General features: G+C 43.7%; 1 protein-coding gene and 1 long non-coding RNA gene across 2 annotated transcripts; one reads left to right on the top strand and one right to left on the bottom strand.

The window, feature by feature from the left end:
• Positions 1–29,029: 29,029 nt before the first annotated feature.
• On the bottom strand, positions 29,030–32,733 carry LOC110488961 (POU domain, class 3, transcription factor 1-like). Its single transcript, XM_021561460.2, has one exon. It carries the CDS (start codon positions 32,399–32,401, stop codon positions 31,271–31,273), a length of 1,131 nt encoding a protein of 376 aa, XP_021417135.1. The 5' UTR covers positions 32,402–32,733; the 3' UTR covers positions 29,030–31,270.
• A 1,346-nt stretch (positions 32,734–34,079) lies between these two features.
• Positions 34,080–42,879, top strand: LOC110533765. The gene is made up of 3 exons (XR_002475036.2): positions 34,080–34,432; positions 37,743–37,935; positions 38,798–42,879. It is a non-coding gene; the product is annotated as an uncharacterized LOC110533765 (long non-coding RNA).
• The last annotated feature ends 23,828 nt before the right edge of the window (positions 42,880–66,707 follow it).

Below are 66,707 nucleotides of genomic sequence, written 5' to 3'. Positions count from 1 at the left end.
CAAAGAGGTGCCACACCAATTAATCCTCTTTGTGACGGCCTGTCCAGTCCGAAGTCTACTCCCCCTGGCTGGGTCGTCCCACTGGGAAAGACGTAGGGGGCAGAGAAGTGGGTCGTCCCATTGGGACAGAGGTGGGGAAAGAGTGGGTGGGGAGACATGTGAAGATCCCCAACAATGGGTACCAAATCCAGACCCATCTTATTCACACCACTCTTACCATCCGCCAACTTTGCCGTCTCACCTATTGTCTCTTGACACCGGGATATCCTTGTCTCATCGCGCACCAGCGACTCCTGTGGCGGGCCGGGCGCAGTGCATGCTAACCAAGGTTGCCAGGTGCACAGTGTTTCCTCCGACACATTGGCGCGGCTGGCTTCCGGGTTGGATGCACGCTGTGTTAAGAAGCAGTGCGGCTTGGTTGGGTTGTGTATCGGAGGACGCATGACTTTCAACCTTCGTCTCTCCCGAGCCCGTACGGGGGTTGTAGCGATGAGACAAGATAGTTGCTACTAAACAATTAGATACCACGAAATTGGGGAGAAAAAGGGGTCAAATTTAAAAATAAATAAATAACAAAAAAAAATTCTTGTTTTTGAAAGAAAATCACATTGTCCATTAAAATAACATTAAAGGGGTCAGAAATACAGTGTAGACATTATTAATGTTGTAAATGACTATTGTAGCTGGAAACGGCTGATTTTTTATGGAATATCTACATAGGCGTATAGAGGCACATTATCAGCAATCATCACTCCTGTGTTCCAATGGCATGTTGTGTTAGCTAATCCAAGTTTAGCATTTTAAAAGGCTAATTGGTCATTAGAAAACCTTTTTGCAATTATGTTAGCACGCTAAAAACTGTTGTCCTGATTAAAGAAGCAATAAAACTGGCCTTCTTTTGACTAGTTGAGTATCTGGAGCATCAGCATTTGTGAGTTCGATTACAGGCTCAAAATGGCCAGAAACAAAGTCCTATCTTCTGAAACTCTTCAGTCTATTCTTGTTCTGAGAATGAAGGATACTCCATGCAAGAAATTTCCAAGAAACTGAAGATCTCGTACAACGCTGTGTACTACTCCTTTCACAAAACAGCGCAAACTGGCCCTAACCAGAATAGAAAGAAGAGTGGGAGGCCTCGGTGCACAACTGAACAAGAGGACAAGTACATTAGAGTGTCTAGTTTGAGAAACAGACGCCTCACAAGTCTTCAACTGGCAGCTTCATTAAATAGTACCCGCAAAACACCAGTCTCAACGTCAACAGTGAAGAGACGAATCCTGGAATGCTGGCCATCTAAGAAGAGTTGCAAAGAAAAAGCCATATCTCAGACTGGCCAATAAAAATAAAAGATTAAGATGGGCAAAAGAACCCAGACACAGAGGAACTCTGCCTAGAAGACCAGCATCCCGGAGTCGCCTCTTCACTGTTCATGTTGAGACTGGTGTTTTGCGGGTACTATTTAATGAAGGTGCCAGAGATTTATTTAGAATTCAAGGCACACTTAACCAGCATGGCTACCACAGAATTCTGCAGCAATACTCTATCCCTTCTGGTCTGTGCTCAGTGGGACTATCATTTGTTTTTCATCAGGACAATGACACAAAACATCTCCAGGCTGTGTAAGGGCTATTTTACCAAGAAATAGAGTGATGGTGTGCTGCATCAGATGACCTGGCCTCCACAATCCCCCAACCTCAACCAAATGTATATGGTTTGGGATGAGTCGGACCGCAGAGTGAAGGAAAAGCAGTCAACAAGTGCTCAGCATATGTGGGAACTCCTTCAAGACTGTTAGCTGGTTGAGGGAATGCCAAGACTGTGCAAAGCTGTCATCAAGGCAAAGGGTGGCTACTTTAAATTATCTGAAATATAGCATGTATTTGTATTTGTTTAACACTTTTTTGGTTACTACATGATGCCACATGCCATAGTTTTGATGTCTTCACTATTATTCTACAATAGAAAATAGTAAAAATAAAGAAAAACCCTTGAATGAGTAGGTGTTCTTACACTTTTGACCGGTAGTGTGTATCATTGTTAATCCCACTTTGTAACACAATAAAATATGAAAAAATATGAATACTTTTGCAAGGCACTGTAGTTCCTACTGAACATGAATTTACTATCTTCCTTTTTCAATTTAATGTACGGAAAAGATAATGTGTAACAACTTTCAATTAAACTTAGCGAAATAAACAAATTATCAAGGTAAATGTTTTTTTTGTTGAAAGTAACTCAATTACTTTTACTCTGAGTACTTTTTAAATTAGCTACTTTTTACTTTTACTTTAGTATTTTTTTACACCAGTAATTTTACTATTACTTGAGTACAATTTCATTGAAGTAACAGTACTTTTCTTGATTCTTTTCTTGATATTTCAGTACTCTTTCCACCCCTGCCTGTGTGTATCCTCCCAACCAAAGATCTGTCACGTTTTCTGGTCCCCTGAGGTGGGGGTCACCTCTTCATGCCACAATGCAGGGAGCAGCAGGTGAATGGAGGGAGAGGGGTGGGAGAGTGAGAGGGAAAAGACAGAAAGGGAGGGGAGAAAGGGGGAGAATGAGAGAGGGGAAGAGGAGAAGAGAGTGGGATGGGCACTGGCAGCAACTGAGTCACTGTAGTGGATTGGTCACATGTGCTGCTTTTTGGGGGGTGGAGGGGTGTGAGAAAGGAGGGGTTGTTGGCGAGGGGGCAGCATCTGGCCAACGTGCAGACAGGCGGTGAGGCGCCTCAAGCCCTGGAGGAGGTGAGAGGAGCAAGGGGACCAGATAGAGGAACAGATAGGGTCCCAACTATGGACTGCTAGATCCACAACCAGACAGATAGGGTGTCATAACAATGGATCGTTAGATCCACAACCAGACAGATAGGGTGTCATAACAATGGATCGTTAGATCCACAACCAGACAGATAGGGTGTCATAACAATGGATCGTTAGATCCACAACCAGACAGATAGGGTGTCATAACAATGGATCGTTAGATCCACAACCAGACAGATAGGGTGTCATAACAATGGACCGTTAGATCCACAACCAGACAGATAGGGTGTCATAACAATGGATCGTTAGATCCACAACCAGACAGATAGGGTGTCATAACAATGGATTGTTAGATCCACAACCAGACAGATAGGGTGTCATAACAATGGACCATTAGCAACATGACCAGGCAACAGATAATTCTAGACACATTAAAAACCCTGTTAGTCTGTCTGTCTGTAAACTTCCCTCTCCAGGTTGGTCTGGCTAACTTTCCCCTGCCTCCATCCTGTCTGCTGTATATGTAACTTAAGCTCCAGGAAATTAAGAGTCATGAATTAAGAGGATGTGTCACGTAGGGAACACCAATGAGGCGGGGTCGGGGCGGCCTTCGACACCTGACCTTTGTCTTATTTAAAAATCAAAAAGGTGGCACCGTTGGGCCTTGGGGTGTGTGTGTGTGTTGGGGCCAGGCGGGGGCGTCTGGGTCCCTAATCCATGGGCCGCCGCTGACCCCTGAACCCAGGGGGCCGTGAAGGGGGAGTCCCACAAGCGGTGGCTCTGAATGTCACCCCCCTCCATCTCCCTCACCCTCCCCGGGCGTCAGACACTCACAGGCCATGTAATGATTTATGGGTCGGGGTGCAATCGACGCGCAGCCCTCACGAGCCGCCCTGGGGAAACCCCTAAATGGTAGTTTTGACACAGCTGAAAGCCGAGGTGAAAGGTGATCAATAACAGGGCACTGGAGGAGAGGAAAAGGGGAGGGATAGAGAGAGAGAGAGGAGGAGGAGGAGTAGGAGGACTGGAGCCTTTTTTAATTGGGCTGTCCTCATTACGAGGAGAAGAAGAGGCCATCTCCTCTTTTGTATTATGTCCCCATGCCTCGAGGATATGAGTAGTGCTTTTGAAGGGAAGGTTTTGTCCTTGTGCTTAGTGGTGACCTTGTGATGGTGATGCGTTTAGTAGGGGTAAAACAGCTGATTCCAGAACAGGGGATTCCTCTCTGTGTTTGTGTTAGTGCATTGTTTCTGGGATATATTCTGTCCATCCTCATACTAGACCTCCAAAGCTGTATGATGCCTCCCTGTTTCAGGTCTCTGTCTCAGTTCACCCCATGCTACTACCTTAGGCTTTCCCTGTTCTTCTCCAAAGCCTTAGTGTCTATTTGGGCCCTGGGGTTTTCACCATCATCAGTTTTCATCAGTGTCAGCCCAACTCTCTCCATATCCTTATAATTCCTTCTTTACCTCTCTGTCTATCTTTTTCTCTCTTTATGTCTGTCTGTGCTCCCCCCCCCCCCCCCCCCCCCCCCCCCCCCCATGGTCCTGGAGGATCTCACAGAAGTAGAGCTGATTAAGACTAAGACAGGGACTGCTGCTTCTTCTCCCCTACTAATCATATCGCTGTATCTAAATCATCTGTGTACATTTCTAATTACCGAGTCGCACGCAGCATCCTTGAGCTCAGCGGCAGGTCTCCATTTCATCTCCTGCTCCGTCTCTCTCTTCCTCTCCTTTTCTTCCCTTCTTTCCTTCCCTCATTTATTTATTTTCTTGCTCGTAGTCTTTGTTGTTGTTCTGTTTCGACAGTGTGTGTGTGTGTGTGTGTGTGTGTGTGTGTGTGTGTGTGTGTGTGTGTGTGTTTGTGTGTGTTTGTGTGTGTGTGTGTGTGTGAGTGAGAGAGAGAGAGAGAGAGGGGGGAGATATGGCCAAACTCAGGTTCTTTTTGTGCCTCCCCCAGTGCAATTTCAGGAAGTATGACAGACAACCAGGCAAGTTTCACAATGACAAATACTTTATTTGGAAAAGGTAGAAATGTGCAATAGCTCTTCAAAAGTCTCTTTAAAATGATTTTGTCCCCGTAGTTTAGGGGCTGAAGCGTTACAGATACCTTGATAGACATGTAAAGGTAATTTCTGATTGAGCCTAGATATGCAGTGTTCACAGTGAATGCAGTCTCAGCTAAAGCAATTGAATAGAGCCCATAGGTGTAATCATAGAATTACATACAGAATCCCTTTTCATTTCATATGATCTTTGTGGGCCTTGTAAAGAAATGTCATATAACTTTTAACATGTATTACCTTTTAACATGGCATAAACACAACCAGTCATGATGTTTTCATCTGACTGTAAAACAATCACTTCAAAAACGCGTTCCTGTAAACTACCCGCGCATGTTCGTCTACTCACAATTATTCCAGCATCAAAACAGTGCACACCCACAATTTGATGAATGGAAAGAAAATGGAAAGAGACAACTGTTACAAAACACCTAAACATGTATTGTTGTAACATTCTGGGATTGTCATTAGGCCTACACTTGTAGCCCGAATTGATGCGTCCACTGCTGTCCACGCACGTCTCAGTCTTGGCCACTCATCTCCGCTTTGGCAAAATGTGTGTTCTCGTCAAACCACAATGCAATTTTGAGTGTATACCACCCGGTTTCAAGTCAATTTGACAATTTTTCATGTGGCTGACATGCGGTAATGTCAAATAATGGTGTAATGGCCTAAAATTCTGTTGGCATTTTGTGTTCATGATTGTGATACACTCAAGTTTTTACCGGTGTACCCTCACTATTTATTTTGCCGGGACAACGTGCCAGACTGTACCGCCTTACTTTCACCCCTGAGCATATCATTGGCAAAGAGCTTAATAGATAACAAAAGTGAGAATTTAGGACATGCATATTGGTAGCACTCATGACAATTTAGAACATGCGTTATTGATGACACACTTCAATTATTGAACACACAGCACTTGTGAATAGGTTGGCAAGGCACAGTATTCCGGATCCTCTTTGGGATGTCTCTTTAAGGTCCATTTACAATTAGTGTTTTTTCACTCCCGCACTGTGATGCTTCCATTGGATAGTGAACAACATTATATGAATATAGGCAATGGGTTGAGATGCAGACAGTGTTGAAGTAACAAAAGTGTATTGCTAGAAAAGCGGGCAGGCAAAACGACAGGTCAAGATTAAAGAGATGTCAGTAATTCAGGTCATTGTCCATAAGGTACAGAACAGCAGGCAGTCTCTGGGTCAGGGCAGGCAAAGGTCAATAATCCAGGGTGGTGTGACAATGGTACAGAACGGCAGGCAGGCTCAGGGTCAGGGTAGGCAGAATGGTCAAAACCGGGAAAACTAGAAAACGGGAGTTAGAAAAAGACAGGAGCAAGGGGATAAACTCTGGTAGGCTTGACGAACAAAACAAACTGGCAACAGACAAACAGAGAACACAGGTATAAACACACTGGGGATAATGGGGAATATGGGCGACATCTGGAGGGGGGTGGAAACAAACACAAAGACAGGTGAAACAGATCAGGGTGTGACAACAGTACTCATTAAAATGTTTTTCTTTCTTTTTACTATTTTTTACATTGTAGAAGACGTCAAAACTATGAAATAACACATATGGAATCATGTAGTAACCAAAAAGAGTTAAACACATCCAAATATATTTATATTTGAGATTCTTCAAAGTAGCCACCGTTTGCCTTGATGACAGCTTTGCACAGTCTTGACATTCTCTCAACCAGCTTCATGAGGTAGTCACCTGGAATGCATTTCAATTACAGGTGTCCCTTGTTAAAAGTTAATTTGTGGAAATTCTTTCCTTCTTAATGCATTTGAGCCAATCATTTGTGTTGTGACAAGGTAGAGGTGGTATGCAGAAGATAGCCCTATTTGGTAAAAGAGCAAGTCCATACTTTGGCAAGTACAGCTCAAATAAGCAAAGAGAAATAACAGTCCATCATTACTTTAAGACGTGAAGGTCAGTCAATCTGGAAAATGTCAAGAACTTGGAAAGTTTCTTCAAGTACAGTTGCAAAAACCATCAAGCATTGTGATAAAACTGGCTCTCATGAGGACTGCCACAGGAAAGGAAGACTCAGAGTTACCTCTGCTGCAGAGGATACGTTCATTAGAGTTACCAGCCTCAGATTGCAGCCCAAATAAATTATTCACAGGGTTCAAGTAACAGACACATCTCAACATCAACTGTTCAGTTGAGACTGCGTGAATCAGGCCTTCATGGTTGAATTTCTGCAAAGAAACCACTACTAAAGGACACCAATAATAAGAATAGACTTGCTTGGGACAATGGACATTACACCGGTGGAAATCTGAGATTTTTGGTTCCAACTGCTGTGTCTTTGTAAGACGCAGAGTAGGTGAACTGATGATCTCCACATTTGTGGTTCCCACCATGAAGCATGGAGGAGGTGTGATGGTGTGGGGTGCTTTGCTGATTACACGGTCTGTGATTTATTTAGAATTTAAGGCACACTTAACCAGCATGAATACCACAGCATTCTGCAGCGATAGCCATCCCATTTGGTTTGCGCTTAGTGGGACTATCATTTGTTTTTCAACAGGACAATGACCGAAACACACCTCCAGGCTGTGTAAGGGCTATTTGACCAAGAAGGAGAGTTGTGGAGTGCTGCATAAGATGACCTGGCCTCCACAATCACCTGACCTCAACACAATTGAGATGGTTTGGGATGAGTTGGACTGTATAAGGAAAAGCAGCCAAAAAGTGCTCAGCAAATGTGGGAACTCCTTTAAGACTGTTGGAAAAGCATTCCTCATGAAGCTGGTTGAGAGAATGCCAAGAGTATGCAAAGCTGTCATAAAGGGTGGCTACTTTGAAGAATCTAAAATCTAAAATATATTTTGATTTGTTTAACACCTTTTTGGTTATTACGTGATTCCATATGTGTTATTTGATAGTTTTGTCTTCTCTATTATTCTACAATGTAGAAAATACAACATTTTAAGAAAAACCCTTAAATGAGTAGGCTTGTCCAAAATTTTGACTGGTACTGTGTGTATATATATACAGTGCCTTGCGAAAGTATTCGGCCCCTTGAACTTTGCGACCTTTTGCCACATTCCAGGCTTCAAACATAAAGATATAAAACTGTATTTTTTTGTGAAGAATCAACAACAAGTGGGACACAATCATGAAGTGGAACGACATTTATTGGATATTTCAAACTTTTTTAACAAATCAAAAACTGAAAAATTGGGCGTGCAAAATTATTCAGCCCCCTTAAGTTAATACTTTGTAGCGCCACCTTTTGCTGCGATTACAGCTGTAAGTCGCTTGGGGTATGTCTCTATCAGTTTTGCACATCGAGAGACTGAAATTTTTTCCTATTCCTCCTTGCAAAACAGCTCGAGCTCAGTGAGGTTGGATGGAGAGCATTTGTGAACAGCAGTTTTCAGTTCTTTCCACAGATTCTCGATTGTATTCAGGTCTGGACTTTGACTTGGCCATTCTAACACCTGGATATGTTTATTTTTGAACCATTCCATTGTAGATTTTGCTTTATGTTTTGGATCATTGTCTTGTTGGAAGACAAATCTCCGTCCCAGTCTCAGGTCTTTTGCAGACTCCTTCAGGTTTTCTTCCAGAATGGTCCTGTATTTGGCTCCATCCATCTTCCCATCAATTTTAACCATCTTCCCTGTCCCTGCTGAAGAAAAGCAGGCCCAAACCATGATGCTGCCACCACCATGTTTGACAGTGGGGATGGTGTGTTCAGCTGTGTTGCTTTTACGCCAAACATAACGTTTTGCATTGTTGCCAAAAAGTTCCATTTTGGTTTCATCTGACCAGAGCACCTTCTTCCACATGTTTGGTGTGTCTCCCAGGTGGCTTGTGGCAACTTTAAACCGGACTACGGTTTGCAACTGGACATGGGGACAAAGATCGTACTTTTTGGAGAAATGCCCTCTGGTCTGATGAAACAAAAATAGAGCTGTTTGGCCATAATGACCATCATTATGTTTGGAGGAAAAAGGGGGAGGCTTGTAAGCCGAAGAACACCATCCCAACCGTGAAGCACCTGGGTGGCAGCATCATGTTGTGGGGGTGCTTTGCTGCAGGAGGGCTGGTGTACTTCACAAAATAGATGACAGCATGAGGGAGGAAAATTATGTAGATATATTGAAGCAAAATCTCAAGACATCAGTCAGGAAGTTAAAGCTTGGTCGCAAATGGGTCTTCCAAATGAACAATGACCCCAAGCATACTTCTTAAGTTGTGGCAAAATGGCTTAAGGACAGCAAAGTCAAGGTATTGGAGTGGCCATCACAAAGCCCTCACCGCAATCCTATATAAAATTTGTGGGCAGAACTGAAAAAGCGTGTGAGAGCAAGGAGGTCTACAAACCTCACTCAGTTACACCAGCTCTGTCATGAGGAATGGGCTGAAATTCACCAAACATATTGTGGGAAGCTTGTGGAAGGCTACCCAAAACTTTTGACCTAAGTTAAACAATTTAAAGGCTATGCTACCAAATACTAATTGAGTGTATGTAAACTTCTGACCAACTGGGAATGTGAAAAAAATAAAAGCTGAAATAAATCATTCTCTCTACTATTATTCTCACATTTCACATTCTTAAAATAAAGTGGTGATCCTAACTGACCTAAAACAAGGCATTTTTACTAGGATTACAGTGCCTTGCGAAAGTATTCGGCCCCTTTGAACTTTGCGACCTTTTGCCACATTTCAGGCTTCAAACATAAAGATATAAAACTGTATTTTTTTGTGAAGAATCAACAACAAGTGGGACACAATCATGAAGTGGAACGACATTTATTGGATATTTCAAACTTTTTTAACAAATCAAAAACTGAAAAATTGGGCGTGCAAAATTATTCAGCCCCTTTACTTTCAGTGCAGCAAACTCTCTCCAGAAGTTCAGTGAGGATCTCTGAATGTTCCAATGTTGACTTAAATGACTAATGATGATAAATACAATCCACCTGTGTGTAATCAAGTCTACGTATAAATGCACCTGCCCTGTGATAGTCTCAGACGTCCGTTAAAAGCGCAGAGAGCATCATGAAGAACAAGGAACACACCAGGCAGGTCCGAGATACTGTTGTGAAGAAGTTTAAAGCCGGATTTGGATACAAAAAGATTTCCCAAGCTTTAAACATCCCAAGGAGCACTGTGCAAGCGATAATATTGAAATGGAAGGAGTATCAGACCACTGCAAATCTACCAAGACCTGGCCGTCCCTCTAAACTTTCAGCTCATACAAGGAGAAGACTGATCAGAGATGCAGCCAAGAGGCCCATGATCACTCTGGATGAACTGCAGAGATCTACAGCTGAGGTGGGAGACTCTGTCCATAGGACAATCAGTCGTATATTGCACAAATCTGGCCTTTATGGAAGAGTGGCAAGAAGAAAGCCATTTCTTAAAGATATCCATAAAAAGTGTTGTTTAAAGTTTGCCACAAGCCACCTGGGAGACACACTAAAGATGTGGAAGAAGGTGCTCTGGTCAGATGAAACCAAAATGTAACTTTTTGGCAACAATGCAAAATGTTATGTTTGGCGTAAAAGCAACACAGCTCATGACCCTGACCACACCATCCCCATTGTCAAACATGGTGGTGGCAGCATCATGGTTTGGGCCTGCTTTTCTTCAGCAGGGACAGGGAAGATGGTTAAAATTGATGGGAAGATGGATGGAGCCAAATACAGGACCATTCTGGAAGAAAACCTGAAGGAGTCTGCAAAAGACCTGAGACTGGGACGGAGATTTGTCTTCCAACAAGACAATGATCCAAAACATAAAGCAAAATCTACAATGGAATGGTTCAAAAATAAACATATCCAGGTGTTAGAATGACCAAGTCAAAGTCCAGACCTGAATCCAATCGAGAATCTGTGGAAAGAACTGAAAACTGCTGTTCACAAATGCTCTCCATCCAACCTCACTGAGCTCGAGCTGTTTTGCAAGGAGGAATGGGAAAAAAATTCAGTCTCTCGATGTGCAAAACTGATAGAGACATACCCCAAGCGACTTACAGCTGTAATCGCAGCAAAAGGTGGCTCTACAAAGTATTAACTTAAGGGGGCTGAATAATTTTGCACGCCCAATTTTTCAGTTTTTGATTTGTTAAAAAAGTTTGAAATATCCAATAAATGTCGTTCCACTTCATGATTGTTTCCCACTTGTTGTTGATTCTTCACAAAAAAATACAGTTTTATATCTTTATGTTTGAAAACTGAAATGTGGCAAAAGGTCGCAAAGTTCAAGGGGGCCAAATACTTTCGCAAGTCACTGTACGTACACATATACATACACATTTTTTATTTTACACACACATATTTATATATATATATACACACATTTTTTTTAACACATTTTTAACACATTTTTTGGGGTATGCACAAAACTATCTCCATACTTCCATTCATTTTTAAACTGGTACCGGTTACCTTCAGACGAGTCCTGTGACACTTGTGGGGTCACATTAGTTTGTAGCCCAAACGGTTCAGGCGTTTTTGTGCGAAGAACGATTTTCTGGATGTCACATGGTCTGACAAACACAGCTGTAGCTCGGCCACCTTCCACCGCAGACGTGGAAGACTGCCATAGGCGGATGCAGAGGATTGAGATGAATGCCCATGCAAAACAGATATCTCTAAATTAATCTGATGGATTTTGATGGGGATTTTTTTAATCAAGTTACTTAAATTGACCCATCACTGGGTAAATAGACTCGTCTAGGGGGATATAATGTACCAAATGTCCGGGTTATGAACTTTAAAGATGCTCTGTAGCTTTTGTTATTACCTTCACACCCTTCATTCAGATTCATGTATTATCATTTTGTCTGTAAATTCTATGTATTTAGCTTATATTGCATGATTCCTCCTATAGAACCTCTGAAGGGCCTTTGGCACACATATGCATGCCCACACATAGCATGTGTAACAACAAGATGTTCTTTTTCACGTTGTCGCGGCTGCCTATATAATTGACAAATCTGAATTGCCATGTTCATGAACATCCTTGATGGGGTCGGCCCTGAGCAATTGTGCACAAATAGTGCACAAGACCCGGATGACCTTCTTATTGGTTACCGCCGTATCTTTTCCAAGAAGCCCCTCTTTCATTCCTTTGTTTCTTCTCTTCTTTTCCACAGCAAACCTTGTGATTAAAGTCACTCCTTCATGGCCGTGGAAAAAAAGGCACGCTTGAAGGTGAAGTAAGGGGGCAACCTTTAATGTCCGACTCAAGCGGCACTTAGGGGAGAAAAGCCTTATAGGCAAACGATTAATTTTGCAACCTTGTACATCGGTCTTAATGGCCTCCTCCTCAGCACGTGGGAATAGAGAGGGGGGCAAAGGGTCAGGGAGCGAATTCAGGGTAACGAACGCAAACATTCTCTACTATTGCTCTTTAGTAAGACTAGACACTGAGTGTTCAAAACATTAATAACACCTGCTCTTTCCATAACATAGACTGACCAGGTGAATCCAGATGAAAGCTTTGATCTCTTGTTGATGTCACTTCTTAAAACCACCTCAATCAGTGTAGATGAAGGGGAGGAGACAGGTTAAAGAAGGATTTTTAAGCCTTGAGACAATTGAGACAGGTTGTGTATGTGAGCCATTTAGAGGGTGAACAGGCAAGACAAAATATTTAAGTGCTTTTGAATGGGGTATGGTGTCCCATGTGTATCAACAATTGTCCACCACCCAAAGGACATCCAGCCAACTTGACACAACTGTGGGAAGCATTGGAGTCAACATGGGCCAGCATCCCTGTCGAACGCTTTCGACACCTTGTAGAGTCCATGCCCCGATGAATTGAGACGGCTCTGAGTGCAAAATGGGGGGGGGGGGGGGGGGGGGGGGGTGCAACTCAATTTTAGGAAGGTGTTCTTAATGTTTTGTACACTCAGTGTATATCAATGGGACTTTCCCTACACGTATTCCTTATTCTTACAGATACAGTTGGCGTACTGCTACACTGCCCTGAAAATGCAAAGAGCAGTAACTACGTGAAATACTGAACTGCAAAATCTGATTTCAAAATATGTTTCTGTCCAGACAGAGAGCAATATTTGGTACTTCATGATTTATTCTGATTATCTGGCTTGTTCTTGTGTCAGGAAACTAAATACCACATTAATCAGATATTACACCTGGACCTTACAACAGATCAAATATTTTTGACCGAATTTGCAGTTATTGCAGTTTGCCTTTGTAGGGCAGGACAGTACTACTACTATTCTCCAAACATCTAGCTGAATTAGTCAAAATGGTGGCTTTGAATACTTCAAACATTCCTCTAGTTGTGAATCTCTTCTTGTATCTACAGTATAGCCTGCAAGCCATAGGGAGGTTGGTAATAGCCGTGACCTCTCCTCTCAATTGTTTATCACACTGAAAGACAGCTCAGTGGTTGAAAGGGACCCCTCACAGTCATGAAGCCAGGATACCGTCTTCTCTTCTTCTTCAAAACCCAGAGAAGATCAAAAGAGAGATGGGAGGTAGGGGGGAGAGGAACTTTTTAAACCTGCATTTATACCCCTCTCTCTATAGATCTATACCTTGGGAGTCTGCATGAAGGAGGAACCATATAGCCACAGGCCAGCGGAGGCTGGTGACTTGACAAACTGAGGAGGATGGGAGACCCATGGTATAGGCATGGACCGCACGGAGACAGCAAAGCGTGTTCCAAAAATCGTCAAAGACAAATCATTTTAACCTAAAACATTTAATGACAACATTTATAGTGAAATATTATGGGGAATGGGAGGGCTACTTACACAGTGTTGGGAAGCGATCACAGCAGTGATTGACTGAGGGTACGAGGCACGAGCTGAGGCTTGGCTTCAGTGGAGGACAGTGGTTGAGGTGTTCACAGGCTCAACTCTTCCACTGAGGGCAAGACAGGATTTGACTGGGAAGACAAAAAACAACAACACAACACAGTTAGAAAAAAGAGCTAAGAGTGAGTTAGTCCAAGCAAGGATTTAAATCACATTGATGTGTAATAATGTGATTGTGTTTGTGTATGTGATTGACTCTACATACATTAATGAGAGGAAAATTGACAGGGCCACAGTGCTTGGAGAGGAAACATTCAATACCCTAGTGGATGAAAGTGCACATGAGATGTGGCTTCAGTTCATGTCAGGAGAGAGTTGACACTGGTAATGTGAGTGGAGTGGTCATCTCCTCTTAATCAGGGAACAGGAGGGGACTTAGATGTAAATACAAATAGCAGAGACATTATATTACAGCAGCGCCATCATAGGTTTCGGCAAGACGTTTCTCCATGAAGTTAAACTCAGACTCGCATCTTGCCCACTTGACACATCAAAGCATCCCAATAAACGTTCCTGAATAAAGCCCTGATTATTCACATACCTGACAACTGCAAGCGACAGCTGATTTCAACTGATTTCTATGGTTTCACCCATTTGCCATGCAAAAATGCACTGGATGATAAGATGGAAGCTTATGGATGACGCGGTGGAAGCTATCAAATCATTCTGAATTGATTTCGACATCCCAGAGACGACAGTAGAAAATTCCATATGTTCAACAAGTAAAGCATTGTAACGCGCTATTACCTCTGCAAACTCCTCGTAGTTCCGTCTGTTAGCAGAACGTTCTGTCATGTATTGTCATGTTGTGTCTTTCTGTCCTTTCCTTTCACCCTGTCTCCCTCTGCTGGTCGTATTAGGTTACCTTTTCTCCCCCGCTTTCCCCCAGCTGTTCCTTGTCTCCTCTTGACTACCTCGTCACCCCTTCTCCCACCTGTTCCCCTTTTCCCTCTGATTAGTCCCCTATATCTCTCTCTGTTTTTGTTCCTGTCCTTGTCGGATTCTTGTTTGTTGTGTTTCATGCCTGAGCCAGACTATCGTCATGTTTGCTGTAACCTTGTCCTGTCCTGTCGGAATCTGCCGGTCTATCTGAGCCTACCACAGTTTGGTTATTAAAGAAGCTCTGTTTAAGTTAGTTCGCTTTTGGGTCCTCATTCACTCACCGTAACAGAAGAATCCGACCAAGAATGGACCCAGCGACTTCGGATCCTCTCCACTCAGCCGTCGAGATCCAGGGAGCGATGCTAGGCAGACACGAGCAGGAATTGTCTGCTGCTCGACATGCCGTTGAGACCCTGGCCACCCAAGTCTCCAACCTCACAGAACAGGTTCACCATCTCCGCCTCGATCCACCGGCCACTTCCAGGGCTTTCGAATCTCCGGAGCCCAGAATCAATAACCCGCCGTGTTACTCTGGGGAGCCCACTGAATGCCGCTCGTTCCTCACCCAGTGTGATATTGTGTTTTCTCTCCAGCCCAACACTTACTCCAGGAGCACTGCTCGTGTCGCCTACGTCATATCTCTCCTTATTGGACGGGCTCGTGAGTGGGGCACGGCAATCTGGGAGGCAAGGGCTGAGTGTACTAACCAGTATCAGGACTTTAAGGAGGAGATGATACGGGTTTTTGATCGATCTGTTTTTGGGGAGGAGGCTTCCAGGGCCCTGTCTTCCCTATGTCAAGGTAATCGATCCATAACAGACTACTCTATTGAGTTTCGCACTCTTGCTGCCTCCAGTGGCTGGAACGAGCCGGCTTTGCTCGCTCGTTTTCTGGAGGGTCTCCGCGCAGAGGTAAAGGATGAGATTCTCTCCCGGGAGGTCCCTTCCAGCGTGGATTCCCTGATTGAACTCGCTATTCGCATTGAGCGACGGGTTGATCTTCGTCACCGAGCTCGTGGAAAGGAGCTCGCGTTCTCCGTTGCCCCCCTCTCCGCATCACTACCATCTTCCTCTGCCGGCTCGGGAGCTGAGCCTATGCAGCTGGGAGGTATCCGCATCTCGACTAAGGAGAGGGAACGGAGAATCACCAACCGCCTCTGTCTCTATTGCGGTTCTGCTGGTCATTTTGTCACTTCATGTCCAGTAAAAGCCAGAGCTCATCAGTAAGCGGAGGGCTACTGGTGAGCGCTACTACTCCTGTCTCTCCTTCAAGATCCTGCACTACCTTGTCGGTCCATCTACGCTGGACCGGTTCGTCAGCTTCCTGCAGTGCCTTAATAGACTCTGGGGCGGAGGGCTGTTTTATGGACGAGACCTGGGCTCGGGAACATGACATTCCTCTCAGACAGTTAAGGGAGTCCACGGCCTTGTTCGCCCTGGATGGTAGTCCTCTCCCCAGGATTCAGCGTGAGACGCTACCTTTAACCCTCACTGTTTCTGGTAATCATAGCGAAACCATTTCTTTTTTGATTTTTCGTTCACCTTTTACACCTGTTGTTTTGGGCCATCCCTGGCTAGTTTGTCATAATCCTTCCATTAATTGGTCTAGTAATTCTATCCTCTCCTGGAACGTCTCTTGTCATGTGAAATGTTTAATGTCTGCTATCCCTCCTGTTTCCTCTGTCTCTTCTTCACAGGAGGAGCCTGGTGATTTGACAGGGGTGCCGGAGGAATATCACGATCTGCGCACGGTGTTCAGTCGGTCCAGGGCCACCTCTCTTCCTCCACACCGGTCGTATGATTGTAGTATTGATCTCCTTCCGGGAACCACTCCCCCCCGGGGTAGACTATACTCTCTGTCGGCTCCCGAACGTAAGGCTCTCGAGGATTATTTGTCTGTAGCTCTTGACGCCGGTACCATAGTCCCCTCCTCCTCTCCCGCCGGAGCGGGGGTTTTTTTTTGTCAAGAAGAAGGACGGGTCTCTGCGCCCCTGCATAGATTATCGAGGGCTGAATGACATAACAGTTAAGAATCGTTATCCGCTTCCTCTTATGTCTTCAGCCTTCGAGATCCTGCAGGGAGCCAGGTTTTTCACTAAGTTGGACCTTCGTAACGCTTACCATCTCGTGCGCATCAGGGAGGGGGACGAGTGGAAGACGGCGTTTAACACTCCGTTAGGGCACTTTGAATACCGGGTTCTTCCTTTCGGCCTCGCTAACGCTCCAGCTGTCTTTCAGGCATTAGTCAATGATGTTCTGAGAGACATGCTGAACATCTTTGTTTTCGTTTACCTTGACGATATCCTGATTTTTTCACCGTCACTCCAGATTCATCTTCAGCACGTTCGACGTGTCCTCCAGCGCCTTTTAGAGAATTGTCTTTTTGTGAAGGCTGAGAAGTGCACTTTTCATGCCTCCTGCGTCACATTTCTCGGTTCTGTTATTTCCGCTGAAGGCATTAAGATGGATCCCGCTAAGGTCCAAGCTGTCATTGATTGGCCCGCCCCTAAGTCACGCGTCGAGCTGCAGCGCTTTCTCGGCTTCGCGAACTTCTATCGTCGTTTCATCCGTAATTTCGGTCAGGTGGCAGCTCCTCTCACAGCCCTTACTTCTGTCAAGACGTGCTTTAAGTGGTCCGTTTCCGCCCAGGGAGCTTTTGATCTCCTCAAGAATCGTTTTACATCCGCTCCTATCCTTGTTACACCTGACGTCTCTAGACAGTTCGTTGTCGAGGTTGACGCGTCAGAGGTGGGCGTGGGAGCCATTCTTTCTCAGCGCTCCCTCTCTGACGACAAGGTCCACCCATGCGCGTATTTTTCTCATCGCCTGTCGCCGTCGGAACGTAACTATGATGTGGGAAACCGCGAACTGCTCGCCATCCGGTTAGCCCTAGGCGAATGGCGACAGTGGTTGGAGGGGGCGACCGTTCCTTTTGTCGTTTGGACTGACCATAGGAACCTTGAGTACATCCGTTCTGCCAAACGACTTAATGCGCGTCAGGCGCGTTGGGCGTTGTTTTTCGCTCGTTTCGAGTTCGTGATTTCTTATCGTCCGGGCTCTAAGAACACCAAGCCTGATGCTTTATCTCGTCTCTTCAGTTCTTCAGTAGCCTCCACTGACCCCGAGGGGATTCTCCCTGAGGGGCGTGTTGTCGGGTTGACTGTCTGGGGAATTGAGAGGCAGGTAAAGCAAGCGCTCACTCACACTCCGTCGCCGCGCGCTTGTCCTAGGAACCTTCTTTTCGTTCCCGTTCCTACTCGTCTGGCCGTTCTTCAGTGGGCTCACTCTGCCAAGTTAGCCGGCCACCCTGGCGTTCGGGGTACGCTTGCTTCCATTCGCCAGCGTTTTTGGTGGCCCACCCGGGAGCATGACACGCGTCGTTTCGTGGCTGCTTGTTCGGTCTGCGCGCAGACTAAGTCCGGTAACTCCCCTCCTGCCGGCCGTCTCAGGCCGCTTCCCATTCCCTCTCGACCGTGGTCTCACATCGCCTTAGATTTTGTCACCGGACTGCCTTCGTCAGCGGGGAAGACTGTTATTCTTACGGTTGTCGATAGGTTCTCTAAGGCGGCTCATTTCATTCCCCTTGCTAAGCTTCCTTCTGCTAAAGAGACGGCACAAATCATCATCGAGAATGTTTTCAGAATTCATGGCCTTCCGTCAGACGTCGTTTCGGACAGAGGTCCGCAATTCACGTCTCAATTTTGGAGGGAGTTTTGCCGTTTGATTGGGGCTTCCGTCAGTCTCTCTTCCGGCTTTCACCCCCAGTCTAACGGTCAAGCAGAACGGGCCAATCAGACTATTGGTCGCATCTTACGCAGTCTTTCTTTTCGCAACCCTGCGTCTTGGTCAGAACAGCTCCCCTGGGCAGAATACGCCCACAACTCGCTTCCTTCGTCTGCGACCGGGCTATCTCCTTTTCAGAGTAGCCTCGGGTACCAGCCTCCGCTGTTCTCATCTCAGTTCGCCGAGTCCAGCGTCCCCTCCGCTCAGGCTTTTGTCCAACGTTGCGAGCGCACCTGGAAGAGGGTCAGGTCTGCACTTTGCCGTTATAGGACGCAGACTGTGAGGGCTGCTAATAAGCGTAGAACTAAGAGTCCTAGATATTGTCGCGGTCAGAGAGTTTGGCTCTCCACTCAGAACCTTCCCCTTAAGACGGCTTCTCGCAAGTTGACCCCGCGGTTCATTGGTCCGTTCCGTATTTCTCGGGTCATTAATCCTGTCGCAGTTCGACTTCTTCTTCCGCGATACCTTCGTCGCGTCCACCCGGTCTTCCATGTCTCCTGTATTAAGCCCGTTCTTCGCGCCCCCGCTCGTCTCCCCCCCCCCCCCCCCCCCATCCTTGTCGAGGGCGCACCCATCTACAGGGTCCGCAGGATTTTGGACATGCGTCCTCGGGGCCGTGGTCACCAGTACCTCGTTGATTGGGAGGGGTACGGTCCTGAGGTGAGGAGTTGGGTTCCCTCTCGGGACGTGCTGGACCGTGCGCTGATCGAGGATTTCCTCCGTTGCCGCCAGGTTTCCTCCTCGAGTGCGCCAGGAGGCGCTCGGTGAGTGGGGGGGTACTGTCATGTATTGTCATGTTGTGTCTTTCTGTCCTTTCCTTTCACCCTGTCTCCCTCTGCTGGTCGTATTAGGTTACCTTTTCTCCCCCGCTTTCCCCCAGCTGTTCCTTGTCTCCTCTTGACTACCTCGTCACCCCTTCTCCCACCTGTTCCCCTTTTCCCTCTGATTAGTCCCCTATATCTCTCTCTGTTTTTGTTCCTGTCCTTGTCGGATTCTTGTTTGTTGTGTTTCATGCCTGAGCCAGACTATCGTCATGTTTGCTGTAACCTTGTCCTGTCCTGTCGGAATCTGCCGGTCTATCTGAGCCTACCACAGTTTGGTTATTAAAGAAGCTCTGTTTAAGTTAGTTCGCTTTTGGGTCCTCATTCACTCACCGTAACACGTTCCCTATCATCGTGCCCCCTAAAAGACAACTCCTACATGTCCAAAAATGCAGTTGCGTCGATAAGCCACTTGAGAACATCCCTGTTTCTTCTTAACTTCTCTTTGTGTTGCGCATTTTGAATTAACAGACCTTTGTCCAACACATGATCAATGCAGCTTTTTCCCATTAACTTCAATCTGATGTGGGCAATTCAACTCTTAAGGATTAGCCCCGTTTTTCAATTTTCGGCTAAAATGACATACCCAAATCTAACTGCCTGTAGCTCAGGCCCTGAAGCACGGATATGCATATTCTTGGTACCATTTGAAAGGAAACACTTTGAAGGTCATGGAAATGTGAAAGGAATGTAGTTGAATATAACTCAATAGATCTGGTAAAAGATAATACGAAGAAAAAACCAACCGTTCTTTTGTATGTTTTTGTACCACCATCTTTGAAATGCAAGAGAAAGGCCATATTGTATTAGTCCAGCCCAGGTGCAATTTAGATTTTGGCCATTAGATGGCATCAGTGAATGTGCAAAGTTTTTACTGATCCAATGAACCATTGCATTTCTGTTCAAAATGTTGTATCAACACTGCCCAAATGTGCCTAATTTGTTTATTAAAGGGGTCGTCAACAAAAAATCCACTATTGTCGTTAGCGTTAACTAGCCATTCTGGTGGATAAAACTGCACTCTGCTAGCTAGCTATAAATACATATAATAAATTGACACAAAAATAAAGTTCTAAAACCAAGAAAACAATATACAGTACATTCGGAAAGTATTCAGAACCCTTGGCTTTTTCCATGTTTTGTTACATTACAGCCTTATTCTAAAATTGATTAAATGCTTTTTTGCCTCATCAATCTACACACAATACTCCATGATGACAAAGCAAAAACAGGTTTTTAGAAATGTTTGCAAATGTATAAAAAAATGAAATATCACATTTACATAGGTATTCAGACCCTTTACTCAGTACTTTGTTGAAGCACCTTTGGCAGCTTCTTTGGCAGCTTCTTGGGTATAACGCTACAAGCTTGGCACACCTGTATTTGGGGAGTTTCTCCCATTCTTCTCTGCAGATCCTCTCAATCTTTGTCAGGTTAGATGGGGAGCGTTGCTGCACAGCTATTTTTTAGGTCTCTCCAGAAATGTTAGATTGTGTTCAAGTCCAGGCTCTGGCTGGGCCACTCAAGGACATTCAGAGACTTGTCCCAAAGCCACTCCTGTGTTGTCTTGACTATGTGCTTAGGGTCATTGTCCTGTTGGAAGGTGAACCTTTGCCACAGTCTGAGGTCATGAGTGCTCTGGAGCAGGTTTTCATCAAGGATCTCGCTGTACTTTGCTCCGTTCATCTTTCCCTCGATCCTGACTAGTCTCCCAGTCCCTGCCGCTAAAAACATCCTCACATCATGATGCTGCCACCACCATGCTTCACCATAGGGATGGTGCCAGGTTTCGTCCAGACGTGACTCTCGGCATTTAGGCCAAAGAGTTCAATCTTGGTTTCATCAGACCAGAGAATATTGTTTCTCACGGTCTGAGAGTCCTTTAGGTGCCTTTTGGCAAACTTCAAGTGGGCTGTCAGGTGCCTTTTTTTGAGGAGTGGCTTCCGTCTGGCACTCTACTACAAAGGCCTGATTGGTGGAGTGCTGCAGAGATGGTTGACCTTCTGGAAGGTTCTCCCATCTCCACAGAGGAACTCTTGGTTACCTCCCTGACCAAGGCCCTTCTCCCCTGATTGCTCAGTTTGGCTGGGCGGCCATTGTGCAAAAGCTTTGATTAGTTGGAGGAAGTTGTCATAATTTCCATGTAGGTCTGAGGAAGGGGAGGAGCATGAGTGTCTAGGTTTTGAATTGAAGTTAATGTAGCCAGAGTAGGACGGAAAATAACTGTCCTCCGGCTACACCATTGTGCTATGCCAGAGGGTGCTGTTGAGACCACTGTAGAATTTAATGGCAAAACAATGTGCATTAATCAGGTGAAGTGAATATTTAGTATAGTTTTATATAACAAAATATTATTTTACATTTTCCTGAAATTTAGGATGGTCCTCCCCTTCCTCCTCTGAGGAGCCTCCACTGCTACAGGCCCAACATCATAAATAACACAGCACTTTTCCTTCCTTACTCTTTCTTCCGATTCACCACTGGGTCTGTGGAGCGTTTCATATGGTAACTAGGGTTTCACTGTGTAGCCACATTGTTGCCCATCTTTCAAGTCGCTCAGAGGAGAAGAAACCATGAGGTGCGAGAAAAATCGTTTCTTTTAATGAAAAAATGCATTATTCCATCTTTCTGCATCCAAACCCTCCCCCCATCTTTAGATCTCAAAGTGAGAGTGCAGCCTATATTACATAAATGGCGAGAAAGGGGGAAGAGAAGTGTTGGAGGATAAGAGAGAGGGGAACCCGATGGAACTCTCACCTGCCTGGGCTGGAGGATAGGGTTATATGGAGCTCTTTACCCCCTTGTCTCTCTTCCACTCAATCTCTTAACTGTGACAAAAAAATAAGCCATATTACAACCTACATGTTGTGATAATTTCATTGTTTGCTCTTTAACCTGTTAATTCATATGCCTTTGCGATCGTGATATATAGGCCTATAAAGGCCGAGACAATAAGAAGACACAGGGGCAGAATAAATTCAACTACATCTTTGTTTTATAACAAAACCAGAGAGCAACCTCTGTCCAGTGAAGTCCGCAAAGCATATTGCATGTAACAAACAGTTAAATGACTTACAGCATGGTCAAGCAAGGCAACGTTTCTGACATTTTCGGATCACTAAACAACTATTGATTTAGAACCATAGAGAGTTATCGCAAGTAGCAAAGAAAACAGGAGGTGCCCCCACTATTCCAGCACCATTTCAACTTCAACATTTCAACATCATCAAATCACCTCTGCTTAGTCTAGTACAGTGACAACTAAAAGATAGCAAAAACAATTTAAGCTACATTGATGTGGCTGTCCATGGTTCTGATTTCTGTGTGTTTGTGTGCGTTCGTGCAAGCAGAAACACATGTTAACTCACCCTCCTCCTAGAGAAAGGCCAATGCCATCCTCCTCTCTTTCATGTTGACGAAATGGTCTATCACTCTGTCAGACAGTACACACTTTTATTTTTAGTTGTCCTAGGCTTCCTGGCTAAAATGCTTGCTCACTAGCCTAACTTCCATTCATGGGCTACAACAATCTATTAATTAATGGTTAGATAGGAATCGGCGTTATAATCATTGGCCAATACGGAGAATTAAGTAGAACCACGAGTCAAAATCCCTATTTCCATCCATGGCTAATTTAGGAATGGGACAATTTTAGCTAGATAGCCACCGGAGGAAAACAACACAATGAGATGCAACAATTCACGTTTTTCTGTCAATGACGTATGCTCTCAATAGGATTTGCTAGGAGTGATGCCAAAATCTCTTGACACTTTTTTTGGGTGAGCCAGAACCATTCAATGTTGAGCTCGCTCAGTTTAACAACGGTGAATGACCAATTTTTTATACTTTTTTATCAAGGGAGGCCAAATCCTCATTGGCTTCCCTTGCCTTTAATGCTACGGGCGGCAACAATGTCATACTCGTTTGGACCAGACAGCATCAGATAGATGGCTTACATGTAGAGAGACAGAGGGGCGCTGAGAGACACGTAGAGAGACAGAGGGGCGCTGTTTCGCTTGCTCGGATGCGTTCTCCTGTGAGATACATTTGGCTTCTTGCGAATTGAAGGAAAATTATTAAACACAGAGAGATAAAATAAATAATTATTTTTTATTTTTAATAAATTTTTTTGTAAATGTTTAGGGAAGCCTGGCTTACCTTGGCGTCCATGAATACACGTCACTGTCTGTTACTGTAGTTCAGAGTGAACAATATCGAATTTACTTCTAAAGTGACTGTCCTGACTTCCTGAATGATCAATTTAGCTAACTTAGCGTACCAAATAGTCTGTACAATGGACACTTGAGCACCCCATAGTACTGCTGTCCCCAACCGAACTGTGCTGGCTCTGATATTTTCTTTTCACATTGTCCTTTCCGGGCATGATTCCAGATATAGTGTATGCGTAACCAGGTCAAATCAGCTCGGCTCGGTTCAGCTCGGCTCAGTAATGTGAAAAACACTTTACTGTACCAAGCAATACCATACAATGAATACCCGAGGGCCTTGTAGTAGTATCAACCTAGTATTGGGGTTCTTAGCCTTCTCGGGAGCATAGGTCTTCAGCATCCTCTTAGCTACTATATCTCCTCTGCAGCGAGTTGGGAGAGAATCGCACTGAAGAGCATAATTCAAGCCCATTATTTCCATAATTGCCGGCATTGTTGTGCTTGTTTGTAATGTTGTTAATAACAGGCGACGCCATATAATACGCTTAATGTTATTTATCTGTTGGCAGATAGATGCGACTAATCCTCATTCATTTGCTGCGGATCAATGCAAATCCTCTAGTGCGAGCAAAATCCCCCCCTGAGCCGCTGGTTTCTCATGTATTTTTCCACCATTAACCAGCTTTAATCCCTGCTAATCATCGCTAATCCACATCTCCTGTGTTTGATGATACCTCCCTGATGAAGGAGCTAGGCAGGCAGACAGGCAGGCAGACAGGCAGACAGGCAGACAGGCAGACAGACAGGCAGGCAGACAGGCAGGCAGACAGGCATGCAGACAGGCAAGCAGGCATCCGTGTGCTGTGTTCAAACGCCCAGTGCTGGCTCCAGCACCACTCTCGAAATGGTGCTTGGCACCAGTCAGTCTGTACTGTATGTTATGGGAAGCAGATAACAGGGAGAGAATGGGCTTGATCCTAGATATATTTGTGCTGTCTTTCTAAGTCCAACCTATGGTCATTGTCAAACAGATCTGGGACCAGGCTAGGAGAGATAGGGAACTTCTGACTTTACTAATGAGCCAAAAATGTGGCGATTATTGTATGACCCAAACAGATAACTACTCTTTCTACTAGCCCCGATGGCATTCAACTAAACCAAAGGTCCAAAATCTTTGCAATATGAAATGTTGTGAAATTATGAAATGTTTTACTCGCCTGGTGGGCTAGTTTGACACATCTATTAGCCCAGTCCGAAAAGTACCAGGCACATGAAACTTTCAACTAGAAGGTCATCAGATGTTTTCACACCTTTTTAAAGTAGTCTAATGTCAAGATGAAGCCATGTGCCACGACATCTGAAAATGTCTGACAAACTGTCATATATGAGTGAAATGTCTCTTGCATTTCCTTCCACTGGACACACCACCATCATTGACCAAGTTTTTTTTGTTTTACGTTGTTACATAAGGTTAGGGTTCTTCCCAAATGGCACCCTATTCCCTATATAGTGTATTGATTAGCATAGGGCTGTGGTCAAAAGAAGTGCATGATATAGGGAATAGGGTGCCATTTGGTACGCACAAGTCCTTAGTGCTGGTGATGCCCATTCTGCGCCATGCCACACAGCAGAGCTAAATAGCAAATGGGGAACTAGTGAAAGGCAATTAGTCATATTATGTCATTGCTGACCTTCCTACTGCATCAGCTCTGGGCTGGTTTAAATTCCACTTCCTGGGTCCATGCAACTACACTTCAATACGGGCCTATAATGGCATTACTGATGGTGCATCTCGTTTAGTTCATGTCCAGCATGTTCAGCATGCATTTTGGCCACCTGGACAGATGACGATGTTCCAAAGGTCGTACTGTGTTTGTTGTATGCATAATGCACTTTCTCTGTTTGCATCAGTTGAAGCCGACTTATTGGATGACGACTGATGGTGGAGTTTGATCATCATTCAGGCTGTGCTTCATGATTTTTGTGGGGATTTTGAAAGTCATATTCCAGTACAAAAGTATGATCAGTATGGCATGATTTAGGTCCAAAAGTGGCACCATTTTAAGTTCCCCACCAGATAATGAGTGATGGTGGCGGGAGAGATCTCTAAGGACATAGGGAAGACTGTGAGACCAGTAATACATCATAACCATTATTCTGCAGTTAAACTATTTGTACAGGTCTGAAACTAATAACTCACAAATCCCAGGTGTATAGTGTGGATCCAATGTGGATATGTGATTTAAACAGGTCGTTTAGTTGGGTTTTGAGCATATACAGTGTCCCAAATGGCACCCCATTCCTTACATAGTGCACTACATTTCACCAGAGCTGGTCAAAAAGAGTGCACTATATAGGGAATAGGATGCCATTTGGGATGTACATACAATCTGCTGTTACAGAACCACTTCACGAGATGTTTAGGACCTATCAGTCACATGCTGATTATATATGTCATTAATTTTGTTGTGTTCCTTGTACACTATATATACAAAAGTATGTGGACACCCCTTAAATGAGTGGAATTGGATATTTCAGACACACCCATTTCTGCCAGGTGTGTACAATTGAGCACACTGCCATGCAATCTCCATAGACATACATTGGCAGTAGAATGGTCTTTCAACGTGGCGCCGTCATAGGATGGCACCTTTCCAGCAAGTCAGTTTGTTAAATTTCTGCCCATGCGAGAGCTGCCACAGTCAATTGTAAGTGCTGTTATTATGAAGTGGCCACACAAGCTCACAGAACGGGACCACAGAGTGGTGAAGTGCGTAGCAAGTAAAAATTGTCTATCCTCAGTTGCAACACTTACTACCAAGTTCCAAACTGCCTATGAAGGAACGTCAGCACAAGAACTGTTCGCCAGGAGCTTCATGAAATGGGTTTCCATGGCTGAGTAGCTGCACACAAGCCTAAGATCACCATGCGCAATGCCAAGCGTCTGCTAGAGTGGTGTAAAGCTCGCCACCATTGGACTCTGGAGCAGTGGAAACGCGTTCTCTGGAGTGGTGAATCACGCTTCACCGACGGATGAATCTGGGTTTGGCGGATGTCAGGAGAATGCTACCTGCCACAATGCATAGTTACAAATGTAAAGTTTGGTGGAGGGGGAATAATGGTCTGGGGCAATTTTTCATGGCTCGTGCTAAGCCCCTTAGTTCCAGTGAAGGGAAATCTTAATTCTACAGCATACAATGACATTCTAGATGATTCTGTGCTTCCAACTTTGTGTCAACAGTTTGGGGATGGCCCTTTCCTGTTTCATCATGACAATTCTCCCGGGCACAAAGCGAGGTCCATACAGAAATGGTTTGTCGAGATCGGTGAGGAAGAGCTTGAATAGCCTGCACAAAGCCCTGACCTCAAACCCATATCGAACACCTTTGGAATTAATTGGAATGCCGACTGCGAGCCAGGCCTAATAGCCCAACATCAGTGCCCTGACCTCACTAATGCTCTTGTGGCTGAATGGAAGCAAGTCTCTGCAGCAATGTTCCAACATGTAGTGGAAAGCCATAACTCCATATTAATGCCCATGAGTTTGGAATGAGATGTTCGACGAGCAGGTGCCATGACTTTTGGTCATGTAGTGCATATACCCTGCCAAATATAATGCAGATCACAGGAGGTTGGTGGCACCTTAATTGGGGAGGACTGGCTCGTGGTAATGGCTGGAGCAGAATCAGTGGAACGGTATTAAATACATCTATGTGTTTGATGCCATTCCATGAGCCATACTCCCCTCAGCAGCCTCCACTGATGCAGATTTAATATTGTGTATTATTCTTCCAATACATTTTAAACAAATTGCTCAGTGACTCGCCTGAGCTCTTACAGTTGTAGGAACAAATTTGTACCGTTTGGGGGCGCTTGAGACTCGCCGTTCTCTTCAAAATGCTTCAATATCATCAAGCCTAATTTGGGCTCATTTACAACAGTTTAAGCTGACACTTCTCAAGAACTATAGTAGCTTAAATCTATTCGTATGTAAAGCTACGTTATAGGGAATTTCGATTAGATTAGTTTTAATCAGGTAAATTCGCTTCAACCCAAGTTAATAGGCAATGTTTGATAGGCCTATGTGTACGTCAAAATGATCCGATTTTTATTAATCTCCAACATACTATTTATTATTGGATGATAGCGCTTTTATGACTTTAGAAGGAGCGCCTAAAGACCATTAGCTACATTTGGATGACTGAATTTCGTGGAAATGTCAATATGCGTCTTCTCTTTGCATTATAATATGGTATCAAAGAGTGGGATGGATACAAAAGGAAATTATACAGGCCCACCAACAGAGAGAGAGAGAATCTTATGTTCTCAGGTTTTCTATGTGAAGGCCAATGGAAATGGCCAACGTCTCTAAACATCGCTTCAAGAATTCCTATCCGACAAAAAGTTTGTCTTCACTCAAGTTGATATCGATTGGTAATTTATGGGCTACTCAAAACAATTGTTCATACTTTTGTTAGGCTTTCTTCAAACAACTCAGGTAAATTATCCTTCTCGGTTTTATTGAAGGCTTTAATAAAATGTAGCATTTGTAGCATTTGTTTATGAGATGCATGGTTAAAAATAGGCCTATCGCTGGGTAGGATTAGGCTAAAGTAAAACAGCCTTAATGTAAATGTAGAGTAAATCACAGAAGACGTAAATCGACATTTCTTATTGTGCTAATGTCAAACATGGACACTAGAGATGTACAGTATCTTGATTAAGTTCTAGAGCTATAACTGAACATAATAGTCTAAACATCATAACAATACTTCGCGCTAAATTCATATAGTTTGATGTTAAACGTTTCCTTGAACTTTTGGCTAACTCTAAAATATTGGATCAGTTTGACTGTTATTAAAGTCAATTCCCTTTGACTTCTTTGTAATTTGCGGCATTGAAACTGGTGAGATGCAATGAAATTGGCCAATGAGTTGCAATATTAGGCCTACATTTACTGAATCAGAACGGCTTGTCTTCTAACTTTTCCCCCGTAGCCCAATGTCCACCCACATCTGGTTTTCTTCCCAGAAAGCAAAGTTGCGTCATCTTTCTTTGTTTAATATGAATATCAAAACATAATACAAACTAATTGTGTCCTGATAATTACTGATAATTATTCTTACATGGCTATCGGTAGGCCTGCGTTAGCTGTAGCCTAGAGCACCACATAGCCTACAGTGCGTGTTTGTGTGATCCAAATGGTAGCTAGCCTATTACTTTGCATTTTGATCTAATTCGACATAGCCTATTACAGCCCATTTGATAACACCTGCGTGATGTTTAAAAATAAAAACATATTTGTATTATAGCCTACGCTTATTCTGAACACTTTGAGAGGGGTGTGTGGTCTTGGATAATAATATGAATATTCCAATGACCCATAATTTGGTCATTACTAGCATGATTATAGAAACTCAGAAATCCCTCGCAGGCACTTTATTTGTTCTCAAAGCAGAAGTTTAAGATACAAGACACTGTGTGTATTTATTTTAGGGCATTTCTTTTTACATGTACCTCAATACTGTAGGCTACTAGTTTTAAATACGATTACAATTGGTTGGTGCGCACCAAGGGCAAGTCTGATACATTGCTGCTTATGTAGCATACTATTATTTACCTGGCAGTGTATTGTTAATACCATATAACAGTATTAACTAATAATAATAATAATATTAATTGTAATTGGTACATCAGTCAATAAAAAAGACACTATTTTCGTAATAATATTGCACAATTTAATACTGCGATTACACAAAGATGTGAACAACGTCAGGGATGTTGTGGACTTGATGCGGATATGAATGCCTGAGGTAAACATACTGTTGTGTCTATTCCCTTTAAAACAGCACATGTACACAGCCTCTGATTTAAATGAATCCCAATTACATAACGGAATACTGGTTTAAACTGAACACATGTTGAGGTCAACACTTTCTGACGGCTTAAATCAGAGTGGTTAAGCACAACACACTATCTTAGTGCATTGGATTTTTGTTTACCACATACATTTGTATATATTTTTTTCTCATCTGGTGGTTTCACAATGGTTAGCAACAAAGGAAAACGGTTTGGTTTCTTAATGAAGACAAAATACCTTTTCTTGTGTATACGCTTTATGTAAGTAATAAAATATTACTATAACATAAATAGGAGAAATGTGACTTTGCAGCCTACATTTAGCAATCAACATACAACCAATGTAGTAAACAAAACATATTGAATTCCACTGCAACATAACCATTAACAGAGCCAAACAAAAAGCTCCAAACACATTTAGGAAATAAATATATATATAAATGGTCAGATTCATAAATGAAATCATATTAAAATATCTTCTTGGAATTAGTAAGTGTACAAAACTGCCCGAAAAACAAAACAAACAAAAAAATATCTCAGAACAAATACATGTTTACATATTCGACATATTTACACATTGGAAATAATCCTGGCAACATTTTATTTCAAATCTTTTTTTGAAGAAAGTTGTTTTTTCCCCGCTGTATCGAATAGCACTGTCTGCAGTACGCAATTGGGCTACTGTCCATCAGAATGTACCAGACCCTTGAGAAATGACACGCAACGCACGAGTAGGCTAATTAATCCGTTTTCCTTTCTTCTCCATATCAGAAAAATATCTAAAACCGGTCTCTTTATCACTTTTCAATAGAGAATTTTCAGAATTTCTCCGTATATAGTGGTTATAATACAATAATAGGAATGGTATAAATGAATGGGGCGTAGCATAAGCTACCTTTCAGATCAATATAGAAGGTACAGAATTCGAGTTCTACTTTTTATTGTGATATAAAGAATGAGAACAGCGTGACACTTCGACCTGGGGCACTGAAGTTACCTGAGAATATCACTTTCATTTCGTATTAGACCAATCTCTTTCCAAAGGTGGTTGGAATAGCTTGGCAGTTAGCAATGCAAGTTGCTGACGGCGCCCTGGAGTGATTTTAGGAACCTGTAAACATGAAAATAGTGAGTAAAGGCCTACCTCAAAACAAATTCTGAAAACAAAACTAATATGAAATTGCAATGATAATTTCAACGAAATAATAAGTGCTCCATACAAAAGGAAAATAATAATAAAAACAAATACACAAAAAACGACAAAACACGTGTTTCATAAAGTATTATTCCATATTGCCCTTTTTAGCGTCTGTTGCTATCTGCAAAGCATACATTTTTGAAGGCTGCCAGACGTGAGCTGTCCTGTTGCATTCGTCAATTTTGAAATGCATCTGACATTTAAGTGTGGGGATTTTTGTCATCAACGGGTGCCATAATTTCCATAATCTTTTCACAAACTCCTTTGGCCAGGTGACATTGTGTCAACAGTATGAGTAAGGGAGGCGTTTTTGATGAGTTACATTACACTAATACAATGAGAGAAACAATAAAACAGTATACAGAACAGAAGTGACACTGAAGTTCAAATCAAACATCACAATTAATATAACAAATATAAAGAATAGGCTAATAATTAGAAATAGTGGTTAATCGGTTTTAAGCCTGAAAGGCAAAATATTAATTGTGTGTGTGTGTCTCCTTTGTTGATCATTTTCAGGCAACCACCTCGCACTGTGGTGAGCGCCATCAGTTCAAGACACCACTTGGAACATTTAATCGTTCCCGTTTGAACAGCCACGAAACATCGAATTTACTTCATCTCCTCCATAGAATTTTGGTAAATATAGATATTTGTCTCATTTAAAATGTGAACGAAATCATTTCAGTAATAGTGTATGTTTTTCTTTTCAACCATTTTCCATTCTACCTATTTGTTGTTGTAACACAAGTTCCGGGTACTGGGACAAAACTCATCTGTCTATCCAACTTTGCCATGTCTCTGTTCTTTCTCACTCAGTAAAACAAAATGAAATACTGTAAACTCCATAGTCCTTTCCCTTTTTTTTATTGTTTCCCCCGAAATTGTAGGATTGTTCATGAAAACAGTCACTGCACAGGACTCTGTAATGTGTGGTGAAGAGGGGGGGTCTCCGCTTGAGAATATACGTCCTCCATATTCGGATGAGGGACCCCTATCGGCGTCATTCTTTTCTCTTTTTGTCTTCTGTTGCAAAACCAAACACGGACAACCTCTTTTTCCAATTGAAGAGAGCCGGCTAAACTGGTGATTTCATGGGCGGAGGGCTTGGGACATTTTAAGAAATGATTTTCCAGCGCCCCTTTCACCCCAACTTCAATCGAGGTCCTCTTCTTTCGTTTCCTGCCCTGCGCAGCAATCTTGTCCAAATTGGTGGGGCTGCCAGTGTTTGAGTCTGTCTCCTCCAGCCACTTGTTTAGCAGTGGCTTAAGTTTGCACATGTTCTTGAAGCTGAGCTGCAGTGCCTCGAACCTGCAGATAGTGGTCTGAGAAAAGACGTTTCCGTACAGGGTGCCCAAGGCCAAGCCCACGTCCGCCTGTGTAAAGCCCAGTTTGATCCTTCGCTGTTTGAACTGCTTGGCGAACTGCTCCAGGTCGTCGGAGCTGGGCGCATCCTCGTCTGAGTGGTCCTGGTGGTGGCTGAACGCCTGCTGGGGGGACTCCATCTGGTTGTCATGGCTACCTGTATCGTCGTGGAGCGGGTCCCGCATGCTGTGGTGCAGAGAGGCGGGCTGGGGACTTAGCATGGCGTTGAGGTTCGTGTATCCCGGCTGCGAGTAAACTAGCGACTGGTGCCCGTTGGAGGCAGGCGACAGCGGGGACAAGTGGTGCGCCGTTGTCGGCGCCCACGACCCATGGTGGCTACTCTGCGTCTGCTGGTGCACCAGGTGAGATCTATGGTGGAAGCCACTACTCAGGTCCTCTCGACTCGCCTGAACACTGGCTTTGTTGTGCTCCTGTTGCCCGATATGGGTACCGCTGGTCCAGTCGGTGTTGGAGGTGGGCAGCCACTGGTGGTGCGTCAGGCTCATCGGATGTCCCGTGTTGGTCGCCGCTAGCCCCTGCAAGTACTCGTGGTGCATCATTTTCTGCACCTCTCTGTAGGTCGTCCCCTGGTGCATCCTGTCCGAATCCGGATGCATGAGAGGGTTGGACGGTAAGGAGTTATTCCGCGGAATATACTGAGCTGTTGTAGCCATGGCTCCTACTTCGAAAACTGACGAGTACTTCGGAGGTCTGGACGCTTTAGAGCTAAAAACGCAACAACCTGCTCTGGGAGGTCTCGGAGAAGAGCTAAGACACGCCTCCTCTTCGCTTGTATTGGCTCCTTATGGATTCAAGCCCACAAGAGGCATAGCCTACGTTGCAGAGCGCCTTTTACGCACATAACGAATAGGTCTCTGTTTCACATATACTATATAGAAACATGTTAATTCTTTATATTACATTTATATTTTAGTCTATTGATAACTTTACGGTATCTGAATATGACCTAGGTTTCTGTTATCCTCTCCCGTGGGCTGCTTGTTTGCATGTCGCAGGCGCACAGAACTCGCAATTGGTCGCCCCTTTCTCATTTTTTCATCCATCCTCTCTCTCCAAGCCAGGGCGGAGAGGGTTGGAAAACAGTAGGGAATGATTGGGTTTCGTTGGGTTTGTTCGGGTTGTTTTGCAAATAACCACGTGGGGGAGTACGGGGATCTTTTTGATGGGGTGACAAAATCCCCCCTCCACCTTGATATCCTTTTAGTCAGTGATGACTAACTGGAGCGCTCCCTATTTAAGAAGATTAGTATTCTTATAGTGTGGTGTTCCAGAATTACAACCACCCACAAAAAGAGATGCATGTGAATAAGCACTGTGTGATGTAGATATTTCTATGAATATGGTGAGAATGTGTGACAAATCTCAATGCCTTTTTCCTTTAATAATAAAGGCTACCCTTTAATAATTTATCCTAGTTGTTTATGACATTTCCAGTGCTAACCACTTAGAAAAAAAGGTCATGTATAGAACCATAAAGGGTTATAATTGCTCGTTTCGTATATGACACCTCTAAAGGTTCTATGTATAACCCTTTTGTAGGGTGCTTTGATCAGAACACCAGGGGTTCTTCTCCACTTTGGGTTCCATATAGGGCTCAATATTAAACCAATTTCGGTTCTGTATAGAACCTTAAGGGTGCCATACATGAAGCAAGCATAGAACCCTTTTTGGTTCTATCTAGAACCTTGTCTTTCTAAGAGTGTATGATCTCCTCATCAACACACACACACACACACACACACACACACACACACACACACACACACACACACACACACACACACACACACACACACACACACACACACACACACACACACACACTCACACACACACACACACTTTTGAAATTGGATAGGGCTTTGGACAATTGTAGCATACATCTGCTAATTTTTGTATTATGCTAAATGAATACGGGCATGGATAATAATGTGTTTAAGGATTCAAATTGTGGTTATAAGTGTAACTCGTCGCTCTGATTAAGAGCGTCTGCTAAATGACAAACATGTCTAAACTGTATAAGAGTACTTACTATAAGAGTACCTTCTTAAAAAGTTATGGTTGTCAAATAAAATGATCTCCAAATATCACGTAAAATTTTACCACCCGTGAAAATGTGGACCTATATGCAAAGCTCATGAAAAGCCGAAGGTATTTTACAGCGTTTCTCTCGAAGCATTTTACTAAACAGCAACTTAGAGTGAAAATCCTGTGTTTCTCCCTCCTGGCTTCGTCCACACTCCTCTCCCGGTTGATCTGATTATTTTTCCCTTCACGTTTTGTCCCAATAGCAAATTACCAATTCTATGAATTGCAAAGCAGCCTCGGAGACGCTGAGGGGTAGAGAGGGGGGAGATGCGAAGATTGAAAGGGATCTTTGCAAACACAATCACGTTCTTAAATGGAAATGCGGGGCTTTAAACAAATCTTACATCTCTCCCGTTCCAGTCGCCTAAAACTCCGCAATCAGGCGCATGTTCCACTCCTTCTAAAACTGAAGCTTTTTGGAAGCTTTTTCAGGCATCACTCTTTATTTTAATTATTTACCCGAATGCATTTTATCTCACGCGCGTGTTTGTGTTGTCCTCGTCTCTCACATGACACTGCTGTCTGTTTGTAGGCTACAGTGGGACGCGCTGTAATATTTATTCATTTTGATCCCTGGACTAGAGCACGATTTAACGGTAAGTTTGCTCTCTTTTCTGCTACGTGTGTCCTTGCTTCACTCTGGTACGTCACGACACTGAGGAATATAGTGCGTGTGTGGATAAGATGTTCTTGGGGTCACAGGTGCTCGTCATCATCTCTTGAAAGGCGTGGTTTTGCCCGTCCAACCTTTATATATTTATTTTTGATTGACTAATGGGAGACAATTCCCGAGAGTTGGCCAGGTGTAATTTAGAAATCATTAAAAAGTTACAGAGGAACTTCTGGAATTTTTATTTCATAATGTACAAAATATTCTGTGAAATATTTTAGGATGAATTCAAATAGAAAGATGCAATATTAGTTGTTATCGAAGTGTCTGTTTTCATTAATAACATAATAATAGCAGTGTTATAGGCTACTGCTTAGTGAATGATTAAATGTCAAATATAGACATTATCCTTATTTGCTACCTTGAATTTGATAATATACCAAATAACAGGTAGGCAATATAAACAAATCGAATAGGCTTGTAAACACAACCTCTTCAAACTATTCAATATGCAAATAATCTACATATCAAAACGAGTTGTATGTTGCTTTCAAAAATTCAGTAACCTAATACAACATTTCCACTTGAGTAAAATAGTTTAGATTCATCTGAATATCACTTGATCTGCCAAAGGCCTTTGCATGTTCATTTTTAAGATGTTAAGTCAGTGCCGAACATTTTGTAAGGACTTCTAAGATCCCTGAACCCTTGGAGACCACTCTGTCGAGTTGTGACTGTTGGCGGAGAGTCAGTTCCATGCCTCAGTTAATGAAGATGCGTTACCATTCAGTCATTCTCGTCTCCAAGTCTATAAAAAGTATTTTCTGCCGGGGAAGCGGTGCTGCCCGGGCAGCCACAGACATACAGACCAACTCTTGTGCTTTGCCAGGCAGCTCGAGGAGCTGTGGAAAAAAAAGATCCAGATGCTCGCCCCTCTCTTTGTAAAGAATATGGCCTTGTGTGGAACTAGGTGAATTTTTGCTAAGATGCACGAGGTTGCTATGGAAAGAGCGTTGAAAGGGATGACACGCATCTTACTAATGATGAATGATACGCGGTACAGGAAAAGGCAAAAAAAAAAGAGGTCACGATATGATGAATTCATAAAAAAGACAGTGGAACACACAATTATGTGGTTTCAGTAGCTGACTAGTGAGTATAAAGCATGGTGATGCGAGTTGAGAAATCCCGGGTGACCCTGTCCCAAAATAATAGTCTCAATTTTCAACAGTCTGCCTTGAGTCACATTGAACCCTTTCTAAACATCCTTCCCGACCCCTTTTTTTTTGCACCGCTCTTTTTTAATAGTCTGGTCACGTCCAAGTGCACGAGCCTATGCAGACATTTTAGTATTCATTGTGGTTAGCTAACTCTATGGTGAAGAAATGGACTTATGCTGTAGCCTATTTGGGCTATGAACATTTGGAAAAATAAGAGAGCCAATCTATCTGCATACATTAGGATGAAAGTGCATGTGTATCCCTTATAGTATGGCTTGCGCTCCCTGCCAGTCACGTGTTAAAGCCTCACGTGGGACCTCCTCGACTTGAATACAATTATAACCTGGAAGCGCCTCAACCAACAGCCACCCGGTCCACTCTTAATTTAGCCTAACCATGTTCCTAGAAGGCAATTCCGAAAGATTCAACAACAAAAACATCAGTATTCAAATACCTGAAATTCATAGGCCTACCCCCAATACAACCATCTAACAGTATTTATAATATCATATCCTATTTGTACAATTATAGTATTCATAGTATTCAATATTCAAGTAACAAAAAAAAAAATTACTTGTGTAAAACGTTATTGACGCAAATTTGAAATTCAAACGAGGACATTGAGGCCTAATTCTGTTTTTAAATCAATTAAATAAAGTTGCAGGGATTGTCTTTTTAGTAGGCTAATGCAACTCTTCAGGATAACAGTCACATATCAATGTGAATGCACTTTCAACAACTGTCACCCAGTGCCTAGAATTACAGGCCTAGCCCACTGTAAGTTTGGATCTATTTCTAATGGTCAAAGTGTATATATGTGTATTTCCTCTATGCTTGCCTGTCCATGAGCTAAAAAAAAGAACAAATGTTAAACAAAAGTTTTTTATATTCCTCCAAACAATTAAGCTGGTGCTTTCTGAAAGCCATTTCACTAAAATACCTTTCTCAAACTCAGATGGAGGATGATGATTTTAATAAGTTCCTAAAATTAGGCACATTGTATGCTAGACATCTCCCTGCATAGTCCCAGAAAGGAAACTTTGATGTTAAACACACCTTTATTCCACTTCTAGAGGGTCATTCAATCGACCGTTACACCTGCCACCTCTAAATTTGGATTTAAAAAATCAGAAAATACCTAATTATTCACAAACTTCCACAATTCAGATAATTGTACTTTCCCCCACTTTCAGTCTTTCTTTGACAGACATGCGTAATAGGCACTAACTACACGATCGCAATAGCCCATTTGCCTAGTGCGTAAAGGACCAACGTCCTATGCTTTTCAGGTAACTTTTTTCCCTTTCCTTTTTGGCTAATGAACTCGGCGCTTCTGCCAGCATCCCCCTGAGAATGCGAGGAGAACGTTTCTCTTGTGGTAAAAGGTGCGAGATTTCTCCCTATTTCTTATACTAATTAGACGGGGGTCTGAACACGATACGGGATGAATATTCATGAAAAGACACCGGCGCGCAATTAGTCGTGGAGAGAGTTCCTAACTTCAATCCCCGATCAGCACCGCGCGCAACAGAATGGGGTACCGCTCCCACTACACGGGGTGCGTCTGTGGTGCCCAGCCCACCCCTCTTTGAACAGTCTATTGGTGTCCGTTCCTTTCCTGTCGTTCATGTTTTAAAGCTGCCAGCACCAACATGTCCCGCTTGCCCACTTAATGCCACTTCCCAAAAGGGAATGACAAATAAAACACCACAACAACAACCTGGCGCCAGTATTAGAGTATTTACATTTTTAATAAAGCTATTTTGAGAAATTGTATTTTGTATACTTTTGGTGGTCAAAGTTTAGAATATAATTTCTCACTTGATGCCTAAAATGAAATCAATGTTTAATCTCATACTGCAACATTAGTAAAAGGTAACAGTAAAATCATCACTTTACAATTATCAGATGGTCAGAGATAACCAGACATCCTTTCTTTGCACAAGTGTCCATATGTCTTCGATTACACTCAATGAATTATAGGAACAAGAGAACACACGCCAACACGAATCGATAACACAATTAAAGCCAATATACAATTCACGATATCGGGACCACTTTTCACTTTACTTTCAGAGTTCCAAACCTTCCATCTAACTCCGTGACAGGCTTTAAAGCATCAGGCTTGGCATCCATCCCCTAATCCCCTTCTCAGCTCCTGTCTACCTCTCTGCTGGGGTGTTGGTGCCTGGGCTTCAACCATCAGACCTAACCTGTGTGGCTTCCTGTCCGTCCACAGAGGGACACAATCCTCTACTTTGAATTCAAGGTGATCCTTATCCCCCCCCACCCACCCACCCCTCCTGGACGTGTGTGCCTATGCCTCTTGGTTTGCCTCTCGCTTCCATAAAGACGTGTTTATGTATGTATGTATGTGCGGAGGGGAACATAGGGAGGTTTTAGAAGGTTGGTCGAGATAAGCAGTGGAATTTGTGGCTGTGTGAATATGGATGGGGTCCCTGCTCTCTTAGAGACTGACTGATAGAGAGGTAAACAGCTTGTGGGCTGGAGGGGTGAGATGCATGCACCTGAATACATTTTGGCAGCATCACCATCTCTTCTTCTTCTCTGCTCTCTCACTGTCTCCCTCTCTCTTTTCTCTGCTCTCTCTCCACCTGCGAAGGTCTATCGAATTATAGTCCTTTCGTGAAATATGGTTGTGTTGTGCTTTGGATTGGAAAGGGGGTTCCATTGTTATCAATATGCTGAGTACAGTAGTGTTTTGTTATTCTTTCAACTAGTTTTGCTCAACTTTATGTGCTGATGTTGCTTAATCATGCGTTGTGGTGCTAAATGAAAGGCCTAGTTGGTCACTTATTTTGTTTCAGCTCAGATCAGCATCATTATACACCATTCTTAATTTCCTACCTTCACCATCACCATCATCATCATCATCATCATCATCATCATCATCATCGTCGGCATCGTGGTCATCATCGTCTTCTTCTTGTTACTTCCTTATTCATCTCTTTTCTTCCTTTCCTTTCCTTTCCTTCCCTCCCCTCCCTTTCTCCCCTTTCCTCCTCTATCTCTCGTCCCCTTTGTTGAAATGATCAGGAGAATTGATAGTATGATCATCACAGAGCCGGTGTTGACTTTCTCTTCTCTCCTCTCCTCTTCTCACCTGACAGGAGCCTGAAGACAACACAGCCTCATGCAGGCTCAGCAACACGCAGGTTACCACCCCAACAGGACACACCATGCCACCCGGCAGGCTGAGTTGTCACGCACTACACGTGTGTGTGTGTAAGCCACAGGAGGTTGGTGGCACCTTAATTGGGGAGGACGGGCTCGTGGTAAGAGCTGGAGTGGAATCATGGTTTCCATGTGTTTGATGCCACCCCCCCCCCACCAAATGTCCATCCGTCCTGCTTCTCCCCCCCAGCCCACCCATCCTTCCTCTCTACCTATCCACCCTTTCATCCTCTGTCTCTTTTCTTCATACTGGACCGGAATGTGAACGAGTAAAGTTGGCCTCGCAGAGAGAGAGTGCGTCCACTATAACTGATGTCAAATAATAGATAGATTCACTTCTGCAGGTTGAAAGTTGTACTCTATGACAAATGACATCAATTAAAGGGATAGTTTTCTGTGTTGTTTACTCCAATCAACCTGGAAAACTATCCCTTTAAATATTTACATACTGTAGATTTTTTACAAGAGGACACATATGGATTATCTTGAGTACACAACGTAAAATACATGTGTCTATATTAGGAGGATTGTGTCTCTGTTGAAATTGAGAGGACGTCTGTTTTGGGTACCACAAAACATGAATTTGAAAAACCTGTCAGTTTAGAAGAGGTTAGCAACAGGTGAGGAAAACGTTTCGAAAAAACCAAAGCTGTAAAAGTTATGTGACTCACTGAGATATGACCGAACTGTTTTCCGTTTTACTATTGCATCGTTTTTTTTTGTCGGTAACATCAATTGATACTATTCACTAAGGAAGAAAACAAGTTGAATATTATGATAGTGTACACAGCTACTTCGATATCAGGCAGGGATACTTGATATTGCGTACATGAGTGAGACCATAGAATTAGAATGACCTGCCGTTATTTTTATTTTGGCTTATTAGTTATTCTCTTTCTATAATCCTGTAATCAGATTGGTCCTCGTGTACCATTATAGAGGGATATTATGTAAGATGGATGTCTTTGCACTATATTCCTTTGAGTGCCATGTCAGTAAATGTTCAGTAGTGGATTTAAAATGTTAAGACAAGACAGATAGGCATACTATCTTGATCACATTTTGTTTTTACTTTACCTTTACTCTACCTTTAAACCCATTAAGAAAGTTAAGGCAGACTTCTTACAATACGTAATTCCTAGCAGCTGAGAGAGAGAGAGACAGAGAGACAGACAGAGAGAGAGAGAGACAGAGAGAGAGAGAGATAGACCTTATTTGATCCAGCAGGCTTTTCACTGGGGCATAGACTGATCAGTCCTGTCCCTCTGGTTACTCTCCTAGTTCTGGCACAATAACAGACAGCTCCAGCCTTACACACACACACACACACACACACACACACACACACACACACACACACACACACACACACACACACACACACACACACACACACACACACACACACACACACACACACACACACACACACACACACACACACACACACACACACACACACACACATTACTGCACACTCACCAGATAACTTAGCTGCAGTCAGAGACCCACTGGAAAGTTATTAATGAGCTGTTTAATTTTAATTAGATAGTAATTCATGTTAATGCTTGCTTAATGGAGCCAAATAATTCCCCTCGGTCACTTGGGGTCTTTATGCTTCGTTTACCGGCCCCCGCAGTTATTCTCCCTTTTGCTTTTATATTAGATTTCAAGTCATTCTAGAGAATGGGATTATACAATGAATATGGGAAACATATGGATCAATCGAAGCGTGTGTGTGTGTGAGCACATTCATTTGTGTAAGTGTGTGTGTGCCTACTTGCGTGTTGGTGTGTGTGTGTGTGCATATTCATTTGTGTGTATGTGTGTGCATCCATTTGCGTGTGGGAGCTAGTAGGTGGCTCTCATTTCTAAATGCACCACCCACTACAGTAAATGAATTAAGTCCAGAAAAACAAAAGGTCAAGCTGAGTATTGAGCGCACACTGGGGTCGAAACCTCTCAGGTGGAAGTGCAGCCTGCAGTACATCTCCATACACTGACAAAATAGTACCGGGGTCGCGACCTGAGCATGAGGGTATGTTAAAATGTGCAAACCTCGAGTCGTGTGCTCTGGCTGTTGTAGATGGTGTGTTTTCAACACACCTAGAGGGTTAAAACAATGTTAATATAGGAATGAGGGTAGGAGTGACCAAACAGTTATGCCCTTACCAAACAAGGGGTCATGGCTAAGGCACTGACCAGCCAGCCTGTCTCTCTGCTGTCTGGCCTGTGTGCGTGCCGGGTCTGCGCCGGGACCGCATCAAGGCACTAAGCCACCCGGCTGAATTGAGTTAGTGGCTACAGGCGGCTTTTAATTGTTGATTGACCAGTCTGAGTGCTGCCTGTGCCGGGGTCACTTAAGATGGCACAGGGGGAGGTCCCTAGGCCCCAGCTGCAATTTCAGCCCCACACGACCCAGAGAGAGGGAGGAGGGTGAAACAAGATGGAGGGACTGACGGAGGGAAGAAGGAAGGAGGAGAGGAGAGTTTAGAGAGAGGGTTAGAGAGGTTATGGACTGTTTCTTTACTTGTTTGTTTGATCAAGAAATTGTTTAATTAAGGGGTTATTACACATATATAATAAACATGGGCTGATGGGTCCCACATAGAAGCACATCAGTTATTGAGGCTCAGGTCCAAGCTCAAGTATGTTGAGCCCAACCCGTACAACAAATCCATATTCTTTGATCCGTTTGACAATTACAAATTTGACTTTGTATTCGTTCCATTTTTCCCAGCTCACTCTACCTCTCCTTCATTCTCTCCCTCTTATCCTCCCTCTCCTCTCCTCCCTTCCTTTAATTTCGGCACAGGGGTACCAAAGCCCACTCTTGCTGTTTAAGCGGGGGTGCGTTCCCTCGCCCCTTTCGCCCCTCTCCCTCACAGCAGGTGCGCGTCCTTCCCTAACATTTGTTATCTCTAATCCTGCAGGTTCCGAGCACAAAAAGAGCGTAGTAAAGTCTCTCACCACCCTAATCCCTCCATCCCTCAACTCCTTTTTTGATGGCGTTTTTTTGGGGGGGCGGGGGGCGGGGGGGTCACTCTGATTACCACACAGTTTTATCTATCTGGGAGCCCCTTGGAAATTCAGAATCGTGGGGGCTTCGTCTGTTTAGCTCCCCGGTCCCGACTTTCCCTTTTTGCCCCCTCTACCCGTATCATTTACAGTCATTTTCTGGCAATTAAAAGGGAGCGCTGCTGCGGGTTTTTGGCCCGCAGTGCTATGCTACATCACTGATGAATAATTCTTCAGCCTGCAAACTGGAAAGCTAGCCTTTCTTTCATGTGGGGCTTTGTTGATTTACCATTAAAACTTGCTCTGTGGTGGGCTTTGCCGTGGAGGGCTGCTCTGTGGTTTGGTTTGTGATGGAGGGGGAGACACTAAACATGAAGTGCACACATGCTTCGTGTCAGTTTTCTAAAGTCTAAATTTGGTAGCGTGTTGACTCATTTTATATTTCTGTGCATCTTGAAGGTTTGAATGAATATATACTGGTCATTCTTTTATCAGACACATTGTGCTCAGACTTTATAGTATTAATTCATTTGAAAACACCTTCATTCGTTCATTGATTCATATAGCTATTACTGCTCTATTATCGTGGTTACTTATGGGTGATTTGACATCACACACAGGGCCAGATCTATCCCATAGTCACACGCACACAAACACGCATGTATGGACACACACACTGCCCCCCCCCCCCCCCCCCCCCCCCCCCCCCACACACACACACACAGCTTCCCCTTGTCTCCATTGTCTTTATACCCATCATCTCTTACAGGCTGATATACGTAGATCCATACACAGAGATACACACACAAACAAACATAAAACAAACACACAAATCTCACCCTCACACCATCATACCACGGACACACATGGACACACACTGAAGACATAATGGTGATAATGGTGGCCGAAGGCATTCTCAGCAGGGTCTCTCTCTCTCTCTCTCTCTGAGTAGTGCACCGATCAGCTGATGACACACACACACACACACACACACACGCACACACACACACACACACACACACACACACACACACACACACACACACACACACACACACACACACACACACACACACACACACACACACACACACACACACACACACAGCCAGGGGACATTACAGACTGACACTTCAAAATAAGTGTTTATTGTGTGTGTGTGTGTGTGTGTATGTGTGTGTGTGTGTGTGTGTCAATGTGTGCTGCTAAACACTCACAGAAAATGCATCCAAAGGCTCTTCACTATGCAGTTTGAATTATATAGCCTAATGCTGCTTCATTGAATTCCATTAATGAACTACTCATTTGAATTGACAATGTGTTACAGTAATATCATGTATTGTAATGCATTATTTAAATCTGTGTAATGACTATGCAAAGCATCCAAATAAAGAAATATTTAAATATAATCTATTTTAACCCGTCACACTATAATCACACTATAATTTTTAATTAGTTACATTTCTTGTATTTATCAAAATGTTCAAAGGGATGTTAAAACCAAAGATGGCATTTTATATAGTATCCTCTCTCTCTCTCTCTCTCTCTCTCTCTCTCTCTCTCTCTCTCTCTCTCTCTCTCTCTCTCTCTCTCTCTCTCAAACTCACGCGCACGCACACACATTGTACAATACAGTCTGGTGGTGGGTTTTATCCAGCTGCCTAAGAGCAGGAGGAACAGGAGGGAGAAGGGAAGGGGGGTGGGGCGGTTAGGGGGTGTTCGAAGGTAAATCCTTAATCCGAGAATCCTAACGGTGCGCCCATCTCAGAGACCCGAGGGTGCCCGTGTTTGAGTGACAGCTCTCCTTTCAGTATCGCTGTGGGATGGGGGAGGGATTAAAGCTGTCTCCCCCTGAAGGGCCATTGTGGCTCAGCGTCTCCCAGCTGCTTCTGCACCCCTCCACAGATTTCTCTCTCTGGGACGACTGGGAGACAGGGAAAGGAGGAGTGAGTGTGTGTGTGTCGGGGTTGGAGGGTGGTGGAGGTGGGGGGTACGGGCAGAACTGACCCCCTTCTTTATTTAATGTTTTTTTTTCTACAATATTTGTTGTGTGGGTGTGTGTGTGTGTGTGTGCTTTTCTTTGTGCATGTGTGCGTGTGTGTCATTTCATGTGTGTCTGGACACTTTGGATAATATTTTATTGCATAGCAACATCACACAGAGAGAGAGAAATAACCTCAACACTCAAAAAGTCATTTCTGCTGTCCCATCATCTGTTGGTCTTATAAGGACAATTTTATGTAATCTAAGGTGAAACATAATGCTGTGCGGATTACCATATAGACTTGCAGTTTTACATTGCACCTGGAAAGAAATGCCAGGGGTGCGAGGCCTGTGAGGAGACTTACATGTTTTGCATACTTTTCAGGGAAGAAACATTACAAGATTTCATCAGATTTGTGATCATGGCTGTTGTATGGGGTGAACATCACACATGTTCTCGCACAGTACACACACGCACACACGCACACACACACACACACACACACACACACACACACACACACACACACACACACACACACACACACACACACACACACACACACACACACACACACACACACACACACTGTCGTCCCCTCCCCCAACTCTGCTCTCTACTCCCCCCTACCTCACGTGTACGTGATGTTTATACAAGATACAGATGCTTATACAAGATACAGTTTGATCAACAAGCTATGGGATTGGTGACACAGCAATAAAAACCCAGGTGTGCTCTCCAGTGAGATGGCTCCAGCCCCACACGCTCCCAGGTAAGGCCTAGGAGGCCCACAGGCTCCCGGTCACGTTCCTCTGCTCTCTCTCATCCTCCAAACTCTCTAACCTCCTCAGCTTTTGATGAATAGTACTCGTTTGACTGGTTTGAGTTCTTCTTCAAACAGAGCAAAGTCTTATACTAACGGAGCTTCACCGCTTTGAACTGGATTCATGTTCCCACAGCTGCTTTCTGTCACATTTGCCCAGATCCCACAATTCACCATCCCACCAATTCACCCTTTTGATGATTCATCAGCATTTTGATCATATTCATTTTGTGATATTGAACCAAAAAACATGACTTAAGGTGTACAGGAAATGTTCTTTGTCGTTTTTAAGTCAAATAATAAAGAAAACAAAGAAGAAAAAAATGATTGGTCTCCAATATTGCCTAAATGTGCCCAGTCAGTTAGCAGGTTTGAGCAAGGCACAGAATCGCTAATCTTCGTCACATAATGAGGAGTTATTTGAGATGGTAGGTGATTTGGAGATCAGTGATTCCCATACTTTCTGACTGCAATTTAGGGCTTGATTCAATCAGATCTGCTTTAGCCGACATCCACATAGTGGTTGTTTTGTCGGAGGTGGAACTGCGTTAGAGCTGCCAAATCCACAAGCGGCTCCCGGCATTACACCTAAAGCGGACATTGCGAGTGGCTGCACGGAGTCACATGAAGAGAAATCCCATGCAGCCTTGTTAACATGTTCGGACACTGGACTGTGAGATGTAATCTATACCTCGATCAGGCGGAGAGAAATCCTCACTATTTTGTTTAATTATGTTACATTTCAGCATCATTATTTTTTATATAGCCTACACTTTCTTGTTCTGAACTTCTAACACCAGTGGGACGGGTGTGACTTCGTGACAATGATTACAAGAGCAGCTGCTTACCGATTTGACAACTTCAACGCAGTTACACCTCCGACACTGCCGAAACATCAGCTATGCGGGTGTCGGCTATCAGCGCGTTAATGCTTGATCTGATTGAATCTAGGCTTAAGTCAGCCTCAAACACTCACAGCGTGTGGTGTGTGTGGCCTTTGTGACCCCTGTGTTTGCGCATCGAGTTTCTCTTGCCTCCAAGCAGGGTGGTGGTTGCAGGTTGCTGGGAGGAGCAGGGAGAGTGGCATGACAGCCTGGGCTGGCATAGCTGGGCTGGCATAGCTGCAGTGTGGCAAGAAGCAGAATCTCTGCCATGATAGCAGGATGCCAGAGGCCTCATAGTGTCCTGTTGAGACCCTCCAAGGCAATTATAAAGCAGCAGTCATCTGCTACCTAGAAATATAATCTTTAGAATGGTCATGTCCGCCATATTGAAAGGCCTTGATTGTTCTAGTCATTCTAATTGTGTGGTCTTCTAGCCCTGCACAGCCAGGGAATGCAGAAGCCTCGTGGAAATTTTGACTTAAACAATGTTTATCATCCAGATCAGAGTTTATATTGGTGCAAAACCATGTTTGGCGGTGCAGATCAACAGATATTACATTCAAGCATATACAGTACACAAATGTATATGTTCACAGAGGCACACAAACACAATACACACGTAGGACTAGACGTATTGCCTTTGTAATCCTTCAACATGAGAGTAAGTCCTTGGGAGAAGAGCCATGGACTATAATGTGTGTGTGTGAGGGGTGCACTGTTGCCCCCCTCCTCTCCCTCCCTGTCCCCATCACCCAAATGGAGAGGAGTGGAGGAGTGGAAAGCTCTCTCTCTCTCTTCTTCTCTCTGTCTGATGAAAGAAGCTCTGTGATCGCTTCGACAACAAAGAGCCAGGCCGTCCATGTTTGGAGGAGCTTCCCCTTTCTTCTCTCCTTCCTCCTCCTCCGTCTCCTCTTCTTAACCCCCTCTGATCTATCTCCCTCTCTCTCCCTCTCTTCTCCCGCCTCCTCCTCTCCCCACTCTCCTCCATCTCTATCTCTCCCTGCCTGATGCCACTCACTGGCAGCGCGGCAGCTCCCATTCTTCGTGAGGGCCCTGCGATACAATCAGGGGACGGAATTAAAAATCAGAAAGTGTCCTTGTCGGGAGGCACCCGGGATGGCACACTTTGATGTCTCCACGGAAATTTGAAATTCATATGTTGTCACACTTCATTTTATTCCTCTCCTCCCGCTAGTTCTTTCTCTCGCCGCGTTCATTCCACTGCCGTCATGTACTATTCAGTCTGAACCGGGAGGAGGAAGGCATTGTAAAAGTGTTTCGAAGTTCGAACCACTTCTCTTTCTTTTATATTTCATGTTTTTACATGATGAGATGGGAGGGGAGACATAATGAATCATTTAATTTCCTTTTGATTGGAGGTAGATTGGGGGTCCTGGGGGTGGGGGGGGGGGGGGGGGGGGGGGGGGGTGGGTTAGGCAGGAGATGACAGGGGAGGAGGATGGGGTTGTAAGAGACTTTGATGGCACTTCAGAACCCTGCGCCAGGTCTAAGCGTTCTGAAAGTGAAAGTGACTGCCACACACACGCACACATGCAGAAAGCAGTGAATCGGAAGGTGGGCAGGGAACTGGGCGCACACGCTCAAAGCCATGCGCACACACACACACACACACACATCCTACTATAAACACCAGCCTGCATTGCATGAGAAAACAAATAAATTGTCACTCCGCACAAACAGGGTCTACTAATTCAAAATGGCTGACGTTAAAAGGGAACAGGGAACACATCAAGAAGTGCTAACATTAATCCGCGATGTGAACGCTTGTGTCTGAACAACACAACGCTCATTTTAGCTGATCTGAAGGAATTCCCTTCCTTCTTTCGAGAAGTGAGGGAGCATAATTAGGCTTGAATCAAGGCAATTAATAATCAGCTTGTGTGTCTGAGCTGAGGAGACCAAAGAGCTGATGGGTTTAAATGTGCTGTCTAGTGTTTCTGCCTGGAACTCGAGGAAAATCAAGGGGCATAACATTAAGCCTTGATGGCCTCCAAAGACAGTAACAAATGGGCATGGGGATGGGGTGTAGTGGGGTGGGGATTTGTGACTGGGTTGGGGGGATGGAGGGGTAGAGGGACTTGGTGGGCGTTGGTCCCCCTTGTCCTGAGTACCCCTGCTCCATCATTAATCTCTCCCGGTGAGCTCCTCTCTCCCCCTCTTTCTCTTTCTCCCTCTCAGGCCCAATGCCTAAGGTGATGCCAACACACCTCTCCTCACTCTACCCTACCCTACCCCCACCCCACCCAACCCAAAACACCCTCCCCCTTCCATCCCCATTATTACCCCCAGCAAATCACTCCTCCTTGCCTCTCTCTCCCCCTCTTCCTCTCTCTCTTCCTCTCTCTCTCTCTTTGTGATGAATGGGTTTTAATAAAACTTGACAGAGCGATGAAATTAAAAGTGCATCCCATGGCCTTCTATAGCTCCAGCCCTCTCATTGACATATTTAAAACAGTATTTCAGTGCACAGCCACTGTCTTACATCATCGGGCATCAGTAATATTATTGTAATCCACCTCCTCCTCATCATCATTGACGGGCCTTGTTGTTATGGTTGCTGTCGAAACCAACATTACAATTAGCATTTGCATGCAGCAACAACACAGCTCTACAGCGCCTACATCACCATCGTCCTTGTGCCGATGCCGATCCCAATAAAATCAGCTCCCGTCGACCCTATTAGCGGATATTACGCCCATCTCCCCTGTTACCTCATTACGCGTTAGAGGATCATGAAAAAAAGGGGGTCGTACTGGAAAATAAACAAGCTGCCTGTATGCGCGTCTTTGCCGAGGGAAAGCACCCATAAGGAGTAACCGACAGAGAGTACTTACCCACGCCTCCCGACCTCTCGCTCTGCGTTAGAAAGCGTTGTTTTGGTGGATTATGGGGGCCCCCCCCCCCCCCCCCCCTTCCTAATTTCGAATCCCTCCTGATTCCTGCGGGATGTATGGGGGGGGGGGGGGGGGCTTCCCCAAACTCTTCTTGGGTAGTGGAGGGGGATGAGAATGAAGAGAGTATGGTATATTTATTAACAAAGGAGATATGATACAATTGGCGGGACATGGCACTATTGGCAGGGGAAAAGGTAAAAGTTGACAGCAGGCCGGTGAGTTGTCATATTCACCTGAAAAGCCTCAGGGAACGTTCTCAAACCAGCCCAGTGGTGCCTTGATGTACCGTACGCTTCCTGAAAGCTTAACATGTGATTATTTGACGTAAAACGAAGACTCATTCTTGTTTCAAATTCGTTACTGTAAAGCTGAAGGGTTCAAATGAACACGTTCAATAAAAGTAGGTGTGGAGAGTCACAAGCTACAACAGCGTTTCTTAATCCTGTTCCTGGGGATCAAAGAGGTACACATTGTTGTTTTTACACCAGAACAACACACCGGATTCAACTAGTCAACTCATAATCAAACCTTTGTTTTGTGGAATCAGGTGTGTCGTTCTAGGGCAACATCTAAAAAGGTTACTCCTTTGGGTCCCCAGGACCAGAATTAAGAAAATCTTGCCTACAACATACTGATCGATATTCAGACCACACTACAATAATATCATGTCGTATCTCTACCGTATAAATATTTGCCATGCACAACACCTAAGTACCAGAGCTGTGGATAATTTCTGATTTTCAAAACATGTTGTTGCAGGCTTGGTACTGTAAATTTGGTGGAGGGAATGGGATGACTAGTTGTGAGCTGATCCCTATAATCTGGTAGGAATACATGATGGGATCCCCAGGCAGGATGCAGGGACACCTAGGGTTTTAAGGAAATGGAATTAGGAAGAAGATGTTAAACTTCGCTGTGGGCAGTCAAACATGAACCCCAAACCTAGCTGACTACATTTTACTTCCCTAAGCCAAAAACAGTGTAACCTAACCAGAAAGTGTCTCCACACTGAATGGGGAATCCTAACTTCCACTTAAGTCAAATGTTCACATAGCCATGCATTGATGCCAATGGGAGACTAAGTGAAAAATCAACTTATATGGAAGTTAGGATTTGCTCCTAACGTCGTATTGCATGAAACAAAGGAGATGGAACCTGACGAGTGAGACTATAGAGGGTTGCATCTGTTAGGTCGTGTTCTCCTAACAGATGCATCGACTTGTGCTGGTTGGCGAGGGTGAGTAAGGCAGAAGGAGAAAGAGCGAGAGAGAGAGGGTGAGATAGAGGAGTGAGAGAGAGGGAGGGTTGTTGAGGGAGTTAGTTAGAAGTCGTCGAGCCCATTGACGGAGTAACCTTGGGTGGCTTCCAGCGCCTGCCCAGTGAGTGAGCGACGGGGGCTTGGCGAGGGGCCAAGCAGAGCCTTTTGTGCTGGCTGACGCCACATTCCAATCAGCCATGGATATGTAGGGCTGCGTCCCAAATGGCACCCTATTCCCTATGTAGTACACTCGTTTTGGTCAAAAGTAGTGCACTATATAGGGTGTAGGGTGCCATCGGATTTCAAGCTTATACTCTGCGCTGTAATTGAAAGGTTGCCTTGTGAGCCATCTGCAGGAGAAGGGTGAAGCCCCTCTACCCCCTCCTCTATGTTCCACTACAGCCGGCGTGGTCAAACACCCAGGAGGAAGCCAGACCCGCTTATGCTGATGATACATTAGACCACCCTAAGGAACAACAGTCACTGATACAGAAGCCATATAACGGTTGACTCAACTAAACGCAGCTATTTTAGTATAAATATAATCATTTGGGATGGATTCTGCGAAACTGGCGATTGCAATGTTTATGAGATTTTGGTTTCAAAATGACTGCAAAGACGTCTCACTGAAAACTAGAGGATGTGAGGGGAGTGAGTCAGTCATCAAGTGCTTTTACAGTATCCCCCAAAAAATGATGTTTATGTGCGACTGTGTAAATAGTAAAGTACTGGTGTGATTGATTGATATATCAAAACCATCTTCCTAACACTTTATTTCTAATTTGCACCAGGATGTTTAGATGGAAACTGGTTCATGTAAGGCCAATAATTAATTCACGTGATTTAGACTAGTCTTTCTGATATTATGCAACATGAAATAGTACAAGCAATGAGTTGAACCCACATGCCTCCCTAAAGTATTCTAACAATTTCAAACTATCAAGTGACTTATTGATGACTTCACATGGTGTCACAACATTACACGTTGACTTTTTCAACCGATAATCATTTTTATTATTTGCAAGTACAGTACATAAGAATCTATGGGGACTTGACTCTTTGTCTTGTGGCATTTTTTATTCTGGTGTGGCATTTTTTATTCTGGTGTGCCTCAACAAACCTATCGCCAATAATTCCTTGCAGCTGAAATGGTCCGGCACTTGATAAAAGGAGCTCAATACTCCGTGCCAACGACCTCGTAAGAGAAACGACTTGATGAGAGGCGTCGTCTGGAGAGAAGAGCACAACCAGTTAGTATCATACATGTATGTGCACTCAGCACTGTGCTCGCTTCCTACAGAATGTATCTCGCTGGAATACACCTGATGCGGTGTGTTAAGGAATGTGAAGTATTTCAGGTAGACTGAAGTAAAAAAAAAAAATAATACAACATGTGTGACACCTGAACACACATACAGTATGCTCATCTAGTAAATTGTGTTCAAACATTGTTTGTAAAAACAGTTTCAATTGGTCAATGAAGCTGCCATAGGGCAATGTATTTAAACAGTTATGTTGCCTTGGGCTTAAGTCAACTGATCGGAAAATGCCAATGAGTCTTACATTTTTTTTTATTGATCAAATCAAGTCATCTCAATAAAGAGGCCCGGGCTAATCTTAATTCAGTTTTCAAATGGCTCTTAAAGGGAGAGAGAGACTGTTTCATCTTTGACATCCATCACTTGAATATATAACATCTTCAGAGTAAATAAACACAGTCCAGAGATGCAGTTATTCATGACCCACATCATAAGTGTTGTGTTGTAACAGTGGAGGGTTGGGGCTGATAAAGTTTTGCATTACATTGAGCACGGTGAGGAGCATGTTAAATGTGTGGGCAGGCTTCCAGCTGGCCCTGTGGTTGTCTAGGGGACTTGTTTGGTGTTGCTTGCCAGCTGGCACCAGAATGCACCACGGCACCGTGTTCGTTCATGACTTGCGTCTTCGAAACTTGAGGGAACCCTGGTAAACGCTAGAACGTGCCTCATCGCAGATGGTTTGACAAAGGAAGCAATACTTTTTCCCCCACTTTTATTTTCAAGGACTTATCTGAACCGTATGGAATTGAGAATTCCTATAATGCTATGCAAATGTTTATCCCCTAAAATATCATGACATATTGGTAAGTGAGCAATATGGAAAACATTAGGACCGACAGTACAATGTTGACAACATTAGGACATGAATGCCGTGGCCCAGAGGGGCAGGTAGTATCATTCTTTTTAACCCAGAGAATGGAAGGGAATTCCCAGTAAGTTGACACATTGGATGTCTCTGTCCAAGGTCCTGATAGCTCCAATCTTAACGCTGGTATTCCAGCCTGCTCCCAATACAAGACCACTTGGAAAGCCGTTAGACTAGGGAATGGACAGTCTTCTTAATGCAGAATCGTCTGTTCCATTGGTTTCCAACAGTGATATGTCTAAACACCGAATTCATACTCAGTTGACACTTTATCATGCTTCCAAGAGTTGATACAGGACTTATGTAGAACATAGCCTATTCTATTGTCTACTGTCTACTGGATATCCTTTTATGGAAATCTAAGTGCTTGTTATGTAAACATGTGGATAGCCTCCATCCTCTCCAACCAACTGTGCTAGTTGAAATAATCCACAGGCAAGAATCCACATATGTGTTAATTGCACCAAAAAACCTTCACCAATATAATTCCCCCAGAGTGAATACACTACAGATACCAGAGATAGAAAATCCCTGCATGTCATACAAATGAATAAAATTGAGTTGTATACGGCATACCCCTAGATATTTGACTTGGGTCCATATGCTCCGAGGGATCAGATACTAGATATGCCTTAATAACAACAGAGGTAAACAACACTTCTTCCTGCCTGGTCTCTCTGAGGAAATCCCAACTCAATCAATTAATTACCTAGTTTCTGAGTTCTACTTCAGGCGGTCTGTAATTCCCTTTAAATATTAATTTAGTTTAGTCATGGGCCTGATGGTGAGGGGGCCTGATATTGTTCTGTGGATTTGTGGGCAGTCTTTTGGTTGGGCTGTTTTGGAAGGAACCTGAGCTGCTGGAGAGGGCTGAAACCTCCAGGAATAACTAACTAGATCGCTGGCATAAAACATAGCCTATTGCTAGCCAGCATAAAGCCTATTGCCATGCTATTCCTAACTAGCTAGCAAGATGGCACGTAGGCAGAGGAAATGCCATGGAAACATATTTTGTGTTAAGCGCACAATACGAGAGGAAACCTTCCCCAGCCTCTGTCGCTTCTGCTCTTTTGAAGCTCTCTTTCTCTCCTAGAGTGAGGTCGGACAATGGTTCACATTGCAGGTTGGTACAGCAGCTAGATCATGGGCTCTGTGTGTGTGGCTAATGCAATGCTGAGTGGGAGAGTGTATCCAGTGGACCTTGTTCAAAGTGGACCTTGTTCAAAGAATACCAGACCATCAGTATCCTCAATAAATCCTCTATCAAGATTAGGAAAATGTAGTTGAACTTCTTTGAGATTTAGTTTTTTGTAAAAAAAAAAAAACGAAAAAAAGTTTTGCATGCCAGGTCGAGTTGGAGGCATTGTGTTTGGTTGGAAAAAATGTAGCTTTACAATTTGCTGTGTGTTTGCTTGTGTGTGCATGTGTGTTTGCCTGTGTGTGCATGTGTGTGTGTGCATGTGTGTGTGTGTGTCTGTCTGTCTGTCTGTCTGTCTGTTTGTCTGTCTGTCTCTCTCTGTCTGTCTCTCTCTGTCTGCGTGCGTGCGTTCATGAATACACTAACTTGATTAGAGCGTCATGACTAAATATTTGATGTAAAATGTTCATCCAGGTTCTAGATGAAGATGTGCTTCCCTTCATCAGCACTACATGCTAAATCTGACCGCCAACGGGTAAACAAACTGGAACAGAAAACAGAGAGGAGGCAAAGTCTCTCTTGAACCCCAAACCTGTAGAGGACACCATTCCAGAATCCATCTTCAATGAGAAAAGGGAGGGATCCACTTAGGCTGCCGTTAATAATTAACTCAATAGATGTATTTATTACTCACATCACATCCATAGCCAGGTGAGTTGACTCTCTCCTGGATCGAATGCTTGAGGGATACAGAGAGGGGAAGATAGTGGAAGATGTTCCTACCCCTGTTCCATATCTGATTCTCTATCTGTGTTTCTAGCCCTAAGCACAGGAAACCAGTAAAAACCCAGTGTTGGCCTCTGTCCACCTTACTTGCAAAATATCCCCCATCAGCATATTTCCCAGAGTTCCAGTGGGCCAATGTAAGAGGGGGAGAAGGAGGGGAATGAGTAGAAGGGGGAGGCAGATGAAAGGGGGGGGGGAGTGAATGAGGAGAGAGGGGAAGCTGAGGAGAAAGGGGGAGACTGAGACTCAGGATTCTCCCCTACTTCTCCCTAAAGCCAGACATCTCTCAAAGTTCTGAATTACTCTGTGAGTGAGATGTTGAGTGTTTGTCAGTAAATACGCTACACTGTATGAGTGCGTATTGGATTGTGGAAAAATTGACTGCAGTCTGCCAATGCTAAATCATACTCCCCACTCTCCACATCCATAGGATCAAAAACCGTATATCTATCTACATGTTGAGATCAAAGATCCTTTTAAACTTGACCCTACATTAAAAACCCAACCCTTTATGAGGGCTTATGTGTGGTTCAAAAGTTCATTAACACTTGAAGTGAGAGAGAAGGGTCACCAGGCCTCAATAAAGTACATAGCCACGGTATGTCTGTTATTATTTTCCTGTGTAACAGAAATCAACATAACACCAGAGTGTTGCAGTTATTAGTGATCTTGATCTAAGTTCATGCTCCTTTTGAGTCCCAAATACAACATGGCTGTGTGCCAAGCTGAAGGTGAGACCCAAAAAGAGAACACAGAGCTTAACAAATCACCAGCGCCCAGCCAAGTCCTGAGAGAAGCACAAGAACAGGATTAGAGAAGGAAGTGAAACCAACCCCGCAACAGAGAGTTAACCTCCAGAGGGCGAGAAGGGGCGAGGAATGGCAAGGAGGGACGAGCAGACGAGGAGGGAGGATGCAAACCTCTCTCTCTGTCGAGAGGGAAAGAGAGAGGAGGGAAAGCGGGTGAGTGAAGGCTGAGCGAAGGAGTGAGAGGATGCAGAGGCAGCAGAGAGAAAAATGAAAGAACAGCAGAGGCTTGATATGATTTCTAAGGAATGTTTGTTGACACTGATTTGTGGCCCCGGGCCAAGGCATAAATGATTGAACAGCGCGCCTGTCAAAGCCAGAGGATTTCTCTGGGCTTCTGTTTCTCCCCACGCGTTTCGCTGGGGGGAAGGTAGCAGTCAACTAATTGACACAGAATTAAGCATGAAACACACTAAGCGCTCACCCTCCTCTATGACTACTGGCCTTTCAGTGGGAGGGGGCCTTCCTGGTTTATGTCAGTAACAGGCTGAAGTTGAGAAGGGTGCAGACACACAAACATAAGCGAAAACACATAGGCTCTCAACAAATCGACGTCAATCTCAGACACGCGCCAAACATACAAGAATACACTTGGTGGAAAAGATACAGTGCCTTGCGAAAGTATTCGGCCCCCTTGAACTTTGCGACCTTTTGCCACATTTCAGGCTTCAAACATAAAGATATAAAACTGTATTTTTTTGTGAAGAATCAACATCAAGTGGGACACAATCATGAAGTGGAACGACATTTATTGGATATTTCAAACTTTTTTAACAAATCAAAAACTGAAAAATTGGGCGTGCAAAATTATTCAGCCTCCTTAAGTTAATACTTTCTAGCGCCACCTTTTGCTGCGATTTCAGCTGTAAGTCGCTTGGGTATGTCTATCAGTTTTGCACATCGAGAGACTGAAATTTTTTCTCATTCCTCCTTGCAAAACAGCTCGAGCTCAGTGAGGTTGGATGGAGAGCATTTGTGAACAGCAGTTTTCAGTTCTTTCCACAGATTCTCGATTGGATTCAGGTCTGGACTTTGACTTGGCCATTCTAACACCTGGATATGTTTATTTTTGAACCATTCCATTGTAGATTTTGCTTTATGTTTTGGATCATTGTCTTGTTGGAAGACAAATCTCCGTCCCAGTCTCAGGTCTTTTGCAGACTCCATCAGGTTTTCTTCCAGAATGGTCCTGTATTTGGCTCCATCCATCTTCCCATCAATTTTAACCATCTTCCCTGTCCCTGCTGAAGAAAAGCAGGCCCAAACCATGATGCTGCCACCACCATGTTTGACAGTGGGGATGGTGTGTTCAGCTGTGTTGCTTTTACACCAAACATAACGTTTTGCATTGTTGCCAAAAAGTTCAATTTTGGTTTCATCTGACCAGAGCACCTTCTTCCACATGTTTGGTGTGTCTCCCAGGTTGCTTGTGGCAAACTTTAAACAACACTTTTTATGGATATCTTTAAGAAATGGCTTTCTTCTTGCCACTCTTCCATAAAGGCCAGATTTGTTCAATTTACGACTGATTGTTGTCCTATGGACAGAGTCTCCCACCTCAGCTGTAGATCTCTGCAGTTCATCCAGAGTGATCATGGGCCTCTTGGCTGCATCTCTGATCAGTCTTCTCCTTGTATGAGCTGAAAGTTTAGAGGGACGGCCAGGTCTTGGTAGATTTGCAGTGGTCTGATACTCCTTCCATTTCAATATTATCGCTTGCACAGTGCTCCTTGGGATGTTTAAAGCTTGGGAAATCTTTTTGTATCCAAATCCGGCTTTAAACCTCTTCACAACAGTATCTCGGACCTGCCTGGTGTGTTCCTTGTTCTTCATGATGCTCTCTGCACTTTTAACAGACCTCTGAGACTATCACAGTGCAGGTGCATTTATACAGAGACTTGATTACACACAGGTGGATTGTATTTATCATCATTAGTCATTTAGGTCAACATTGGATCATTCAGAGATCCTCACTGAACTTCTGGAGAGAGTTTGCTGCACTGAAAGTAAAGGGGCTGAATAATTTTGCACGCCCAATTTTTCAGTTTTTGATTTGTTAAAAAAGTTTGAAATATCCAATAAATGTCGTTCCACTTCATGATTGTGTCCCACTTGATGTTGATTCTTCACAAAAAAATACAGTTTTATATCTTTATGTTTGAAGCCTGAAATGTGGCAAAAGGTCGCAAAGTTCAAGGGGGCCGAATACTTTCGCAAGGCACTGTAAATATGAACATACTCATATCTACTGTATAGCACCCAGCCAAGTCCTGTAGCTCAGTTGGTAGAGCATGGCTCTTGCATGGGTTTGATTCCTGGGGCCACCTATACATAAAACATTTATGAACGGATGACTGTAAGTCACTTTGTGTAAAAGTGTCAGCTGGCATAACATTGTATTATACACTGAGCATACCAATCATTAGGAACACCTTCCTAATATTGCCCTCAGGACAGCCTCGATTTGTCGGGACTCTCTACAAGGTGTTGAAAGTGTTCCACAGGGATGCTGGCCCATGTTGACTCCAATGCTTCCCCCAGTTGTGTCAAGTTGGCTGGATGTCCTTTGGGCAGTGGACCATTCTTGATACGCACAGAAAACTGTTGAGCGAGAAAACCCCAGCAGCGTTGCAGGTCTTGACACAAGCCGGTGCGCCTGGCACCTACTACCATATCAGGTTCAAAGGCACTTATATCTTTTCTCTTGCTCATTCACCCTCTGAATGGCGCACATACACAATCCATGTCTCAATTGTCTCAAGGTTTAAAAATCGTTCCTTAACCCGTCTCCTCCCCTTCATCTACACTGATTGAAGTGGATTTAACAAGTGACATTAATAAGGGATCATAGATTTTACCTGGATTCACCTGGTCAGTCTACAGTGCATTCGGAAAGTATTCAGAACCCTTTACATTTTCCACATGTTGTTACTCTACAGCCTTATTCTAAAATTGATACAACACCCCCCCCCCCCCCCCCCCATAAATCTACACACAATAACCTATAATGACAAGGCACATTTTTTTATTTTTTTATGTTTGGTTATTTGTAAAAAAAAAAACAACAACAACTGAAAAATAAAATGTACATAAGTATTCAGACCTTTTACTCAGTACTTTGTTGAAGCACCTTGGCAGCAATTACAGCGTTGCGTCTTCTTAGATATGACGCTACAAGCTCGGCACACCTCTATTTGGGGAGTTTCTCTCATTCTTCTCTGGAGATTCTCTCAAACTCTGTCAGGTTGGATGGGGAGTGTCACTGCACAGCTATTTTCATGTTTCTCCAGAGATGTTCAACCTCATGGCTTAGTTTTTGCTCTGACATGCACTGTCAACTGTGGGACCTTATTTAGACAGGTGTGTGCCTTTCCAAATCATGTCCAATCAACTTAATTTACCACAGGTGGACTCCAATCAAGTTGTAGAAACATCTCAAGGATAATCAATGGAAACAGGATGCACCTGAGCTCAATTTTGAGTCTCATGGCAAAGGGTCTGAATACTTATGTAAATAAGGTATTTAAAAAACAAAATTAAAATACATTTGCAAACGTTAAAAAAAACTGTTTTCGCTTTGTCATTGTGGGGTATTGTGTGTAGATTGATGAGGAAAACAATGAATTTAATCCATTTTAGAATAAGGCTGTAGCGTACATTTTTTGCGAAGAAGTCAAGTTGGCTGAATACTTTCCGAATGCATTGTATGTCATTGAAAGAGCACATAGAGAGTGAGAGACAGAGGGATAGGGAGAGGGAGACAGATAGAGACAGACAGAGAGAGACAGAGAGAGGGAGCGAGAGTGAGAGACAGAGGAATAGGGAGAGGGAGACAGATAGAGACAGACAGAGAGACAGATGGGCTAGGGAGAGGAGACAGATAGAGACAGACAGAGAGAGTGAAAGAGAGAGAGAGGGATAGGGATAGGGAGACAGATAGAGACAGACAGAGAGAGACAGATGGGATAGGGAGAGGAGACAGATAGAGACAGACAGACAGAGAGCGTGAAAGAGAGAGAGACCGAGGGATAGGGAGAGGGAGGCAGATAGAGACAGACAGAGAGAGTGAAAGAGAGAGAGACCGAGGGATAGGGAGAGGGAGACAGATAGAGACAGACAGAGAGAGGGAAAGGAAGGATCAAAAAGAGTGATACATCATAGTGTTCTACACCTGATGGGAGGACATGTACTCTGTACTTGATACATCGTACAAAGACAAAACAACACAAAAGACATGGCCAGTCTGGTGTTGCCTTTGTGTTTTTAGATGTTGTCTGTGATTGACTACTGGAGAACGATTCAAGTTCAGTGGCGTGAACCGCAGATGATAAATAAACACCACCACCTGCTGTAACCGGGCCAGAAACATGGCTGTGTACAAGGCAGTTCTCAGCTAATTAAAACATGGCGCGCAGACAACAAAAACAAATGACTAAGCAGCGTGGGCATGAGTCTATGTTGAGGTAACAGAGTGTACAGAAGACAATGACGTAAAGGAGCCCTGTGTTAAGGGGCCCTGTCCGCTCCTCCTACCCTTCATCCCTCCCCTCCTCCTTACGTCTCTCACCTCCCGCCACATCAGCACCTTGATGCCCTTGTGAAGGAGCTGGAGAGAGAGGGTGGAGAGGGAGGGAGGGGGAGGGTCAAAGGGCCAACCCCTTCCTGCTGACTATGGACCAGTCAGGGGCTCCGTCCTGGACTGTCAAGGACCTGGGAGGCATGAGGGGGGGGGGGGGGGGGGGGGGGGGACAGGAAGTGTGGCGTGAGGGGGTAGTGCTGGCTCCCGGACCTCAGGGTCAATTATCTTCAGGAAGGAGGTACCGAAGTCTTCACCGCATCTCATTTGCACGGTGAAAATCACCTGAATGCCGTCCCAGCACTGCTACCGCCGTGTCCTGCCACGGCGCTAAAGCAATTAATGTCTCCTCTCAATGACACATGCTCTTGATGTGACAGACATCTCACTTCCCTGCATTCAGTTGCATGCTGAAAAAAAGTCACCTTATCGCTTCTTTACTTCCCACAGAGACTAATTTCAGGTACAGCACGTCTCCTGCAGAGACCCGAGGCAAATGTGTGTAAGGCTGTGAGAACACAAATGCTGGTATATGCACACACACACATACAAACACACGCACACAGCTTTTTTCCCCCTGAATTTTCAGGACCTTTTGGGGAGTAAAAATACATTATCATTCAAAATCCTTTCTTCCTTAACCCTTAACCTTAACCCTAATCAATTAAAATCAAATATATTTATATAGCCCTTCGTACATCAGCTGATATCTCAAAGTGCTGTACAGAAACCCAGCCTAAAATCCCAAACAATACATGTGCAAGCAATGCAGGTGTAGAAGCACGGTGGATAGGAAAAACTCCCTAGAAAGGCCAAAACCTAGGAAGAAACCTAGTGAGGAACCAGGCTATGAGGGGTGGCCAGTCCTCTTCTGGTTGTGCTGGGTGGAGATTATAACAGAACATGGCCAAGATGTTGAAATGTTCATAAATGACCAGCATGGTCAAATAATAATAATCACAGTAGTTGTCGAGGGTGCAGCAAGTCAGCACCTCAGGAGTAAATGTCAGGTGGCTTTTCATTTCATTAAGAGTATCTCTACCACTCCTGCTATCTCTACAGAGTTGAAAACAGCAGGTCTGGGACAGGTAGCACGTCCAGTGAACAGGTCAGGATTCCATAGCCGCAGGCAGAACAGTTGAAACTGGAGCAGCAGCACGGCCAGGTGGACTGGGGACAGCAAGGAGTCATCATGCCAGGTAGTCCTGAGGCATGTTCCTAGGGCTCAGGTCCTCCGAGAGAGAGAGAGAAAGAAAGAGAAAAATAAAGAATTAGAGAGAGCATACTTAAATTCACACAGGACACAGGATAAGACAGGCGAAGTACTCCAGATATAACAAACTGACTCTAGTCCCCCGACACAGAAACTACTGCAGCATAAATACTGGAGGCTGACAGGAGGGGTCAGGAGACACTGTGGCCCCATCCGATGATACCCCCGGACAGGGCCGAACTGGAAGGATATAACCCCACCCACTTTGCCAAAGCACAGCCCCCACACCACTAGAGGGATATCTTCAACCACCAACTTACCATCCTGAGACAAGGCTGAGTATAGCCCACAAAGATCTCCGCCATGGCACAACCCAGGGGGGGGGGGGGGGGGGGGGGGGGGGGGGGCGCGCCAACCCAGACAGGAAGATAACATCAGTGACAGGCCTGCGTCTTGTGACCATAGCGTACGTGTAGGTATGTACAGCAGGACCAAATCAGAGAGATAGGTAGGAGCAAGCCCATGTACTGCTTTGTAGGTTAGCAGTAAAACCTTGAAATCAGCCCTTGCATTGACAGGAAGCCAGTGTAGGGAGGCTAGCACTGGAGTAATATGATCACATTTTTGGTTCTAGTCACGATTCTAGCAGCTGTATTTAGCACTAACTGAAGTTTATTTAGTGCTTTATCCGGGTAGCCGGAAAGTAGAGCATTGCAGTAATCTAACCTAGAAGTAACAAAAGCATGGATTTTTGCAATGTTACGTAGATGGAAAAAAGCTGTCCTTGAAACAGTCTTGATATGTTCGTCAAGAGAGATCAGGATCCAGAGTAACGCCGAGGTCCTTCACAGTTTTATTTGAGACGACTGTACAACCATTAAGGTTAACTGTCAGATTCAACAGAAGATCTCTTTGTTTCTTTGCACCTAGAACAATCATCTCTGTTTTGTCCAAGTTTAAAAGTAGAAAGTTTGCAGCCATCCACTTCCTTATGTCTGAAACACAGGCTTCTAGCGAGGGCAATTTTGGGGCTTCACCATGTTTCATTGAAATGTACAGCTGTGTGTCATCGGCATAGCAGTGAAAGTTAACATTATGTTAATATTACAGCTTTTTCTAAAAAAAATTGAGAGGAATGGAAGATTCGATATAGGCAGATAGTTTTTTATATTTTATGGGTCAAGGTTTGGCTTTTTCAAGAGAGGCTTTATTACTGCCACTTTTAGTGAGTTTGGTACACATCCGGTGAATAGAGAGACGTTTATTATGTTCAACATAGGAGGGCCAAGCACAGGAAGCAGCTCTTTCAGTAGTTAAGTTGGAATAGGGTCCAGTATGCAGCTTGAAGGTTTAGAGGCCATGATTATTGTCATCATTGTGTCAAGAGATATAGTACTAAAACACTTGAGTGTCTCTCTCGATCCTAGGTCCTGGCAAAGTTGTGCAGACTCTGAGACTGTGACAACTGAGCTTTGAAGGAATACACAGATTTAAAGAGGAGTCCGTAATTTGCTTTCAAATAATCATGATCTTTTCCTCAAAGAAGTTCATGAATTTATTACTGCTGAAGTGAAAGCCATCCTCACTTGGGGAATGCTGCTTTTTAGTTAGCTTTGCGACAGTATCAAAAAGACATTTCAGATTGTTCTTATTTTCCTCAATTAAATTGGAAAAATAGGATGATCGAGCAGCAGTAAGGGCTCTTCGATACTGCACGGTACTGTCTTTCCAAGCTAGTCGGAAGACTTCCAGTTTGGTGTGGCGCCATTTCCGTTCCAATTTTCTGGAAGCTCAATGAGGAACGCTGTATATGGCCCAGGAGGCCTGTAAACAGTAGCTATAAAAAGTGATTGAGTAGGCTGCATAGATTTCATGACTAGAAGCTCAAAAGACGAAAACGTCATTTTTTTTTTTGTAAATTGAAATTTGCTACTGTAAATGTTAGCAACACCTCCGCCTTTGCGGGATGCATGGGGGATATGGTCACTAGTGTAACCAGGAGGTGAGGCCTCATTTAACACAGTAAATTCATCAGGCTTAATCCATGTTTCAGTCAGGCCAATCACATCATGATTATGATGTGCACAAATAATCTTTCATTGAAATTACAAATAGTCCAAATATAAAATTAAGTTATAATAATTAGCAGTCCCTCTCAAAGCCTGGCATGACAGTCCACAGTCCCCCTATTAGACAAAGACAACAACCCAGACAGCCAGTCAGGCACACAATTTAACACTTCACTTGCAGACACGAATCTAATCCTAACCCCAAACCCTTAATGCTAAACCAAACCCTAACCTTAACCCCTAAACCTAACCTTAAACCTAACCCTTAAACCATATGCCTACAATACAGTAACATTAATTGAACCACCATTATTTTTTTGTACTGCAGTTTCACTGCATTTCAAAAGCAGTAGTATGTTGTAAGGGTAACCTGTATTATTGTGTGTGTTTATCTTACATGCTGGTAGTCTAGAACACATGTTATGGAAGTGACTGTGCACTTTTCAGTTGGGTGGACTGCAACTACAAAAAACACTGGCTTAGCCTGTAGTAAAAGCAAAAGCAGTTATAGCATCGGAGATTCTCTAAATTAGGGATCATCTCTGATAGCTGAAGGACCGCAGAGAATGTCACCAAATGGAGCTTTTAATGACCTAGTAAATTTGACGACTTAGAGGTGAAACATATCACCGAAAAAACAAAATATGTATTTGTATTTCATCACCTGCCGAATAAAAACCTCAAATGGCCCTACTCCTGAAAAAGTTAATCTGGCCGGATAAGCGGAAATAGACTCGTCCCGAGTACCATTAGCCGGGCCCAGAGTAACATGATTCTGACAGATTCGGGAAGACGTCTTCATCTGGTTTTGATCTGGTTATAGGACATCCTGACCAGACTTCAACCACTGAAATATGTCTTTATCACATCGTATGCCCACTGGGTACCGTACAAACAAGTATCTAGGCCAAGTAATACAAAATGATGTTTTGATCTACTGCTCTGCTAACTAGCTAGCTAAAGCGTAGTCAGTGGCTAGCTAAGACTGAGAAAGGGGACGGAAGAAGTTCAACACTTTATTCAATTCATTTCAATACTGCCCGTGGATTTATCATGGATTGGGTACAAGTCTCTGATCGCACAGGTGAGCGGTAGCTGACAGTGTCGGCTAGAGATGACGTGCAGGGGCTTCGCTCAATTTGCAGTCTTTGTAGGTCTTTCTGTTGATAATTAGCATTTCATTTTTTGTTGAGTAAACTGAGGCAAATAAATTGATAAAACTCACATTGTTCAAGAGATAATTACACGGTTATGATAATATGATGCCAAGGTAAGCCGACACCAAACAGATACTTAGTTTGAAATGTTTGCAAAAAAATCACGATGTGAAAAATGAATGGTAAAAAAGGTTTACAACTTCTTGCAACTAGCAATCCCGTATCCGGGAGCGTAATCATAGCCTCAAGTGCATTACCATAACGCAACTTTTCCGATTCATGAAAATCGCAAATGAAATGAAATAAATATATTCAAACACAAGCTTAGCCTTTTGTTAACAACACTGTCATCTCAGATTTTCAAAATATGCGTTACAGCCAACGCTAGACAAGCATTTGTGTAAGTTTATCATGGCATAATGCTATGCTAGGCTCTGCTGGCAGCAGGCAACATTTTCACAAAAATAAGAAAAGCAACCAAATTAAATAATTTACCTTTGAAGAACTTCAGATGCTTTCACTCAGGAGACTCCCAGTTAGATAGCAAATGTTCCTTTTTTCCAAAAATAATATTTTTTTAGGCGAAAAAGGTCCCGTTTGTTCATCAGTTTTGGCTGAGAAATCGACCGAAAAATACTTCAACTGTAACGCCAAACTTTTTTCAAAATTTGCTCCATAATATTGACAGAAACACGGCAAATGTTGTTTAGGATCCATCCTTAAGGTGTTTTTAACATATGTATTCGATAATATATCCATCGAGGCAGTTGGTTTCTCATAAGAAGCGATTGGAAAAATGGCTACCTCAGTATTTTACGCAAGGTTTTCTGCGGGAGACACAATGTGACCATATGCCATATATGGTCCCTTACAGCCATTCTTCAAGGGAAATGCCTAAAAAGACATCACAATGCTGTAGACACCTTGGGGAAAACGTGGAAAACGTAAGCTCATTCGTAGCTCATCCACAGCCATATAAGGAGTCATTGGCATGAGGCGGTTTCAAAAAATGCGGCACTTCCTGATTGGATTTTTATCTGGGTTTCGCCTGTAACATCAGTTCTGTGGCACTCACAGACAATATCTTTGCAGTTCTGGAAACGTCAGAGTGTTTTCTTTCCAAAGCTGTCAATTATATGCATAGTCGAGCATCTTTTCGTGACAAAATATCTTGTTTAAAACAGGAACGTTTTTCATCCAAAAATTAAAATAGCGCCCCCTATATCGAAGAGGGAGGGGAATTGTGACTCGTCCACTGTGGCGGACTATTAGCATCAATCGATATTCGAATTGTAAAAAATGTATGTATTTGGATACTAAAATATTTATCTCCATGTTTGCCACCGACAGGTCATAAAAGCAATTGCAATTTCGAATAGGTTTCTAAACCAGCAGAGGGTGTGCAAAGTGAACGTGCTGAAATGTTTTTTAGACCCAAACAGGGTCTAGCAGAGATTTAACTGCCTCTTCAAACATGGATTAAACTTCATGTGATTAAGTCACTGTTCTGTATCTGCAGACAGAGCTGAAATATGTAACAAAACTCACTTAAAACCCTGAGAAAATCAAATATTAATTTAAAAACAATTCTATCTTTAGAAAGTCAACTTCTGTCAGATGAGGATGATAGCAAAATTCTAAAGAAAAGCTGGGAGTGAGATCCAAAGCTCACCCACTGCTTTTTGCAAATCAAATATTAATAATTCAGTAGTCTGTAAACCCAATCTGAGCCCCCCCTTGAACACACACACATACATAGAGGTAGGTGTGGTCAACAGGAAGATTTCCCCATATGCACCACATCAACATTAATCTGATCCTTTGCACAACCACAAAAGCCATTTTGTCCAGCATTGTGTGTGACAACAAAAGGAGAACAGTTACATTTATTAATGTGTCAACCACACAGCGGTTGGAATTGTTTTCGGTATAACCTAAGACAAGACATCTTAGTGTTACTTCCTAATATTGAGTTAAACAATTCATTGGGGCTTGGACTCCACAAGGTGTCGAAAGCATTCCACAGGGATGCTGGCCTATGTTGACTCCAATGCTTCCCACAGTTGTGTCAAATTTGGCTGGTGCACCATTCTTGAAACACATGGGAAACTGTTGAGCATGAAAAACCCAGCAGCATTGCACTTCTTGACACAAACCGGTGCACCTGGCACCTACTACCATACCCCGTTCAAAGACACTTAAATACTTTGTCTTGCCCATTCACCCTCTGAATGGCACACACACAATCCATGTATCATGGCTTAAAAATCCTTCTTTAACCTGTCTGAAGTCTGAGACATTTGTTCTGTGTCTTGTTTAAGACGCATAAAGGTGGCTTCCTGAATCCAAGGTTCCAACACTTCGAAGCTAGATGACCCATCCTGTGACAGGCAGTACATTGACTGGGAGTGTGTGCATCTACACCTTGGCTGAAATGCCTGGGGGCGCTGCCCCTCCCCAGATCCCAAAAAGTTGTCACTACGTGTCCTGTTCGCTTGCAGTACATTGTTTAGTGTGCTGTTTGAAAACAACATAGAACATGCCTGGTTAGGATATGCTGTCCTAGATTCAATATTAGTCGGCCCATGTAGCAATACCTTGGAATGTGTTATCTGCAGGACCACCCAAAATCTAACGCTTTACTCAGGTGAGAGCATGGGTTGCGTGTTAGCATTGTCCGTACCCTGTTATTGTCACATGATGGGGTTTCATGGCCAGAATATTAATAGAAAAGTTTCCACAGTCGCTCTGCGTACTGTTCGAAAGGTTCTCTTGTGCCCTGCTTACCGGCCATGACCCTAGTCCAGTCTGCATGAGATGGAACCTGAAGAGTGAGCAAGTTTACTTTGAGCCGCTCTAAGATGTCTGCTTTGGTTTCATTGTCAAACAGCTGGTTGCCAATTGTGCCATCCTTAAAATTATCCTTGGCTCTGTGGGCAATTTCACCTGTAATTAAGAGCAAAAGTACTTGCCATATATCTCGCATTTCAAGTGCGCATTGGGTCTTCACCCAGTTCCATCATGGTGTGAATGGA

This window comes from Oncorhynchus mykiss, chromosome 2 (genome assembly GCF_013265735.2).
Source record: "Oncorhynchus mykiss isolate Arlee chromosome 2, USDA_OmykA_1.1, whole genome shotgun sequence".
Lineage (NCBI taxonomy): Eukaryota > Metazoa > Chordata > Actinopteri > Salmoniformes > Salmonidae > Oncorhynchus > Oncorhynchus mykiss.
This window is presented reverse-complemented; position numbering and strand designations above follow the sequence as displayed.

Coding starts and splice junctions, on each gene's coding strand:
- LOC110488961 (XM_021561460.2), bottom strand. CDS start 32,401: ATGGCTACAACAGCTCAGTATATTCCGCGGAATAACTCCTTACCGTCC.